At 40.0% G+C, this 71,089-nt stretch overlaps 5 protein-coding genes and 1 long non-coding RNA gene across 12 annotated transcripts in view; 4 read left to right on the top strand and 2 right to left on the bottom strand.

The window, feature by feature from the left end:
* The window catches only part of osbpl3a (oxysterol binding protein-like 3a), a 20,555-nt gene extending 20,522 nt beyond the window's left edge, over positions 1 to 33 (bottom strand). The window contains 1 exon segment of the mRNA XM_048229932.1: positions 1 to 33. This exon segment is cut by the window's left edge and continues 314 nt beyond it. The gene's annotated coding sequence lies outside the window, so the exon portion shown is untranslated.
* A 14,117-nt stretch (positions 34 to 14,150) lies between these two features.
* Positions 14,151 to 24,007, bottom strand: npvf (neuropeptide VF precursor). 3 transcript variants are annotated; one of them, XM_048229720.1, is made up of 4 exons: positions 23,780 to 24,007; positions 15,743 to 15,817; positions 14,629 to 15,026; positions 14,151 to 14,378 (listed from the first exon to the last, which is right to left on the bottom strand). In XM_048229720.1, exons 2-4 carry the CDS (start codon positions 15,800 to 15,802, stop codon positions 14,300 to 14,302), a joined length of 537 nt encoding a protein of 178 aa, XP_048085677.1. In that variant the 5' UTR covers positions 15,803 to 15,817; positions 23,780 to 24,007; the 3' UTR covers positions 14,151 to 14,299. The 3 variants fall into 3 exon arrangements, with proteins under 3 accessions (XP_048085677.1, XP_048085678.1, XP_048085676.1); XM_048229721.1 differs by lacking the exon at positions 23,780 to 24,007 and adding an exon at positions 23,411 to 23,540; XM_048229719.1 differs by lacking the exon at positions 23,780 to 24,007 and having other exon boundaries at positions 15,743 to 15,887.
* Positions 23,244 to 27,475, top strand: LOC125285320. Its single transcript, XR_007192012.1, has 6 exons — positions 23,244 to 23,296; positions 24,511 to 24,604; positions 25,152 to 25,224; positions 25,747 to 25,861; positions 26,758 to 26,846; positions 26,943 to 27,475. It is a non-coding gene; the product is annotated as an uncharacterized LOC125285320 (long non-coding RNA).
* Positions 27,476 to 28,460: 985 nt separating this feature from the next.
* Positions 28,461 to 37,235, top strand: cbx3a (chromobox homolog 3a (HP1 gamma homolog, Drosophila)). Of its 4 annotated transcripts, none has more exons than XM_048230088.1 (6): positions 28,461 to 28,615; positions 32,649 to 32,693; positions 32,951 to 33,090; positions 33,178 to 33,343; positions 36,500 to 36,594; positions 36,916 to 37,235. In XM_048230088.1, the coding sequence occupies exons 2-6, from the start codon at positions 32,661 to 32,663 to the stop codon at positions 37,040 to 37,042; spliced, it is 561 nt and encodes a 186-aa protein (XP_048086045.1). In that variant the 5' UTR covers positions 28,461 to 28,615; positions 32,649 to 32,660; the 3' UTR covers positions 37,043 to 37,235. The 4 variants fall into 4 exon arrangements, with proteins under 4 accessions (XP_048086045.1, XP_048086047.1, XP_048086048.1 ...); XM_048230089.1 differs by having other exon boundaries at positions 28,491 to 28,619; XM_048230090.1 differs by lacking the exon at positions 32,649 to 32,693 and having other exon boundaries at positions 28,472 to 28,615.
* A 2,676-nt stretch (positions 37,236 to 39,911) lies between these two features.
* On the top strand, positions 39,912 to 49,544 carry snx10a (sorting nexin 10a). Of its 2 annotated transcripts, XR_007192031.1 has the most exons (8): positions 39,912 to 40,037; positions 41,008 to 41,050; positions 41,779 to 41,865; positions 42,076 to 42,176; positions 42,392 to 42,490; positions 46,142 to 46,348; positions 46,890 to 47,042; positions 49,309 to 49,544. XR_007192031.1 is itself a non-coding variant. In XM_048229931.1 (7 exons), the coding sequence occupies exons 2-7, from the start codon at positions 41,018 to 41,020 to the stop codon at positions 46,975 to 46,977; spliced, it is 615 nt and encodes a 204-aa protein (XP_048085888.1). In that variant the 5' UTR covers positions 39,912 to 40,037; positions 41,008 to 41,017; the 3' UTR covers positions 46,978 to 47,510. The 2 variants fall into 2 exon arrangements, 1 of the variants encoding a protein (XP_048085888.1); XM_048229931.1 differs by lacking the exon at positions 49,309 to 49,544 and having other exon boundaries at positions 46,890 to 47,510.
* A 451-nt stretch (positions 49,545 to 49,995) lies between these two features.
* Positions 49,996 to 50,571, top strand: LOC125285652 (eukaryotic translation initiation factor 4 gamma-like). Its single transcript, XM_048230189.1, has 2 exons — positions 49,996 to 50,080; positions 50,218 to 50,571. Exons 1-2 carry the CDS (start codon positions 50,036 to 50,038, stop codon positions 50,569 to 50,571), a joined length of 399 nt encoding a protein of 132 aa, XP_048086146.1. The 5' UTR covers positions 49,996 to 50,035.
* The last annotated feature ends 20,518 nt before the right edge of the window (positions 50,572 to 71,089 follow it).

Here is a 71,089-nt window from a genome sequence, read left to right as displayed (position 1 = left end):
TGATTCTGCAGGTTGCTTACGGGGAGGAGCGAGAGAGACGGAACTTGAGGTTATTGGCAGCTTGATCCTCCAATTAGAGTTGGTTAAATATTTACACTACCCAATTACAGCGGAGGATTGAAAAAAACAAAAGAACGTACCACGCCGACGTGTCGCTTTTATGCAATACAGGTAAGAGTAGGTTAAAAAAAAAAAGTAGGCCTAGCTTAGGCTACATCAAGTCAGCTAATTTCCGCAGCACCACAGTTGACGTAGCCTATGTTTACAGAAACGGCATTGAAGCCTGCTACTCTCTGTTGGTGGCCCATCTCTCTAAGTTTATCTTTCCAATGGTAAATAAATAGCTAAATTATTAATAGTAGTCTAGCCTAGGCCCTAGCCTATCTGAATGCAATGTTCAATCATGTTGTCTCGCATAGCCTACTTTAACCCGCCCTCTGTATTTCACTGATTGTTAGACATGTGGGCCTGACTCATACAGGACAAGGGCAGACACGCTACCGGGAGCATAACATTATATGCTACTGGTTCGCTGGTCTGACATTAGGCCTGCCCGCTGAGCCGTAGGCCTACGTTCAGCCCACAAGATTTCCCCTTAGATGGTTAGTGCTAATGCTCATACTTACAGAGGTCAATCAAGTCAAGTCACGTGAACCTGTCGTTTTTGTGTAGGCCTAGGCCTATAGTAGGCCCTAATCTATCCTTTGGCAGCTGAACTGGATGCAATTTGGCCAGTGTCACTTAACTAACGACTGTCAGGCTATAATGTCTATAACTGTTTTTTTTTTTACTTGTCAGCTTGCTTCCTATTAGGCTTTAAATAGCCAAAATTAGTTTTAGAAATGTTCAACATTTCTAGGCTATATCTAAGAAAGGAAATCTACTGTTATTCCAGCACAATAAAAATGAATCTTACATGTAGTCAGTCTACTCTCATATTTTACTTTGGCTGCTTCAAGCAAAGTGGAGCCGAAGAATCCCGAACATGTCGCCATCTGGTGGTGGTAAACTGGACATGCTTCCATATCCTGACTATCCTAACACCAACCAACACCCCACTATCAGTACGATGACACCCACCTTTCCACTCCGAGGTTAGCCACCCCCAGGGTCGGACTGGGAACAAAATTCGGCCCTGCCCCCCCACACACACACACACAAGCCCACCGATACCCAAATCCCCCCCTGATTCCCCCCCATAAATAACAAACACACAGTATCATGCTGTAGCAACACTGAACCCAAACATTTAGATTTGGACCTATAGGTTATTATATAATCAGTATCGTAATTTCTGTCAACTATGACGATCTCCATGCATGTTCAGTAGCCTATATTTTTCATTTAGTAAAGCAGTGACATGTGGTTTAATCAGTGTTGGGCAAGTTACTTCAAAATCGTAATATATTATGTATTACTTATTACTGTCATTTCAAAGTAATTCATTACATTATAATATTACTGTCTCTGAATTGTAAGGCTTTACACTACTATTGTATTACTTTTAAGTTACTTTTACCAAAATATCTGGAAATATGGATTTGGAATTCTAAATGCAGTTTATTATGCTCAATGCAGCTCATTGCACTTCTAATGAAGGGTGATGTGGTACAACATAATGACTGAGCTAGGCTTAAGGCTAACAACAGTAGAATGCAATAGGTGCAGTGATGGCTCATGATGCAATACAAGGAACAATCATAGCCAGAATTTTGTTTAAAGAAGACAAAAGGTCAAAGTCTGGTCAATTGTGATAGAAATGCTGTAACTTTAGGCTTAGGCCTACTCATTAAAATCAACAGAGAGCCCACTACCTGTATATTGTAACCCAAAACTTAAAGACATGTCAAGATAGGCTACACAGTGCAGCTACTGGCCATTTTTGTGCCCTAACTGGTGAAATACAGTATTAACCTAAGTATGTCATTATATGGCCAACTATAAAGATGTAATCTGCCTGTTCCCAGGGATGGGTAGTATTTCTGAAACATGTAATATGTGTTTCAAATGCAAAATAGTAATTTTGTAATTTTAAAAATACTGCAAAATACTATATGTGAAAAACACAAAAAAAGTAGATACTACAGACAGGTGTAATAAATAATTGGTAATTAGGCAACAATGGTTTATGTTTATCGCAATCAGCTAATGTGAGAACAGCTGTGTTCAACAACACTTACAGCTTTTCAGTGACAGCCATTGCTGAAGCATCAGCTCTGGTCTGAAGCACTGGTGTGAAGTGGTACGCAAGTAAAGATGAGCAAGTTCACATAAGGACACTGACAAAGGCAACCATGTCCCATTGTCTCCATGCCAATCTTTAACAGAAAAATGTCAGATATCTCAACCACAATGACATCAATAGATGGTAAGGTGTTGAGTGTACCCAGATAGGTCAGTCACTTAGGCCTACCATATATCGTCACAGGTGACAAGCTAATCATCGCAAAGTGTTGTGCTAATGCTGGGAACAGGCAGGGATGGGCAAAAATACATCAGAATGTATTTCTAAATAAAATACCTAATTTTTAATGTATCAAAATAAACTACAAAATACAGTAGGCCTAACCATATTACGTATGTATCAAAATAAAATACTGTATTTTTGTATTTAGAAAATACTCAAAATACTTTTTTCAAGGAAGTATGGAAGCACTGCAAAAAAAGCTTTTTTTTTTTATCCCAAACATTTAGCCTATTAAAACTATATAGTAAAAAACAATACAATTTGGCCCCTGTAGTATACCATATGCAAGTTCATGTAGCGTGATCAAAATTAAGAATAATTCAAGAATTTACATTTACATTTAGTCATCTAGCTGATGCTTATCCAAATGACTGACAGAGCTTTCAATTAACCACATTATAATCAATAGGCCAAAATCATAATTGTGTATCTGTGCCAAAATTAAGTAATTCAAGTCCAGTGCAGAACTGAATAAGAAAATCATAATGACTATGTATCTTGAAGTTCCAGTATGTGAGAGACTTGGCGTGCCTTAATATCTCCAACCTCAAGTATGCAGCTAAAAAGGAAATATAATTGTTATTTAATTAAACAAGGTGAACTTCTCCCCACTGTGGAATGCAGAAAAGGATGCTACAAGGAAGGGAATTAAACACACTCAACACCTTACCATCTATTGATGTCATTGTGGTTGAGATATCTGACATTTTTCTGTTAAAGATTGGGACATGGTTGCCTTTGTCAGTGTCCTTATGTGAACTTGCACAGGTCAACTTGCTCATCTTTACTTACGTACCACTTCACACCAGTGCTTCAGACTAGGGCTGATGCTTCAGCAATAGCCGTCACTTGAAAAGCTGTAAGTGTTGTTGAACACAGCTGTTCTCACATTAGCTGATTGCGATAAACATAAACCATTGTTGCCTAATTATCCATTATTCATTACACCTGTGTGTAGTATCTACTTTTTTTGTGTTTTTCACATTTAGTATTTTGCAGTATTTTTAAAATACAAAAATACACACCAATAAAGTATTTTGATACAAAATACAGAGCCATTTCCTTCAACCCAATAAAATACAAATGACAAAATACTATTTTGCATTTGAAACACATATTACATGTTTCAGAAATACTACCCATCCCTGGGAACAGGCAGATTACATCTTTATAGTTGGCCATATGATGACATACTTAGGTTAATACTGTATTTCACCAGTTAGGGCACCAAAATGGCCAGTAGCTGCACTGTGTAGCCTTGACATGTCTTTAAGTTTTGGGTTACAATATACAGGTAGTGGGCTCTCTGTTGATTTTAATGAGTAGGCCTAAGCCTAAAGTTACAAATAGGTAGAAATAGGTACATTTCTATTACAATTGACCAGATTTTGACCTTTTGTCTTCTTTAAACAAAATTCTGGCTATGATTGTTCCTTGTATTGCATCATGAGCCATCACTGCACCTATTTTGGTAAAAGTAATACAATAGTAGTGTAGCCTTACAATTCAGAGACAGTAATATTATAATGTAATGAATTACTTTGAAATGACAGTAATAAGTAATACATAATATATTACGATTTTGAAGTAACTTGCTGATTAAACCACATGTCACTGCTTGACTAAATGAAAAATATAGGCTACTGAACATGCATGGAGATCGTCATAGTTGACAGAAATTACGATTTGTGCCAACATGTTGTAGAAACACAACCACAGCCTTTAGGCCTATTTGGTGCAAATCTTCTACATTGGTTATAGTCAGCGATTCACATTAACTGTAGGCTATCACCACAAGTGTATACTAAACGTGTTTGCCCAAGTTTGTGTGCGTCATCACATTTTGCAAAATTAGGCTACCTTAGTTACTAACCTACCAGTTGATACTTTTCGTGCATCGACTTCGCGATTGATTGTGCATCTAATGTAACACTCGGTGGAGAGACTTCCACTTTCCAAGTTCCACTTTCACTGTCGTTGTGAGCTAAAAGGCTACTATATGGGAAATACTTTGAAGTTCCTTTTGAGTCCAAACATGAATAGGTTTTCTTTAACCTGTGCTACACTTTTCCACCAAGTTGTGCGAAAATTGTAGGTACCGAAGTTTTTTTATGTTGACAGACAAACCGCACTACAGTAGCCTACATGGTGCAGTAAATGGAAGCTCTTAAGTAAGCGTGCAACTTACGTCTACAAAAACAATATATTTATGGAATAAAATTAGACACCTCTGATTGCTGTTTGCGGTTAAACTGCGATGATGTGAACACCAATAGCGGAGGGCACTTATATAGCCTAGGCTACCATGCATGGACTCGTAGGCTATATTTCCCCACAAACCAGCGGCTGCTTGGACAAATCCACTTGAGGGGTGGGGCAGGGGGTCCCGATCGTAACACACACTGAACCTGTCATGAAGAGGCCAAAATGATTGACCCCCAATCCAAATGGATGCAACTGCATTTATAGGCTAAGCCTAGGCTACGACGGGCCGCAAATAGGCTAAATAACTTAAAAGCCCAATATAGTTATTCACATGTGGCCCGGCCCACTGGGCATTTGCCCGGTTGTACGGATTACCAGTCCGAGCCTGGCCACCCCTGATAGCAAAATCAGATTGGCAGATTTGAGCCAATGCTTTTCTGTTCATTTAGGGGCCAATAAAGAAAAAAATGGAAGGATCCCAAAAAATGAGGTGGGGGAAGGCCCTGAAACGGACACGCCCACTTGTTAGACCTGAAATTCTGTATCTCGGCTCCTAAAGGTCGCAGAGAGTTGGTTTTTGGCTTAAAAGATGCAGAAATGCCACATTTATATTAGTGTTATGAAGAAACATAGGTCCTAAAACCTTTAAGTTCTGAGATATTCGTGAAATAGCTTTTTTTTTTATCACTGAATCAATTAGCGCCCAAGCCACCTTTTTCTGTAAATCTACTCATGAAAGCACTGGCGCCTTAATTCAGGGGCCTCGACCAATGAGGGGCCTCCTAATTATAATAATGATAATCAATAATAATAAACGGGCAGTGTCAGATTAAACATCATTAGCCTACTCTGGAGCTAGCCTAAATAATTGAGCACATCGTACTGCATCCATGCAGAGGCCCCCTTTGTCTTCTCCAATTCTATAGTGTAACAAAATGTAACAAAACGTAATAAATCCTAATGGGTGTAGAGGAGCTAGAGGAGAGGCTGAAACTGACTGACAAACTTATCATACAAACTCTGGAGATAACGTGGGTAGGATTGAAGCGATAAACGAATGACGTGGATTTCTGTAACTGTCCATGAAAACAGAAAGGCATAGCAGGTAAATATCGTAGCAAATAGCCTGGAAATGAAACGGCTTTAAAAACATGTATTTCACTTGTCTCATTGGAGTGAACGCAGAAGCTGTGGCGCAAATAAATGAATTAGTGATCTGCATCTCCGTTCACCAACATCTAAGTTTGTGCTAACCCATTCGCACATAAAATAGTCTATGTTATGTTTTCTCCATTGTTAACGTGAGATATGTCTCCATGTAGTGTAGTGATAATGCATAAGGTAGCCATGTTCACGTCACATGAGCCAGCTTGTTCCGTAGGCTAAAAGTATGTATGTCCCTCCCAAACTGCGTTAAACTGGTGTGTTAAGTAGACAGAATTTCAAAAAAAAAGCCGGGAACCCCGACCACGACAAACATGCACGTTTGAAAAGCTCTTAAACGTCCACATGTGTACCCATCTTTTAACTTAGCCTACCAGTGTTGTAAAAGTTCAACGCTTGTTTTCGTGCAGTAGGCTAGCCTTTTTGATAAGCGAGGTCATGGGTAGGCGGACGTGATTCGAGGGCTTTCTGTTCCTGTTTATGTGAAGGTTTTACATAGACTGAATAATGATAGGCTACACTGTATGTTATTAACCAAAAGCGCACGCTATGTGTCGGGTCAGATCGCGGGCCGGATATCATTTAATCATAATTAATATTTGTGGTGGGGGAGGGGGGTTAAAAAACATACAGACAGTTTGTTCTTATTCATTTTTAAATATATTAAGGTAATTTAGGGAGTTTGGTGCTACATAACATTGATATAAGATGAGATTCATACCAAAACCTAATATGATTTTCTTCAACCTTTAGGGGCTGATACATGGAATGTGGCCGATGCACCATGCAAAAACTAGCTTTTCTTGAATATCTCAAAAAGTAAAAGTTTTAGGGCGTGTTCATAACACTAACATAAATGTGGTGTTTTTGCATCTTTTAAGCCAAACACCAACTCTCTGTGGCCTTCAGGAGCCGAGATACAGAATTCTGGGTCTAAAAAGTGGGCGTGGCCATTTCAGGGCTTTCGTCCACCTAATTTTTTGGGTTCCTTGCATTTTTTGTTTATTAGGCCATAATTAAACAGAAAAACATTGGCTTAAATGTTAATAATTTTTTGCAGCCATTTGCCCTAAACTGACCAGACTAGACCGCTGGTGGTATGTCATGAAAATTAAGAAAAGTTATTCAAATGATATATGGAGTATAACTGAACAAAATAAAAAAGATTTTAGACCAAATATTGGGCAATTTGTCTGCAACCCGCCAGAGAACCGACGAGCAAAATGCCAGCGGACCGCCAGATCTGCCCCCAGTGGGCCGACAGTGGTCCGCCAGCCCCCGGGACGTAACGAGTCAGCTATCAAGCATGAGCCAGCGCACAACCAGCAATGTATATTATGGGCACAGCAATCAACTGCAAAATAGCAACGACGAAAGCATAATAAAACCAGATGTACCGCAAAGTGGTACAAAATATGGCCACTGCTCAGTTCTGCACATTCTCTCTGCAAAAATAAATAACGCTGGTCAATTTGTCTCCATCTTCTACTCCAGCCTCTTGCAACTTTTCTGTATGTGAATGAGTGTGTGCATAGTGTGTGTTTGTTTTTGTGTCTAAATGTGCTTCTGAGTGTGTTCGCTTGTGAGTGTGTATGTGAGGGTAATGGGGTGTGCGTGCGTGCGTGCGTGTGCCTGCTTGCCTCCATGTGTGTATGCTTTTATGTGTGTGTGTGTGTGAGTGTGTTTAAGTGTGTGCGTGTGTTTATGTGTGTGTGTGTGAGTGTGTTTAAGTGTGTGCGTGCCTGTATGTGTGTGTGCGTGTGCAATGCATGTGTACTGCGTGTGTGCCTGTGTCTTTAAATGTGTGTTTATGTGTGTGTGTGTGTGTGTGTGCATGCGTTTGTGTGTGTGTACATGCGTGTGTGTTTTTGTGTTTGCGACTGTGCATGAGTGTTTGTGAGTGTGTGCATGGCTGTGTGTGTGCGTGTGTGTAGCTGATATGAACTATGAATCATGAACTGAATTCCATGAAACTTGTGCAGTCAGCCAAAAATACCTGCGATTACAATGCATCGTTTTTGCCTTGTGGTGCTACACCGCGAATGAGTGGACATAGGATGTGTTGACATACATACCAAAATAATTTGGTCATCCTAGACCCTACGGTTCTCAAGATATTCACAGAAAACTGTGTCTAGCCTACCCTCCTTTGGGAGACCCGGTGCGGTGGAGGGAGTGGGGGGGGAGGGGTGCACAAATCAAAACAAAAATCAATGTTTCCCTGTCACCCTTGTGGGTCTACATGCCCACCAACTTTCGTGCAGCCCGGTCTTTCCCTGTTCCGGGATTTGTTGACACAAAATTACTGGCAAAAAATCCAGAAGATAATAGGCCGGGAGCTAGGTCCACTCCTCAGGATGTTTTTTGCTACCTTTTTTTCACTATTATTTTCTATTATCTTATACCTTGGGCCATCACAAGTTGATAATGACCACCCCCAACTCGGCCCTGTTTGGTCTCAGGGGCCAAAAAACACCCTTTTTATGAGGGTGGGTGTCTGCATGCTGCCTAAGGACTAGGAGAAGTCTACAGGGCAGCCCTGTGGTCAGACTGCAGCCTAGGCCTCACGAAGCCTCAGGCCAGGGGTCAGACGGCAGCCCAGGCCTCGGGCAGACCTCGGGCCTATGCTGGAGTGGTGGGCAGCCTCGGTGAGAGGCCTGGTGCTTGTGTGAGTGTCTGCCATCTGCCGTAGGCCTCGAAAAAAGCCTCAGTGGTCAAGCCAGGGGTCTAATGGCAGCCCAGGCCTTTCGCAAGGCCTCCGGCCTATACAGGCGTGGTGGGCAGGCTTGGTGAGAAGCTTGGTGTGTGTGTGAGCGTCTGCTGTCTGCCATCTGCCGTAGGCCTCACAAAGCCTCAGGGGTCAATCCAGGGGTCGGGTGGCAGCCTAGGCCTCTCACAAGGCCTCGGGCCTATACTGGAGTGGTGGGCAGCAAAGATTCTAGAGCGCTACGCGCAAGATGGATTACTGGCTGGAAAATACGTTGGATATGTTGAAGTACGTTCTATGACTCTATGGGCGCCATTTTAATAAGCTCAGGTGTCGTCACAGACGCTGGCTACTGTGGGAATCCTATGGCGCTGATCCTAAAATGTTATCAATATTTGTTCTGTAAAGCTGTATGTTGAAATTACGAGAAACCCAATAGACCACACCATGTCTAGACCAGTTAAATATATTGTATAAAGACAATGTCGAATTATTTCCGAGGGTAGGCTAAATTAGGCTAGGGCACTGACATCTGTCCATCATCCACCAAAACTAAGTTCAATAGGCCTATGTTTGGGAAATATAGCGTTACTGTAATTTCGTTACTTTATAACTGTAACGTCCATTCCTGCATTAGGCTCACAATATCTGTCTATAACCTAACTTATTGTCTCCATGATTGCTTATTTAAAATATGAATTAGCCTTGATAGCCTAGGCCACATTATTTCATAGAGATGTGCGTAGGTGCCTAGCCCTACAGCTACAGCACCTCTCCCCTAAGCCTCTCTCCCTCAAACGGGTTCAGCCTGCATCTCCCCTAAGCAAATCAAAACGGTGGCTTGTGCAATAACTGTTCATGCAGACTTCAACTGGCGCGGTAGCCTACACAACTTTGCAAAGTCAACTTGAATGTATCAATTTTGAACAAAGTTAGTATTATAGCCTATTTATCACAACGTTGTCTGTCGCGTTGTCAATCGCAAACGCTCACCATCTTAAAAAGACGCGCATGCAAGTCAACACTGCGCTGAAAGCTGAAGAATCAAATCAAGTCAAATCGCGAACAGCCACGGCTCCGTTTAATTGTCAGGTGTGATGAAATGCGTTCATATTCCATATTCCATTTATAATCGTTGCATGCCTATGGAAAGGTTTTGTGGTAGGATTTTTACAAGACATCGTAAAAAAAACACTGAAAGTTAATATTTACACCACGGGTCTCACATCGCTCTCAAGCTCAGTCGCGTGCTGCCCTCTTTTGAGCTTGTGAGAGGCTGAAGCAGTCATACACATTTGCACAATTGCGCAGATGCACAATTGTGCAGCCTATAATAAAAAGTAAATAATGCTTAATTAAATAAAGGCATGTGCTTACGCAGCCTATAAGTAAATAAAAGACCCCTGCCATAATTTGAGGATTTACAGTAGGCCTAGATGAGTAGGCCTAAATAATAGGACTACAGCTATTTTATAACTCAAGCAAATTGTTTTCAATTAACATATCACTGCACAAATTAAGTTCAACGGTTAGATTTATCTGGACGTGTTTTAAGTTGGCTGCAGCCTGTAAATAGGCTAATGATTTTTGAAAACGAACTTCTGTGGTCATATGCATTTTACAGAGGCAAGCAGGACAATTTGGGAGTTTTTGACTGCATGGAAATGATACAATAGTGTCAAGCACGGTTGTGTTTAGCCTAGGCCTACCATTTGCATTTATTTAAGTTATGAACATCAGACGCTTGAGTGAAATCTCGACCTTATAGTGATTAATAGCCTATCTTATGCGCTGTGTTTAAGCAGGCCGTGAACAAAGGGTTAACTTAAATGGTAAAATGGTGATAATATAACGTTAGCTAAGTTAGTTTGCCTGCTAGCTAGCTTATCAGTAGGCTATACAGTCTCTCAATGGGAATTTATGTGATCTATTTACCAGTGCATATTAAAATGGCGCCCTGTCAGGCTCAGAGCGTACTTCATAACTATGACGTAACTGATCTATCTTGCTCCGCTCTAGAATCTTTGGTGGGCAGGCTCTCGGTGCAGCCTGGTGCGTGTGTGAGAGTCTGCTCTCTGCAGTAGGCCTCGAGAAGCCTCAGAGGACAAGCCAGGGGTCAGACGGCCTATGCTGGAGTGGTGTGACCTGCATTGTGTTGAACCTGCGCCATTCAGCCCTGCACACACCCGGACTCTAACACACGAACAGCAGCACCTCTCAATCACCTAGCATGCAGGCCCTCTCAATAATTGAGAGTGGGTCTGGAAAAGGTTAACTGATTTACAAATTCAACAGGGGCGTAACTAGCAATGAAATTAAACTTAAATTGGTGCATTCAACTCTTACCAAATTGTTTCAGAAGTGTAGCAATCTTGTAAACGAAGGTTTTAAATGCAGTTGTTTACTCAATTCCAAAAAATTAATTTTCTTGTCGGATTAGCGATGGGATTTGCGTGCCCATGTTTTAGGGACATTGGATAGAGCATAACATCACCCACTTTTCATGCAATTCACTTCATATAGTAAAGCAGTACATAAGTGAAGTCTCAACTCTTTTTAAGATATTGTTCATATAAACTAATATGCTTAATGGTAATGCTGGAAAGTTCTGTTTTCTCCAATTTGAGGTACAGTGGAGAACTTTGGTTATACCAGCTGTAATCCTCTAGATAGAAAGGTCATCCATGACTTAAATTGAAGCTTATAAACTTGGGAAGTGTTCATGTACCTTTGGGGCAGTGATATGTATTATAAAATGCTTTAAAATGATCACTTTAGATGACAATTAGTCAGGCGGACAGACATTTTTTTGTCTTTTGGGGTATGTTGAGGGTGATGTTTGACAGCAAAAAGGCAAAAAGCAATCCCCAGAATCATATATATTATATATTATTATTATTTATTATATGACCATGTATGTAGCTGCAGTACCTTAATATTCACAATTACATCATTCCGCCAAAAGCTTTTCACAAAAAGGGTGTTTTTTGGAAATTCATCTGGCGAGAGTCAGGTTACCTGGCTCCCGGTCTATAAAAAACTTTGACTAGAACTATATGACCGCTACGCTATCTATGCTAGAGGTGGTCATAATGACTAGTGCAAGAAAATATAGGAAAGGTTTTCTCTTCTCTTTGATTGATGCAAAAGTCAGCTTTTATTCCAATGTAAAATGGTAGAAAGGTTCACCAAGGTTTAACCTGCCCTCTGCATATTGTCTGGAGTTCTCTCTCCCTGGTTCTGTCTGAGTGAACTACTTCATCCTGTCTGTGTGAACTAAAAGTTACCAACTCAAGTCATTATATGCTAGTCTCAATGCAAATTAATCTCGCTTCTACTGCCAACTGGTCTGGCAACCTTTTGTTTGACTATGTATATGATAATTTAGTTATCCTCACACCTTTGGCTGGGATGGTTTTTAATGGCTTACCCCCTAAACCCATTCTGCAATCGTTGGTGTTTCACACCTCACCTGGCGTCAAACCATCTGGCCTGCCATCAGAACACAAAACTATCTAAACTTGTTGGAGAAATGTTATCACTCATAATTCGGCTGGATTAATTTCTTACACTAGCCTACTGATTAAGCTTGGCTTTATGTGTTCCATTAATTAAAAAATATATAATTGTGCCTCCTGTTTGGTTTATTCAATAATGAATAATGTGTGTGGCTGCTGAACTAAACCTGATGACTAGAAAAGGCTAATGTTAGATTACTTTGGCTAGAGATGTGTCATAACAGACTTTTTCCAAAGTCACAAAAAGTGGCAAACAGATCCTATTAAATACTTTTGAAACAATTTAAATACACATTGCCTACTGCCATTGAGACATTTTTAAAATTAGAAATGCAACATTTGACAGATAAAATGCAATGGGACAAGGTGGCACCCAATCAGGGTTATCACAGCACTGCAGGTTAATGCATGTTATCCTGTCGTTGTCCGTTCACAGTGTTTTTGCATATCTCTGTCCGCGAAATGAGGTGAAGTCAGATTTTGTGACTCACATGTATATTTAGCCTATCTAAAATAATTGATTTCTTATACATTATTATGTTTTGGTAGTGGGCTGGCAGGATGATCAGAACGTCGTTTTTCCTGCCAGTGGGTCAGAATTCTGGTTTTGTGACGTAACTGCTACATCTCTATTCTATTCTAGTATTTAAGCATCAACTAAGACTAAATGTAAATGTAGGCTAAATGTATCCACTTCTCATTGACAGCATCTTATTGCAATATATAGACATTAAATAAAAGGATAGAGCTATTTAAATAATACATTAATCTGAATAACCAAGGAAGTCTATTTATATTGCATCCCTAAATGAGTTCAGTACATTTTCTGTGTGTGTGCGTGTGCGCGCGCGTGCATGCATGCATGTGTGTGTATGTGTTGTAGGCTATATTGATCCAAAGAAAGAATTAAGTTGCTAGTCCAAAATTGAAAGTGGTTGCATGCAGCTTTTCAACTTAAATTAATTGATGTGTATAATGTGACAGATTGATTAGCCTATACCTAAAGCGGTGGTCCTGCCATGGGAATCAAATGCATTGAAACCTCATGAATATTGGTACTATGATGCATTTCATTGGTGAACATTCATTCGTTGCTTCCTTATAAATATTTTCTTGGCCATTTCCTTTGCTGTTTGCCCTCCTAATTTAGCTTAATATGATTTTGCACATATGTTACATGGCACTGATCAAACTGAATTGGCCACTGCAAGTATCTGGAAATGTTTAGATCTAGATGGTCTCGCTTAACACAAGGAGTAACTGCTTAATTATTAGTAATTAGTTAGTCAGTCACAATGTCACCCTGACATCCATGTTTGTATGAAGACCCACCAGGCACTTACAGTAACTCTGCACGGATTAACAATCAAATGACTAGCACTTCTTGATCCTAATTTCAGTGCCACTGAGAGAATGGTTTCAAAGCAGACTTTTATGTTATTATTCAGCCATGTCACTTCCACCAATAATAGTTCATCTTTGAGAGAGAATAAAACCCTATTCATTTGGTTGTATATTAAGACATATATTTGTTTTGACTAATCAGAAAAGTATTCAATGTTTCACAACTTTTGACAAGACGGATAACCTTCAGAATATCAGAAGCGTATACAGTTTTCACAAATAGTAGATAAAACAGTTTTCACAAATTCAAAATATACATGGATCAGTCAATACAACAAATGCATTTTTTAAGATGACCTAAATCCTAAATTCTGCCTAAATTTGGTGTATGGTTGTTATAGGTGCACTGAAAGGGATTATCTTTGTTGTGCTGATGTATGAAGATTCAATAAACTATAATGTTCATGTTGTCCATAAGACTAACATGTTTTAACCTCCTGCATGTCATGTGTTGTCTACATGACTTCACACAGAAAGATTCAAGGTTGATGGGATAAACACAATGTTGTTTATAATTATCTCTATTCTATCCAAAAAAATACATGTATAAAGACTTACATTGAATCATCAAAGCAATGGAAAAACGTTTTTCCTGATAATATTCATAAGAGGCAATGGGCAGGGTTTGTTTCAAGGGAAGATCTCCAAATTGTTGTTTGATTGATGAATTGATGTCAGACAGACCTTCAGTTCCAATGAGCAAAGCCTTTTATTTCAAACTTAGAAATGAATGACAACACATAACCTCACCTATGGCAAGAAAGAGTTTTCTCTAAATGTCCAACTCCGAGACATCCAATGTCTTCCAGATGACAAATAGTTGACCCCTTTCTGTCAAAAATCCATAAATATTCTGTCCCTTTTTTCTGCAGTGTCCTCTGTCCATTCAGAACTGCCATCATCAAATGAAGTCCTGAAAAAAATTAAAATATAACATCACAGTTAGATACAACACACAGCCTACCAAACCACTTATTGAAATTATATGTTGAATATTAAAACGGAGCATTATATCCAGTTCAGCACATGCATTATTTTCTGAAACTCGGTGCAACTCTGCTATTCATTTAGGCTAAACAACATTTCAAACAATTCAAGCAAATTCAATTCAAGCTGATCTATTTCTTAACCTTTCTATTCTTATTTGCCCCTCCTGCTCTTACCGTATTTTGTCCTGGGGTGACTTGGACGCTGGTGCAAGAATGAACAGAGTGCGGATAGGAAGCCATCCAATGGCGTCTAGCACATTTCTTCTTCCGAATCTTTGAGGCAGCGTGGCGGACGGCGGAGTTCCAGAGCGTCTGCACTTGCTGCACACCTCAGACCGGCCGAACCGTTGCGGGAGGTTGAGGGAGGATTTTGGTGATATTTGTGGTTCCTTCGGAAGCAACACTCCAGTCGTTCGTCCAAAGCGTAGCGGCAGATTGGCATGTAAGTGGGATGGTTTCCCTGCAGATGGGTGAAGCTTCAAAACAATCGGTGAGTGCGCACGTGAACGTGTAGGCAGCACTGTGAGTGGGAAATCCTCAATGTTGAGGCTACGGGGCTTTTCATGATAAGGCTACAGACAAAAAAAGAGATCAAATAGAAATTTAAGTCATGATGAAGTTTTATTTTGTTAATCTTAGTTTTGTGTAGGCCTATCCTGCATTTTCTAAAAATGAATTGAACAACAGGCTGTTCACAATGGCTATTTCAAAGTTGGCCCATGGAGCAGTCAGACATTCAGTAGGCCAAGGTTTCAATATTTTTACCTTGTTGATGTCAATCAAGATTTAGACACCTGCTTTATGGCATGTCAGACCCAGCAGTCCAAACAAATCATGCTGAAGCTAATCATGGAAAGAAACAGAGGAGGTCTCCTTGACCACCAAATTAGAGAACAAGTGTCAACAGTCTGAGTTCTTAGATATATAGAATGGATTCCCATTTTAGTTGTTTTATTATTTATATTATTTTAGAATATTTGTTTTTATCATGGTCAATTTGTCTCAATGGCTTTCTTGCTCCAACAACCAAGGTATGGCTGTTCAAAAGTAATTTCCCCTGGCTGAGATATTGCTTTACATGTGTTATCTGGCATGTAGCCAAAACAGTTAGACCTAAATCTTTAAATGTAAAATGTTAAACTTGTCTGAGTGTCTAACAAAGTATAAGAACAATTTAACTCACAAACTTAGCCATAATGGCATGGAAGTTGAATGAATCACACAATAGAGTTTAGAACATGCCAAAACAGCCATGCAACACAACTTCAGTGTGTGTTTTTGTGCTTACCTGTATGTAGTGGCTCTTGTGGCTGATGTGTTGGCTGTATTCACTGGCACTGGTTGGCATTAATGCAGAGGCAGCCTGGAAAGTGAGGGCAAGAGAAGAAAGAACGAAAGAGAAGAGCTGAGACGACTGCATTTTCTCCGTATTAGTCAGGACACACATGCATGTTGCATGCTTTTTATACCCTAGGGTCACGCAGTCACACAAATTGATATATATATATATTTAGTCATACACACACACACACACACACACACACACATGTACGCATGCACACAGGCCACACCTCACTGTCAGCACTCTCATTCAGTTGCCCCCACTTCCACAAAAAGGCATTTTATTTCATTTTTTAAAACATGGACATTTGAATTGTTTTATGTTGATGGATTTTTTTAGCATTTGATTTTTTTTTTTATTCATTCATGCATTTCTCAGACAAATCAGTTTATGGACAGAGTAGCCTCACACTCTGATGTCTTTTTATATTATTTATTCAAGACCAACCAGGTATGTAGTAGAGGCTAAGCGCAAGTAAACACAGTTTATTCACCTCTGAAATTTTAGAAATAAGAGTTTATCCACCTGTCAAAAGAGCTTATTCACCAATTGAAACTTTTAACATTAAACAATCACACTCACATTTACAATATACACTCATCAACACTCAAGGAATCTTTTAATACCATTATATTGTTATAAACATTGGACAACAACCTCCACCATCATCAAACACGTTCTGAATGCCTTTTTAAAAACCCTTATTTTACCACTACAGACCAACATTTCGGCAAACAGGCTGCCCATATTCTGACCTCCTCCTGGCCAGCCCCTCTACTTGGGTGTCCATTCCTCCTCCTCGCTTTTTCACAAAATTCAGTTCACAATGACACATAACCCTTAAAGGTGTAGGTTTTTGAACATTCTAAGTTCCGCAACAATAAAGGGTATAAAATTCTATGTTGAATTCAATGAACCCAGATATTCTTTAGAACATTCATTTCTCAACATTCCCGTCACACCGGTATGACGGTACTCCTTTAAGGGATAAGGGTAGAAAACCATTGATCGGTATGACACTTTACACCTACTCTGACGAGACACAGTTCACTAATTAGATCCTTTTAGATATCATGGTAAGGAAGCATACCAACAATGAGGTCAATAGGGTGCACGGAGATCAAACAGTTCAGGTTACATCTGTCACCACTCTTTTGCTTAATGTTATGAACCTCGTAACCATTATTTCAAAACAAGATATTGCTTTTTATACCTTTATTTTTCAGTTATATGTATACGGTTATAATTAATTTACAAGAAATCACCTTGCTTGAACAGTATTTAGATTAATCACTCGGTCCTGCATTAGTTTATATACTCTTTTGATCCCGTGAGGGAAATTTGGTCTCTGCATTTATCCCAATTAGGACCTGAACATAGAACACTGCCCTCATTATGTGAAAAAGATTTTCATGAGGCATTTGTGGCAAATGACTCTTCATAGAAACACCTCAGTTTTTCCATGAAACACAGGTAGCCTAATTAGCAAGTAGGAATGCTGTTCATTCTATGGGAGAGCTCTGAGACGTCATCATCACTACGGGATAACAGCTTACATGCAAAGTATGAATGAGTGGTCTTGTGTGTTCATTCAAAGACAATTCCAGAAATATGGCTTCAAGGAATTACCCCTGTGGAGATGTCACTAAGGACCCAAATGTATTGACCAGCTCCTGTTAATAGATACTGTATAATTTAGTCTCTCAAGGCTACCAGAAGATATGGGTGATTTATGTTATTGCATTTTCTTTCATTAATTTATCTGGATAACATGCCAATCATTTGTTGTGGTGCCTACAAATAAGCAAAACTAATTTTCAAATACATATAACCACTTTAAACTTTCTCTTTCTATAGCACAACACTGACATAGGAGAATGCTAACCTTCTTTATGGTTTTACTAACACTTTTGCTGTAATTTTTGTATGGGCCATTCTATCAAATTGGAAAAATTTAGCATTGGTGGTTGGTTTAATGTTTCAGAGACTGATCTCCTGGTCTATTCCCCATCAACCAGCATATCGCAGGTTTACTCAATATTATTGACCTTAATAAAAACCTTTGCACAATATCAATGACCTTATTAAAAATCAAGATAGATAGATAGATAGATAGATAGATAGATAGGGATTTATTTATCCAGAAGGAAATCAAGGATCTGATTAATCATTAATTAATCTGATTAATTAATCTGCCAGTAACGTGGGAGTTATCAATGACTAGCTTAGTTTCTCTGAGCATGAGACTTACATTTAGTCATTTCACTCTGAACAAGAATTTCAGATATACACAGGAGAGGTGTTAAATTCCTAGTGCTAATAGGTGGAGGATTTCACACAGTGGCCAACCTACAACCAAGCCTATTATCAAAAACAAAATCTTAAACACATCACCACAAAATAATAGCCTTCAAGAGCATTTCACTGGGGTTATCAAGTAGGCATCTTTCTTCACTTTCATTGAATTAGGCCCATGAAACCTTCCAGCAAATTATTTGGTCATTCAGGCAACATACCCACTACACTAAAAACTTTAACAACTCGGGCGGCAGATTTACGAGACAAATAGAAAGGTTTTTATTTGACTACAGTACCCTCCAGAATTGTTGCCACCTCTGCAGAAGTTGACAAAAAATATATAAAATAATCTTTTGCCGATTTATTGTACAAGTTACAGTCAGGCATCTTCTAAGATGCGAAGAATTTGCAGACTTTTTAAAAAATAAAGTAACTTCTATAAAGGAGTATTGGTAACATAATAAGTTTGGTATACACCCAAAAACAGCCCCCAAAATTAAGATTGGCACTATTACTTAATCTGTCTCATAATGGATAAAAGCAGCTTCTCCAATTAAATTACTAAGACTTTTACCTGGCATGCCCTCTGAATAATCTATTAGCAGTGAGGTCACTTTTGAAGATTTTTGGGGGGACTTGGTGACCCGAAGATGATACCTTTTTCTTTAAAGGTGCCATGTGTAAGAATTAAGGTAAAAATATCCAAAAAATGAGCTACACGCATCATAAGAATGAGCAGAAATAAGGGTGATGATGCCATTAAAAAAATGACAAGGTATAGTGCTGAAGAGATATCAACCTGAATTAGCATGCTAAATTACTAGCCACAGCCCGACAGGTGTCATAATACCAGTTTCGGCCATGGGAGGCGGTATGCGGGCAACATAACAGCCAGCCAAACTGCAATACATGTGTTTCGGTTGTTACTCTAGGGTAGACCAACTCACTTTCTGGAGGTATACTGCCCCCATCTTTTATGGAATGTGGAGTATGAATTGATTTTTTGGCGGACATTACACATGGCACCTTTAACTCTCCAACAGTTGTTATCTTCCTCCACCCTGTGCATGGGGGCAAGATAATGGGTCTTTGTCCAAGCATGTTTGTCACATTTCCAGTTGATTAGAACCTTTGTCTTAAGCCTTTGTCTTGTGTAAATATGGGCATTTTCAACAAAGTAGCTAGTTTTTATAGCCATTCCACAACTTTCTTTTTATTTAAGTAGTGTATTCTCTGGCCTTTCCGGTGTTGAAAAAGGACTCTGGGATTTATTCTCTGTGTCACTTAATTTTATACCTTAGTGAAAAAGAAAGTTATGATACTTCTGAAAGTTCACAGACACTCTGATTAACTTAAAGAAGTTGAAATTAGATACTTATGTTACATTTTAAGATTTTCTAGGGGTGCCAATACTTGTGGGCAACGCCCAATTGTTCAACATATTTATTTCTTTATGAGATTTTCCTTTTTCTCAGAATAAATTTGCTTCCCTTCAAGGTCTCATTTTTTTCATTGTGGGATTACAATAAAAGAGAGAGAAAAAAGTTATAATTTTGCTAAGCTCAGATTGATAGTGCTAAAATCTTACTTGGGGCTTATCAAGCTTATCAAGCTTATTACCAATAGCCTCCCTTAAAGAAGTTACCTTGTTTTTGTCTACAAATTCTTCAACATCTTAGAGAAGATGTCTGACTGTAACTTGTACAATACATCTGCCCAAACGATTATTTTATATACTTATTTTTTAGTAACTTTACTAAAGGTGTCAATCATTCTGAAGGGTACTGTATCTTTCAATTGGAGACTGCTGGATGTTGGAATCCAACTGCAAGTGAATTGTTGTGCCTGGTTTGAGATCAGACATGGTGTTGCATTCTGAGTGTGACTGCATTCCCTACTTTATCGAGCTAACTATTCCTTTCGACGATGCGATGGAGGAGGACTTTGACAGGGAAAAGTTGCAGAACCTGTAACAGAAGCAATTGGTGCTGGCAATCACACACAAGACCAGTGGAGATTGAGGCTTTAGCAAAGTCAGTCACAACTCCTCTCTTGGATTTTGGCTTCCGAAGATGGTCACTGAAAGTTTGAGGCTGCAGAAAAGGCAAGCCTATGGCTGAGGTTCTCACAGACTATGGCTGTGTTACAACCTGAATTGTTGACAATGTGAAGTTTTGTTTCTGTGTTTTCTAGAATGTGGGTTGGTGTCTCTGGTTGTGACACATTTCCTAACCCATCATTTGTGGACGTCTGTGGGTCTGGGACCCACCACTGTTGAGCCACCACTGAAGGTGTTGTGCACCTAATTCAACACAACAACACAGAGGAAGGAAGGTGCTTGAAAACCCCATGAAGGCTGCTCAGTTGATGATGTTATTATTTGCTGTTTTGGTTCATTTGTTGGACATTTACAGGCTACTGGCTTTCAAGCAACAAGCACTTGCTAAAGTTACTTTTTGCTCACAAAGGCTGCTTTATTGGTGATGTTGTTTTTGTTGCCTTGGTTGGCCACTTTGCATTGTTTACTCAACCGGGACCTGAGTACTAATTTTCGCTCCTACATGTAAATGTAGAAATTACAATAAAGAATTGAATCCTTTCTTGAATATGGATCTTGTGTTGGCTACAACATGTGGTGCATTTGTGACTGCTGCCAGCCAGTTGTGCATTGTCGTTTTATCACATCATGCTGGGTAATGCTAAATAAGCTTCGACCAATATGGGAAATCCCTTAGCACAAGGATTGTAAAACCTTTCCTCTTATATAGCCTAGCCCATATCTGAAATTTCAGTTTTGTGGAATGGCAACAGTGACACTTAACATTTCAATAGCCTCTGAATGGGCAATTCACATGAACAAGACCATAAAGACCATGCCCTAATTTAAATGCCAGGCAAAGGGGAGTCAGTTCTCAAGATGTGGCGTGTGAGAGTTTTGAGCTGACCCACCAATGTTTGTGCTTGAGATCTTGCTTAGGCCCCCAGAATAAATAGCACTGTGCAACCTGGTCCATGCAGCTAAATTATTTTTCTATGCAAAGTTGTATTGCACTACAAAAATAGAGTAATCACTACATTAAATTAAGTCAAGTCAAGTCGGCTTTATTGTCAATTTCTTTACATGCACTGGTCATACAAAGAATTGAAATTTCGTTTCTTACTTTCCCATGCAGACAGACATACTTTCCCAGATAGCAATTACTCATTGAATCTATGTTAAATCAACATTATTTTGTCAATGTTAAAATCATTGAGTCAACGTCGCACTTAAACATTGATCCTATAACATTTTGCACCCTCTATTAATATTGAAGCAATGTTGAAATTCCAACTACAGATCAACGGAATTTCAATGGTATTTAAATTAAAATGAATATTGAAACAACGTTGAAATTACAACCAAACTAAAGATCAATGCGATTTCAATGGTATTTCAATTGATATTAAACCTCAGTAAACCACTTTTAATCTGGAAAAATATTGGGAAATTCACATCCTGCTTTATATACAGCCAGGATAAATTTGACTAGGCCTAGTATGGCTGGTTTAGGCTACACAATCGTGCATAAATAACCAGACAACTTATCAGTTTGAAAATCAAGTGCATTTATTAACTCTTCTTCATTTAGAAACTCACGTGTGTTGTGCTTCCCTGCCATCCATTCAGTATAGCATTCATAGACCACCCGTTCGCAGTTAGCCCTCCACCATCCAGTAGCAGAGTGAAGTGGCACCTAACAGAAACAGAAGAAAAACAGATAGACAGTGTTAGATAAATATGTTCAACTGAAGGCTACTTATAATTGAAACTTTAGAATAATCATAGAATATATATTCTATATGTTTGTTGAGTTTGCTGTCAAAATGTCAGGCTGAAGATGGTGTTAGAATAATTCAGTTTCGCAAGCTGGGTGAGCTCATTGAACATGCTTTGTTTGCTAGCAGCACCAGCCATTCGGGCAGCTATGTTCGTCCGAACACTTTTGCTGCCCAATGAACGGTTAATGATAGCAGTCTAGCCAGATATGACTTAAAGTTGACTTATATCAGTATTGCTAAAGTTAGCCTATTAAAAACTCACAAAAATATGATCACCAGGAGTTACATAAATGTTAGCTAAATCTCCACGTAAACCAGCAGCACATCTTCAGCCTATAATTTTGACAGCCTAGAAGCTAACGTTACCAGTAGGCCTAGCACTACTTCATATTTTATTATCATGAGTATAATAAACTGTAACTTACTGACAACAAAGGTAGGACCTAATTATAAATCAGACTGCCGAGTAACGTTAACCTAACATTATGATGAACTGCCATAACGTAAGTTAGCCTAAACATTAATTTGACAACAGCAAGTAAATTTAGCTAGCCTAGCATTTGAATCAGTTTGTAAATCTGACAGTAATGATGTACATAGACTGTAAACATGACCGAATTTAATGTAGTACACTTTTACAATAAAACATTATCGTTTGATAAATAAATGCTTGCTTACCATTAAGGAGGAGTGAACTTGACAGAGAGCTGAACACCCCGTTGGTCTGACTGAACTGTTGCTGAAAATGAACTGGACAGTTCAAACGTCGTCAGCGCCGGTCAACTATAAATCCACTACTTTTCAATCACCACGTTAAGATTTCCCAGTCAACCACAAATCCATGACTTTTCAATATCTTTTAGTGAACTATGTATCAATGCTCTATCGATTATGGCAACATAAACTATAAACCAATGTTGTTTCCATATCTCTCTTATCGATATTCATGCACTGTCGGGTTTTTGTCAGGATTGTAATGCTGATTCAATGTCTATTTACCATTGAGATTTCAATCTCAACCAAAATGATGATTTGGATGGAAAATCAACATCATATCAATGTCACCTTGCTATCTGGGTTAAATACAGACATAGACAATAAAAAATAAAAAATATATACAGAACAGTAAAATTGACAGTGTTATTAAGTGTTAATTTTTCAGAGACATATTTTTCAGTGTTCATTAGTGTTAATTAGTGTAACTTCGGGAGTTGTTTGAACAAACATGTACACCCACGGTGTAATTAAAACTCACAACCTAGTGTTTTAAGTGGGTGTGAATGTACGAACTCTGGGGTGGAGTCATTTACACTTCCGGTCCTTCAGTTCAGATTTTTGAAAAGAAGATGGACGCCATTGAAGTACATCGTGGGATAGTAAAAGGTAAATTCATTTGTTCCCTATACTTCTGTAAGCTAGCATGAAACTACGACAAATACACAATTAAGTAATGTCACATCACAGGTATATGTTTTCATACCAACGTGTTTTACCTACTATGAAATATTGGTGACGTTAGCTTGGTCGCTAGCTAGTAGCAAGGTCGCTAGCACTAGCTAGCTCAGAAAATTATTGGTAAAACATCCAGCAAGCTAACATAACTTCGGTGGGTTATAACCTTATCAAATTGAAATGGTTAAGTTTATGTTAATTTGTAATACTTAAACTGTAAACTGACATTAATATAATATTGCAGTCGACAACGTCTTAAAGTCCTTTCTGAAATTCGAAAAGGCGGTTGGAATTTGAATACCCACTGAGGGAATAGCTCTAACATGCTAACGTAGCCTAGCTGATTAACATTAGTTACAGCCAGAACTCCATTGTTCATAGCGATCTAACGTTAGTGTGCTGCCAAATGCTCACCTGGCACAAATGGATCTGTTGACTGACTAATTATAACAGTCTGTCGACTCATTGACGTTTGGTTGAACTGAACACTATTGCTTGGTTATAAAAAAAAATGCTGCTAGCTAACATTAGCTGAGACCACGAGGGCATTCGTTTAACTGTTAGGCATTTGTAGCAAACAGAGGTGTAAGGTAACCGTTAGCCTGGTTGGTTTGGTGCAGTCTCCATTCTCTGTATGGCACTGGTATTAGTTTCTGTTAGTCTGTTGGCTTTATTTGGGTTAGATCAATTTCTTTGTTTCCTAACTTATAAAGGGTGCAGGTAAGCCAAAGAGTATAGAAGTTAGCTAGCTGATACTAATTTTAGATATTTGTAGAAATTGTGATTCAATAGCTTGCAAGCACGTGCATAAGGATATTCAGTCCATCAGGCATAACGTTACAGCTGAGCAGACTAAGAAATGTTTATTCTCTGAAATTATGAGCAGTTTTTTTATGGATATGGTAAAATGTAGACGAGTTTACTGCCTAATGAAATTATTTAAGTTATTACCAGTCATGTTGCTTAAAAAGTAGGGATTATATGAACATATTTTAAGACAAAACACTTGCGGTTGAAACATTTGGTAACCTGTGGTAAATGTCAGAATAAAGTTTAGAAGTCCTTTGCTGGTTAGTTGATATACTGCTGATAGTCAAATCATTGTTGTTCTTGTATTGATGTAATCATTTTCTTTGTTTTAACAGGGTCAGCAAAATGCTCATCAGTGTCCAGTACCATGGAGAAAAAAGTACCTCAAACTGCAGCCTGTTTTTTCCTTTCAAAGTTTAATTCGAGAAGGTGAGGTTTTATGTGGTTTAGGCAAAGTCCCTCCACAAGTCAGCCATATTGCAACGCTTTTTTTTTTCTTTCTTTTTTCTAGCTTGTTTAGACTATGAATCAGCCTGACCTTAGGCATGTTTCTTAATGATTTCACACACACACTTTGTATCCTGGCTGGAGTTAATGCAGATCCTTATGATCCTTTTTAAGAAATACATTTGAAATCAATCAAAGTTTAAAATCCCTGTGCACAGCCCTTTTGCAGGTGCTGATGGTGTGCAGTATAACTATTAAAAAAAGTCAAAAACTAGTATAAATCGCATTAACTGGAGGGTATATTTTGTTGACTTTATTTGGCATGAAGGCTTTAGGTTCACTTTCAAACCTGATGAAGAAAATTGTGAAATGTGTTGTTCACGCCAAATAAAGTGGGTATGGTTGAAAAAAAAAAAAAAAAGATTTTGTCACCCTTTAGTTGAATTAAGTGAAATGAAATCGGAGACCGAATTTCTTAAAGCAGCCCTTTAAGATTCCAATTTTTTTTTTTTCTTGTTCTTCAAACAAGGCACATCAATCCACTGGTGCAAAAGAAGAGAACACCTCTGCCATAGGAGATTCAGCAGAAAAAGGCCAAACAGGTGAGCATTTAAAATTAAAATATCACTAGGAGAAATCCTTGTCTGTCTCGTCTCCAAAATGCAGAAGCCTGGCTTTGTGTTCCGGTAGTGTCAAATCAGTGGGCACATTCAATCTTGCAGCTCTGCACAGATCTGGCTGAACGTAAAGTATGTTTATTAGATTCAGTCAGATCTGCTTGCAGATCCAGTGCTGCAAGATCAAAATCCCACTGATTTCATGCTACTAGAACACGAAGCCAAGCAATTTGCTTCCTTCAGATACAGGTCTTGTTATAATCTCTTTGTACACTTTCCAAGTTTACAATACTTCTGTTTGTCTGTAGAGACCCTCATCACACAACCACAGAAGTGTAATTATATTTTGAGCACTATCAGTGGTATTAAATAGCATTTGTTTTTTGACGTTCTAGCTGCCCCCTTAGCTTTCTTGTTTGTACTCTGGATTTACACTTTTTAGAGGGTGCATGTAAGTTTTCTCTTTACAAGTGAATCACTGTTATTGTTTCTTTTTTTTACGCATAGATGGTCCAGGAGGTTCTGGAGAAGAGTTAAATGGGAGAGGAAATAATGGAGGAGTATAGTAGAGCACCTTGACACACTGTACAAGAAGGCATCTTCTGAATATCCTGGTCCATGGGTATGTTTTGTTTTGAATAAATTAATCTAATTGTATACAACAGTTAGGTCCAGTCAAACTATTAACTCTTTTCTGACTGAACGAGAGGGATTCCATGGGTGGGGTTATCTCAGGACATCCCTACTCAGACTTTTCAGTGGTAGTGCCATTTTTACATTGATCCAATGTTATCGTTCCATTCATTCAAAGTGAGAGAACATTGTAACATAACATCACAATTGACTGTGTGAGTGAGAAAAATAGAGTGCATGTAATAGGGTGAATAATGTAATGTGAAATAAAATGAAAAATCATTATTGTGCACATATAGCCTCACACAACATGCCTGCAGAGTGACAAGAAAACCCTAAATTAATGTATTTTAATCCAGGTATTAGGTAGTAGAATTGCTGTGTAAAAACAATATTGAACTGGTGATTGTGGGGTTGATAAATGCTATAAGGTAGAACCTTAGCTGTAGGGATATCTATTACCAACTACACAGTGGCTCCATTTTCAAAAAACTCCTGAAGACCCAGCTCTTTAGAGAACATCTCCTCTCATAGCACTACTTACAACAAGTCTTGCTGATCCTAGTACTTACCACCTGTCTTGAACGGACACTCAACTGTTTAAAAACAGCACTCACTGATGCACTTATTCTTACTGTACTCTACTGTTTTTAAATTGTCCTAAAATTGTTGAGAGAATTGCTTTAAAACTTAAACTGCTACCATGTTAGTCGCTTTGGTTAAAAATGTGTTAGCCTAATGTAATGTAATATTACTTAAGCATATTTTAGTGGCAAGAAGCGTTAAGTCTATATTTTATCCATAATCCATGTTTAATCACTCTTCCATTTTATAGCTTGTAATGTTGTCTGAATATATCTAATATAATTTTCCTATTGTTTTTAGGATACCAGTACGAAGTCAAGGAAAAAGATATGCACTCGGCATTGTGACTGTTTCCTAATCTCAGGGATCCTTACTCCACCAATGGCTATGTAAGATTTTACTCATTTCCATTTAAGGTTATATATAATAATAATGTTCAACTATTGATCTGGATAATCATAGTTCTTGCCCACATTATTTTGCAGGAACACTTCTACGATGCTGGAAGAGGGACGGGCTATCTGGCATGGCGCCTAAAGCAACGAGTGTCGCAGCGTTTGGTCAAGAACAGCTCGGGAGCCTTGGAATACATGAACACCATGAGCTTTTTAAGGAGGTAGACTTTCTAATGAGGAGACACAGCACTCAAAAAATCCTCCATAGAAATGCATGGGGTTAGTTTGTAACGTATGGTGTTGTCTACATATATCACACCCCCCTCCGTGGCAAAACGTGGACATGTAAATACATTGAGCCAATCATGTGGTGTGTTGTGAAGACATTGATTGTGCCAATCATGTGTTGTGATCTTGCCGCTGGAGCAAGATTGGTGTTGTGAAGCCTGCCGAAAGTGCCCAAAATGCGTTGCAATATGGCTGCTGAGTGGAGGGACTTGCCTAAAAGGACTTTGGGTATACCCACATGTAACATCACTTCATGGTGAATTATCTGTCTTGCTTATGGAAAATTGGCCCATTATTGCACATCTCTAGTAATAGGTTTGAAGCAAAACACAAGTTTGTGAAATTGTAAAAAAAAAAACTTGATTTATATTGTTTTATTTCTTGTTTATGAAATGTTTACTCAGTGTTGCATTTTCATGCATATGTGGTTATGGGTTGTGAGGAACATTGTTTTATTGTTAAAGTCAATGATTTGTATGAGTATAAGGCCTTTGCTCAACAAAATGCTTATGGACCAAACTTTGACATATATATTGTACCTCTGCACATTGATTTGAGCCATATCATGGCAAATGTTAATAAAAAAAGAAAAGTAATTAATTTGCTGTGGTTTGTTTAATATGTTTATTTTGATAAATATATGGCTCTAGAAACTAATTAATTACTCCAATAGAGTTAATTATGAATCACTGATGGAGTTAATGATACACTCCAATAGAGTTAATTTTAACTCTGATAGAGTTAATTATGAAACACTAGGCTAGTGTTAATATGGCAACACTATGGCAAGTGTTATTTTAACACTGATGAGTGAGGATTATATAAACTCTGGAATAGTGTTAAAATTAACACCCATAGAGTAAAATTAACACTGGCCGATTTACTGTATACAGACATTAAAGTGCGAGACTGAAATATAGAACATATATAAAAAAAATAGAGGTAGTTGTGTTGTATATTTACATAGTCCTAGCGTAACCTTCTGACAGAGTAGTAGTAGCAGCAGCAGAGTGATAAATAAAATTGATAACATTTACATGAAGTTTAAACTTGTGATTGTGTGTACTGTATATTTACATTGATATGCAGTCATTTCAAGTATATCAGGCTTGATATAAACATTATATCATATAGTTGGCCTAATGTTCAGTAAACCTGTACACTGAATAGGTTCGAGTGAGAAACTATATTTAACTATGGCAAGATAAGAAGGTTATTTGGTACAGGCAGAGCCCGTCTACGGATTAGACATTCTCTGGTACAGGATTGTTGTCTTCCCCTGGTGCGGGACGTCGTCTTTATTGTGTGTGACGACTGCACGCACGTACGTCGTTGCAATTGTGGGCGTGAGACGTAGAAATTGTACGTAGTGTGCTCACAGCAGTTGTGTGTGTTCTTCCCCTGTGTTAACGCTGTGCATTGAAGAAGTCGGAGGCATCGATATCTGGAAAACCCGCCACATAACACAAAAGAAAGTAGGTATGTTTATAAATGTTACTTATTAAGTACATAGGCACATGTGCGTCAAAACCAAACAGTTCCGATGGTCGTTTAGCCTACTTAGCTACTTGCGCGAACGAATTGTAGCCTGATTTACCCTTGCACAGCACAATTCCCTTTTTTCGCGCGCAGGAGCTAGATTAGCGAGCTAGCGAACTATTGCAGCATGGTATTCACGACGAGGCTTGGTAGTGAAAGCACGCCGTAGGTGTTTGATTACAATGGGGTTTTAATAGGTCATATGCATTCTTTTTATTTAGCAGTAATATTATTTCATGAAAGTATGCCTCAATTCTCAGGACCGCTGTTAAAAGTGAAATTGCGTGTGTGCTCTGCCTAATGTTAACAAAGCATGCAGATAACCATGTTAAATATAGTTAACATTATCATGGCAACTGGATATCGTGAAGAGACTGGCAAATTTGCAACGCATAGTGACGTAATGCACATTAGTGGTTAATATATAGTAGTGCAATGATTTCAATTAATATTAAACGTTACTACCGTCACTTGGTATTATTCGTGTAACGTTAACTGGGCCGTCTACACGTACTTGGGACTCGCATGCTAACTTGCTCGATTCTGCAGTTGCCTTGAGTAGAAAAGAGGCAGCTTGATGCTAAGAACAGCACTTAGCTTGCTAAGGATAAGTTAGCATAATGGACGTTTAACCAAAGCGTTTAAACCCCCGCAGCCAGTATTATTGGAAGTCCATCAATCGTCGGTGCCCTTACAGTTATACTTACACTACAACTTAGGTACTTATTTGAAAATTGGGCTAGTTGGTCGCAGTTGATGTTGCAAAATAACGTAAGAAAAAAGCGTTTCAGATTTGGTACGCTTGACCCCTGACCTCATCTTGGCATAGGAAATAATTATTTCAACGGATGGAGATCATGGGCTTTTTTCCGGACACTTTAGTACGCAGCATATTATGGAATCAGACATGTTATACGTTATCTTGTTGTAGCACTGAGTAAGTTGCAAGAAGGCTAGATAAAGAGATGCAGTCTTGCTAACCACTAACCAGCTAACATTGATGCTTCCAAATCAGAGATTCTAAGAACATCGCGTTCTAGTTGTGCTGCATACTAGGAAATGTAGGCAGCCGCTTGTAATCACGACATGGTCTACGCTACACAGAGACCGCCTCGAAGATTGGTTTGGCCTCGTGTTTTCTTTTTGTCCACTTTCTGCGGTCAGCATCAACAGCTCAATCCTTAGTGGACTATGTATGAACTACACGGAGTGCCTCAGTCTGCTCATTCAAAGCAATCCAGCTAGGTTTAATAAATATAAGATAACGTTCAGTTTCCGGTTAAAACAAGTGTTCAAATGAACAGTCTTAGCACCTACATGGCCTTTAAAAATAATTGTTGCTCTATTTTTGGGGCCAAAACAATGCCACTTTGGATTTACAACAACTTTGATATATTTGTTTTTCCGCACACACTTGACATTCAGGTTTATTTGTGTGGTTGAAACACTAGCGGCAGAAAGTTTACTTCTCCCTCTAGCTTGAAGCATACCATATATGTAGCATACAGTTAGATATGGTTCAGTGCATCACCCTTTACAGACATTCTATTATCAGATTCACCTATTCACTCTTTTGAAGTGTTTTTTTTTTTTTTACTGGGTGACTACTGTGGATGGATATGTAGATTGTGAGGTTTTCGCCTCACAAGTAAACGTTAAGCCCATATCTTAAAATTGTATAAACAGGTTGCATGCATTTATAAGTAAATTAAGCAAGCACAGCAGGAATCTTTGCCTTTGGTCTGCATAGTAAAGGAAATGATATGATATGGTGCGAGTTCTGTGCTAGTTCAGAAAACCACACAACTTAACTATTTGCATAAATCATAGCAATAATCTTTTAACTGGAGTACATCTACTTCCTATGGGAGAAGAGTCATAGTGTGCCTCAATATTTTAAGATGACTTAAACTTCTATGGCCTGGCCTAAATAGCATGCAATTATCTGACTCAGCCATCTGAATAGGTCAAGTATCACTTAAATAGTCTTCTCATTTGGTAATGAGAGAAACCTGTTCATGCTTCATTGATGGTTGGCCCCTTTGCCCAAAATGCTTAGTGAAGACCTGTGACACATTGTAGATGGAAAGACAGCGGTAGGCCTATATGACAACCTGGAAAGAGCAAATATTCCTCTTGCAGTGGTATGCGTAAGTTTAGGACCCCCCCCCCCATGCTTAAGTTGACTAAACTTGGAGGAATAACATGGATATTGATCTCAGTGCCTTAATTAAAAACATGAGGGAAAAATCCAACCTTTAAGGACAATACATGTCTTTGTGAATGAATAATGTATCATAAATAAATGTTCTTCCTTAAAATACAGGGGGCATAAGTATAGAAACCCCATGTTAAATTCCCATAGAGGCAGGCAGATTTTTATTTTTTAAAGGCCAGTTATTTCATGGATCCAGGATACTATGCATCCTAATAAATTTCCCTTGGTATTTCGAACTATATAGCCCCACATCACATACCCTTCACCATACCTAGAGATTGGCATGGTTTTATTTCAGTTAGCCTAATAGCTGGTTTGATTTGCATTGAGATGCTTTTACGGAAAGTACCCCATGCCAATACTTATGCCCCCTGTATTTTAAGGAACAACACTTATTTATTTACGACACATTATCATCATTCAACAAAGAATTTCTCCATACCACTGTATGTGAGCACACCATACTGTGGACCCTCATCAGCGCCAGGGTTGGGACTAAAAATCAATACAGTGATATGCTCACAATATGTTGTCATGACTCCCAAATATCTATACATTTATTCTCCTGACAATTCTGATTTTCCACAGAATCACTATCTCGTGTCTGGTGTTGACATTTGTCAACTTCAGTAAGTTAAAGATGCCACAACCAGTGTCTCAATACATAATTCCTGTCTAAGTACATTATTGCTTCTCCTTTGGGGTATTCTTTCTTCAGTTGCAGATGTTGTGATGTATGGTGAAATGGTTATCTTGAAATGTATTGAGTATAGCAAAAAGTGCTGTTTTGTGATCTAATAATAATTATCTGATTCCCATCCCTAATGACCACCTTACACCAAACAACTTTGGCAAGATTTGGGAAAGATTCTTGAAAGTGTAGTCTTTTTTACTCAAGACTCCAATCTTTCAAGAGTCTTTCCCAAATCTTGTTAAAGTTGTTTGGTGTAAGTAGGCCATAATCTGCATGAGGCAGTTTCCCACCAGTCTTGAAAGTGTGTGATTTGAGAAATATAAATACACCCCCACCCCCAACATCAACACATTCAAGGCATCTGCTGTGGGGGGAAAAAAATCACTTACAAAGCATGATTATTGCAGTACTTGAACTGGTCACATTATAAACATAATTATTCATGTTTTTCTTTCACCTTTTTCATTTACATTATTAGTACTTAGATTATTATTACAAATTGAAATGAAACAAAAATAAAATAACAACACAGAAAAACCTGTGAGCGAAACTTTTATTATATAGAATGTATAAACTATACAGGCTTATCTGTCTGTACCTTTGAAGGCCTTTCAAAGGTTTTGATAATACAGATATGGCTTATTGAAAGTACTTGAATGTATATATTGTGTGAGAAAAGGCACGAGGCCACATATTCTACAGTCACTGCAACACAGCCCACTTGAGATGTTGAGAATTGTTTGAAAATTCTAGCCTTTGTCTTATTTATTGTTGTCTTGGAGCCTCAGTGGCTCTTGTTATTAAAATTCTCATTTGTGTAATACTTAGTCACCTGCACTTAGGCCACTCCTGGAAAGTCTTTGAATTTGATGTTTTTTTAATTTGTGAAGTGTGAGGACCTTTTCCTTATATAGTTCAGGCTTGTTTGCAGAGGAGGCCAGCTGGACATGAATTCTGAAAGTCTTGCCCTCAGTAGCCATCATATAGTGTGTGTGTGTGTGTGATTGTGTGTTAATATGCATATCTACCTTTACACATCTTTGTTTACCTCATACAGCCACTGAAGCTGATGGACGTCCGTCCGAAACGTTCTCAAGAAACTGTGTGTACTGCATTAGAACTTCACCTCCTATATATACACACACACATTCATGGGATGCTAAAATTCCCCCACCTAGTCTGATGCTCAGTGTCTTCATTCAGAAAAGTTTTCACGGTTGACCTTGCAATGCTGCAGTCCTTAATGTCAAAATGGTGTGCAGTAATTTCCTGCTGTCTACGCCAGCCTCTAAGAAGGCACAGAAATGCTTGCAGGTCAATCTGTTGTCACCATATTGAATCTGTCCTGCTGTTCTCTAGGGGGCCATGGGTAAGAAGCAGATGGGCAAGTCCAAAAAGGAGGTGTCTGAACCCGAGGAATATGTGGTGGAGAAGGTCATGGATCAGCGTGTGGTCAATGGAAAAGTGGAGTACTTCCTCAAATGGAAAGGGTTCTCAGAGTGAGTGAGCGTTATAGTAATGAACATGCCTGTTTTGTTGGGCACCGCACCTCTGGACGGGTAATTTTGTAACGTGATGCGTTGCAGTGCTGACAACACCTGGGAGCCGGAGGAGAACCTGGACTGTCCCGAGCTGATCGCAGCCTTCCACACAGCCCAGAAGGGAGTGGTGGAGAAGCCCGACTCAAACAAGAGGAAGCCCTCCACAGACGAGCCAGAAACAGAAGAGAGCAAGGCCAAGAAGAAGAAAGAGGTAGCTTATCACTGCATGAACCTGCAAAGAACTGGTACATATGAGATTGGCCGAGACTGAAAACATAGGCGATGCCCCTTTGTGGATGGTTGACTTCACAAGTTGCTTGTAGATTTTCAAGATGCGTCACACATGCTCAAGCCACACTGGTGAGGGGAAACTAGTCATGAATGATTGTGAGGAATCTTTATCCCGAAGTACCATATTTATGTAGAACACAAAGAATAGTAGAACATCTCTGCAAATACCCTTGTGGTTGAAGGTATGGTGCATGTATGGCAAACCACTGCGGGCTTTGGTGAAAATGAGTACAAAAGGCATATTGAATATGAAATGTACAAAATATGCAGCCTTGTTAATTATTGTTTACATCCACTATCTATTTGAATATCAAAGTGCAAAGAACTTTTGCATCTATGTTTGTATTCAGAATATCTATCTATCTATCTATCTATCTATCTGAATACAAACATAAATGCAAAAGTTCTTTGCACTGTGATATTCAAATAGATATATATTTTATTTAAAAAAAAAAAAAAAAAAAAAAGTTGTTTGGACCATTTTGGATCTGCCACATATAGGGCTGCAGCTATCGATTCTTTTTGTAATCGATTAATCTAGCACTTTATCGATCGATTAATCAGGTTTTTTTTTTTTTTTTTTTTTTTTTTTAAACAACCAAGACAAATAATGCATAACGAAAATGACATGGCTTTAAAATGATCAAGCAATTGGCACAGAGGTATTTAGGCCTATTCTAACTCCAACATTTGGCTCCAAAACTAAGCCCATTTATTGCAATTTACCCATTTAGTGTTTATAAGTGCCAGTGCCAACAATTAAATAATGTTCAAAATGCTGTCTGTAAAATTGCAGCCTCTTGTGCATGACTTAGCTGTCCATACTATGTTGTGAAGTGCTGGGAGGGAGAAGAGGGAAAGCAATTTAATGTATTAATATGCACAAGTTCCATGATGTAATCTAGACCTGACATTAAAGGAAATATCTGTTTTATGTAGATTTCTACACCTGCAGCATTTACCATTAGGCTACTAAAAATAATTTCTGGGGTGAGCCTATTTGCTATGGTAACCTAGCAACCTGTCTGTGTGTGTGTGCACGCGTGAGGGAAGATGAGGGTGCATACGGTATAAGAAGGGGTTCTTTTTTAGGCTTACTGTCTTGCAATTGAATGTGAATAAGTTTACTACTTAAAAACATCAAAGCTAAGCATTATATCACGACATCGCTACAAATACATTATGTTATTAAAGTCGAGCCAACATCAATGTAGGCTATAGGCTACGTAGATAGATGATGGATAGCCTACTTTATTGACGCTTGGTGAAACAGCATGGAGTGGATGTTTTCGGTTCAGATGCTTGTTCTTTTACTTTTTGAGTATGTAATGATCCCAAAACTTTACTTAAAAACTTTAGACATGTTCTGCCATTTATAGACATCTTGACTCTGGCATCGCGCCAGCTAAATTTCGAATGTATCACGATTCACGCGGTAGTGGTGTGCTTCCTGAACAACGGTCAATGTGGAACAATCAGATCCCTGCGCGTATAGTGCGCGTCATAGTAATTTAACGAGGCTTCGAGGCAGGGTTTTTGCCTCGAGTAATTTTTGTAATCGAGTTATTCGAGTAATTCGATTAATCGTTTCAGCCCTAGCCACATACAATTTGTTCATCTCAAAATGGTCTGCTGAGTAAGATGACCTCATTCGTTTAAATGAAGCCAGTATTAGTTATTCATTATGTCCACATGGTGGCATCAGTGTGTTGAGTAGAGTGAGGTTTTCCCCTTCAGCCAGCTGGACAAGGTTTTTAACTAATCCTTATAGACCCTTTCAACAATAAAAGCAAAAACAATGCTTGAACGTTCTATTTGGGCCCCAATCTACTTCCTCTGCATGATGACATATGGAATGTTAAAAAGGAAGTCTTGTGGGGCCAACTATGATGCTGATAATGGAACTGTCTTGAAAGGGTCTATACCAGAGAGATATTTCACAAAACCTAGATATGGGATTAAGCTGGGATTTTTGGTTTTCCTGGCCTGGCCCTGACCAGGTTAACATCCTGTAGTTACAATACAATACAGTATTAATTATCTTGTCTTATTGGTTCAGCCAGCTGTCATTCAAATCAGACCTCCTTTTTTTTTAATCAGCTTTATTCCATTAGTATACTTTTTGATAAATGTGTTTGCTTGCAAAACACCACAGATTGTCTGCAGTATGTCATAGGGTTATTTTAATTGTGATCGCCTTAAAATTATAATAATATATGTTGATATATACTTGCTTCTATATATAGTTTGCTTCTTTTGTTGATGGGCATTTGACGAATAGCCTGCTGTAGTAGTTGATTGGAAATGGATGTCAATTTTTCAGATGTTTTCAACAAATTTGGTTATATCTTTACTATGTGTATCTTTACATTGGCATCTGGCAAGCGCTTTCCTTAATGATGATGCGTGCCTAGACAAGGAAGTATTCACACGTGGGTGCATACAAATATTTGCATTCAGTTTATCCACCACGCCTACTCTCGCAGTTTAACAGAAATGGCCATTTCTCCATTTAAAAAAAAAAACTCCACTTTTATTGTTGGTCTATCCACAATATTTTCCAGCCAACAATGGGTGTCGCCATGACACTTCAGTATTCAGAAATACGTGTTTTATATTTTCGGTCAAAGCTGCAGTTGTAATGATTTTAATGTGGTAGACAGCGCTTGATGTGTCTTAAACTGTTTAGAAGCAAACTTTTATATTTTTCTGCTGGTCCTATATTATATAGAACATCCATATTGAGTGCCGAATTGTCAACATTTCGAAAGAAATATAAGGTAAAGCATATTTTAGTTAGTCTACTGAGACTGCAGTAACTTATAATGTAAACAGAATGGCTGGAAGACGAAAACGGGATGACTTTCCAGTGTAAGGAATAAGGTGGATATCAAAAGCGGATCATTTGTGTAAATGATGCTATTTTTTGTGCGTCTTGTTAATTCCTAACGTGATTTTTACAAATAACCAAACAAAGGATATTTAATAGATGTGAGTACTGCTCTGTGGTTGTGTTACACTGTGAATGCACCATAAAAGCCCTTACTGATGGAAATGTTTGTTTGTGCGAGCGTAGAGTGAAAAACCACGGGGGTTTGCCCGGAACCTTGAGCCCGAGAGGATCATCGGTGCAACAGACAGCAGCGGGGAGCTTATGTTCCTGATGAAATGGTGAGGAATGATTTCACTTGCATTGATGCCCTATTTCAGGGGTTTTCAACCAGTGGTCCCCGGTCCACTTGTGGTCCGTGAGGACATTGCTGGTGGTCCCTAACCATGGACTCGGTAATGTAGTTGCAATGTGGGAATCAGTATTTTTTATTCAGTGCGGGTCCTGGGGGGGTTGCTGGGGTTGCGTACTGTAATTGGTCAGAATGGTGGTCTCTGGTTCACAATCAGTTGAAAACCCCTGCCCTATATAAATGCCTTCTGTCTGTTCTGTGTGGAACCGCCTATCTTTACTGACCCCTGTTTTTGTTTGTGTGTGTGTAGGAAAGATTCTGATGAAGCAGATCTGGTACCGGCACGAGAGGCAAACACACGTTGCCCTCAGGTTGTCATCTCATTTTATGAGGAGCGCCTCACCTGGCACTCCTGCCCTGAAGATGAGCAGCAGTGATGCGCACGCGCGCCACACACACGCACGCACGCAGACACACACACACACACACACACACACACCAACTCTACTTTTATTTTCTTGTTTTAGTTTTTGCATACTTGAAGCTATGGTAACTTCTGTGTTTGCTGTATAATGTCTTTGTAAATATTTGTTTTTCAAAACAACGCAATAAAGGTTTATATTACTCGTATTTCAAGTCCTTTTCTTTTCCCCCAAGCATGCACGAGCACACCTCACCTCACCTACTCTCAGGCCTCTTTAGAGTTCGTAAAGGGAGGGAAATGTTTTTAAATTTGACAAATTGGATCATATCTACCTTGAGGGCAATGAGTATTTGTGGAACATTTACACACTGCTAATGAGACTATAAGTAGCCAAAGAAAAGCAAAAAGATCACTGTTGGGAACGTTGAAGCCTGTGGGGTACATGTAGTACTGTAGTTGCCATAGCCACTCATCGAATTGATCAAGGCTGTATATAAATGTAGAGGGGAAGAAAACAATTTCTATGCTGGGTTCAGATGGAACTAGGAGCACAATTACACTTGCAGTTATAGTCATGGTCACGCTCAGGGTTCCCACGGGCCACGGAATTTCTGGAAGATCATGGAATTTCAGAAAATATATTCCAGTAATGGAAAGTCATGGAATTGTATAATTGTATGGGGAAAGGCATGGAATATCAGGGCATTTTGTTGTAGCAGGTTAACATTTGCTTGTCAAAATACAGGAATACGAATATTTCCACTGAGAGTGTATATCTGGTTATTAGCTTTACTGATGGCTTGAGTAGCCCAGCTTTGTTTTATTTAATGCCCATTTATTCATCTCCCACTTTAAAAAAAGTAAAAGCTTCTTGAAAGCTACACGGCTGCTCTGAAATCATTGGTCAGTATATTGTACTATTCATTATATAATAAGTCATGGAAATTCAGGGTTTTTTTTTTTTTTGAAGTCATGGAATTTGACATTTGAGTGGGAACCTGCCCCTCTGTAATTGAGTTATCAGAAATTGGAACCGAGTCCAATTGTTTGAAACCTACAGAGAATGTATTTATTAACAAATCAACAAATACCCTATCAGGCTTTAGTTAACCTGGGACCTTGTCCCATCGTGGAACAATTGGTCTCGTGATGTGGATTAGAATTTGTACTTTGGTTGCTGATATTAAGAGGTGGTGTTGACTAATCGCAATCTAATATTACTGTGGCCTGGTACGTTTATCACTCTTAAGCCTTTTTGGGGACATACAAGATTTGGCCAGGATTGCTGTCCAGAGCAGCTGTGTTTTAGCTAAGTCCTTTTTTAGGCAAGTCTCCCCACTTGGGGGCCATCGTGCAAAGGCACTTTTGGCAGTTATCGTACAACTATTTTCTTATTGAAGTGAATGGGGAGGCATTCAGGAAGGGGCTGGATATGTGTAGAATCTTCTGCCATATTGGGGTTATAAACTAACCCCATTCATTTCTATGGAGGATTCTTTGAGTGCTATGTCTATTAGAACGTCTCTGGTTGTAGTATCTGACAGTTGTGTAGCCTACTAGACTAATGGTATTGAGCAGAAGTAGGCTATTTGTCGGCCTACTGCTGTTGATCAGAACTATTCTAATACTGCATATTGATGACAGCATCAAAACATATCTGTATTTGAGCTATAGCCAAGTAGTAGGCTACATTTTAGACATGTTTCCTGTATGGTACAGTGCATGAAGGCAACTCTAGTTCTGGTCCAAAATGTCAGTCTGAGTACAAAATGTATTTTCATTGGTAAGAGGGACTTCCATAGTATCCAGAAAGCAAGTCTTTAACTTTGTGTTTTCATGTCACTAATCTCTTTGCATTCATGTGAAGAAAATTTTTAGGATGTGTCTAATTTGGTTAGTCATAGGTATATGCAGTGAAGACACAAGCAGCTTTCTGTTAGGAGGGTCATTCAAGGAAGAATGTTGCTTAATGATCAGCACATGTGCCCATTATTTACATGGTCCAGCACAGACTGGATTTAGACATCCAGGCACCACTGAAAAGGCCACTGACTGTCAGTGGATCTGCTGAGAACACAGCCATTATACAAAAACAATTATTTTCCTTCAGACTGAATATTTCCGTGAATCGCTGCACTAAATCAAGGTTTTTTTTTTTAAATAAATAAATGAAGATATTCTTTGTAAGGTTTGAATACCAATTATTGTCAAAACATGTGAAAGTGTTGATGAGTTGTTCACAGAGAGACATTATTTAAGTCATGGTAGCCTGTCAGCCAGTCAACAGCAAATGATCAAGCAAAGAAAAGAGGGGTCAATAGGTTAACTTAGGATCCATGACCGAAGAGCTGTTATGTAACACAGGATCTGGGTCATTGCTGTAATGCTGCCATTTGACTTTAATTTTACTTTTTTACGTGGTTGATTTTTAAATACCCATCTTAACTGAATTCATGAATGGGATGGCATATGAAATATTCCTTTTATATACGATGGAGGAATAAAACACTTAGGCCTACATATTGAGTATTTTCTTAATAGATAAAGAAGAAATCAGTTGCAATAACACCTGGCTGATTTAGTCATAGGCAAATGCTGTGCTTACAGGCCTACAAAGCAGACAGGTGTTCAAAACCTCTGGGTCAGGTAGCCTTCTGTTGTGTGAGAGTGCTAAGGAGATGCATAGGCCTCCAGCAGCCACTCACAACTAACTCATCGGTTTGCAGCTAGCCTGTCCAGTTAAAAAAAGCCTTGGCTTGATAGGCTAAGGATGAAACAATCAAGGTGAAATCCATTCAGGCAATTCTCTGCAAGCTGGTCATTGGCTGTTTTAATCATTTCTGATTGGTTGATAATATGCTAACGACCAGTGAAACTGCTAGTAGTTTGAGAAGTTGGCAGAGCAATATCTCCAAGCCTCTTGTGGGCTGACCTGGTCTGTTCTCAGTGTGTTAGGCCCTTCTGGGGTGAAGTGCTCGCGGCTGGACCATTGAGCATAGAAAATTAAGGTAAGGGAATGCGATAGTTTTGTTTTTGCCATATTGACTGTTTTTTTTACTTAAACACAACATCTTTTCTCAGAACTTTGCACCGATTGGTCCCCTGTATGTTCTAGTTTTATTTGCGGAATCTTGCGTTAGAAATACAATTGTGATCCAATAATACTCCATCTCGGTTTCTCGAATTAAGTTGTAAATTAATAGCCTACTCGTCATCCACACAGAAAGGAGTTACGACTAGTTCGCTTAAAAAGAAACTTCGCGATGCAAGTAGCCTATACAAAGGTATGCTTTCTAAAGACATGCTTCATCCTTGATTTAAGCCAAGCCTAAATGGACTAATGTATTTTGAATTATTTCATAGATTATCGTAGGCCTACATAATTTCTGTGTTATTTAAAATTAGTTTTCAAACAGGAGTCGTGCAAGTTAAACCCCACGTGTTTTGGATAATCGTGCCGATGTGTGGTGTCGATGTTTGTTTATCCAAACATGTTATGACTGAGCAAGTGCATTTCACCTGAATGAATAAAGTGTAAATAACTTGCACCACAACATAGACAGCCCTCCAGCGTCAACTAGCAGATGGTGGATTAAGTGCATTATGCAATCGTATTGAGTGTGGTCCTATGTTTTTACAAAAGATTCATTAAGAAAATGTCATGTGATCAATCTAATCTGAATATGGCACATTTCTTGCTAGAAAGAACCTCATCTTTTCAGTCTTGAAAGCCCTTAATGTCTGGAGCACATACAGAATATAGGCCTTTTTTGTTTTTGATATCTATTTCACCTGTTGACTAGTTTACACATTGGGTTACTTTTTGCTAGGCTATCTATATTTAGTGTGGAGGTTGGAATTTTTATTCAAGAATATAGGCCTATGATTTGATCTGTCCACCCATGTGAACCTGTGCCATTCACCGCTGCCACTAGTTTCTTGTCATGTATGTGTCATCTCACCTTGTTTTCTACCCAGTGAGTCGGTGATGGATGGCCTGATGATTGACAGCCCGCAAAAGGTTGGCATCTGTTTTCTCCTTCAATTAGACAAGTTCCCAAAGTGGCGGTCGGGATCCCCATTAGACTTTTAGAAATAGCATATTTTAGCCATAATTGTAACCATAATTGTAACAAGATAAAAGGTAGTTACATGTCATATAAAAGCCTTTCATTTTCTTTGCCCCTTCTAACCCCTGATGTGATACATTTGTTTACAAGTAAACAAATGTATTGAATAAATTATATTATGGTTGCTAAATTCTAAATAATATTATGGTTGTAAGGCTGTTATGGTCTTTTGTGGTATTATTTTTTGTGTTTCGATAGGCCTGTCAGTGCGTGTGCACTTGCACGTAACGTTTGTACACTTCTACCACCTCCAGGGATAGTGGTGGTCACAAGTCACTGGCACCGTTATTTTGGGGGTCGCTGGCTGAATAGTTTGTGAACCCCTGAATTAGACGACAAAGGCTACATATCCATAGAATGTGCAGGTCCAGGGGACTTTGCTTTAGTCCAAACCCATACATCATATTGTTTCTACATTGTAATTTGGTGGTGGGTGGGTGCGTGCGTATACTGTAGGCATACATTTCTCGACTCATGGTGTCATACAGTATATCTCAATAGGTGTATGTAGTGACACTAAATGCATGCCAAGGGGGATGAATTCTGCTTGTTGGAGAAAGAGCTGGGAGACCTTTTTAAAGTGACTTACCCCTGTTGTACATTTTGGCTGTCGTTCCAGGAATTCATCTGTGTGTGCGTTCGAGATCCACGCTGTCACAAAGAAAACTTCTGGCACACACACATAGACTATGAGATCTGCCTATATGTAAGTGCAACCATTGATCATGGGAGGGTTTTGGGGTGTTGAAATACATGCAGGTGTACTATCCACGTGTATGAACAATTGTTCTTTAATGCAAGCTTCCTAGAGATGCATTTTAGTAAGTTTTTGCTACCAGTATCGGGTGACGGAACTAAATGTGGCGGTAGGAATGGGTAGTGGTTCAAGAAGACCTTTTTTGTGTGTTCTGTCCAGACAAACAGCATGTGCTTCAGGAAGAAAACCTCTTGTGTTCGGCGCCGCTACAGTGAGTTTGTATGGCTGCGTCAGAGGCTACAGGACAACGAATTTCTCATGTGAGGCTCCGCTACCTCCTTAGTGCTCCTTGGCTACAGGGGCTGATTTTACAACAAGGGCTGTTTTTTGCCGAATGTTCAGGGTTGATTTTTGAAACGCATATTTATCACTGATGTGAGAAACCTGTGGTTGGATTCTCATATCTGACCAACAGTCATTGTCACTTTTGTACCTGTCAAGATGCATGATATCCCCTTTGTGTGTGTTTACTTAGAGACCTTCCAAAACTTCCTCCTTGGAATCCATTCTTCAGTTTGGGCAACAGTTGCCACGTGGCTGATCGGATGAAGGGACTCCAGAAGTTCTTAGAGGAGTGAGTTCTGCTCATATTTCTTCATCTACCTACCAGCTCTTCTGATGCCCCCTGTTTCCATGTTACATTTGTGGTTTCGCTCTGCTGGATGTGGGTGCTCTGCCCCCCAGTGGCTGACTGGTGATATTACTGGGAAATTGCCCTATTGAAAGATTACTGGCAAAAAATATCAATTTTTTCATAGTATTGTGATTGACACATTACAGTATGTGGTTCCCATTGAAGCTTTAAACAGACCTCAACTAAGCTCCGCTAAGCCCAGAGAGAACTGTTTTAGTTTGCTTTCTTGTTTCTTACGCGTGTTGAATTTGAGTTGGTATTGATGCAGATCAGTGGTTGGATTCTTTTACACCCACTTCCACTCCTCCACTAATTGGGTTGAGCTGGAACTATTATTTAGTGGACAGGACAGAATGGGACTCCTCTTGTTCCACGCATGATTAGTCTTTGAAATCAAAGCCTTTTGAGTAGTTCATTCTAGTGTGTTCATCTAGTCAAGTGTGCACCTGATGATTTGAGGCAGGTATGCCAGTAGAGGTGGTTGCAAGACGGAGAACCTCTGGGATTGTGGGTGGTATTAGGGGAGCTCCCTTGCTTGCCAATTTCTTAGTGGTAAAATGAGACCACGATCAAAAGACAAGCAGGGGAGCTATGCCAAATATTTGCAAACAGAGGATCTGATCGTGCATTACTGCAGGGTTGTCTTGAGTGGTTGCGCAATATCCAAAGCACAAATGTAATGACCGATGGAGGACCGACCGACTACAAGCACAAACGCCCAAATCGCTTTTGTGTCTACATATGAACACACATCCAACTCATTGAAAAATACTGTTCAATGTCATTGCCATGTTTTAAAGGGACACCAGGCAAGCCTGATGCTTTTTCTCTACGAAACTCCCCCTCGCTCGGTCTGAAGCTCTTTTCCTTTTCTTTGCATCTTCAGTCAAGGGTTTTCGCTGCTTCTTCGCCGGCTCTGCCATTATACACACGTTTGCAACAATCGCTAGCGTTTCGTTAGCCTGCCTCTGTGCTGTGGATGCAGGATGTAAACTGATCCTGCTTCGGTCGGCGGGTACGATACACTGAACATGCAAGCGGGATATTCTTCCTACAGGCAGTAGGGGCGGGCGAGAGTCTTCATTTGCCCTGTAATGAGTCATTTAACCAAATAATAGGGATCTTTTTTTCTTGCCCTTTTCAAAATGTTTCCCACAAATGATACTAAGCTTTGGATCCAATGCCTGTAAGACATTCTCCATAATTCAAAAGACTAGTGAAAAGGAAAAATGATATACATTTCAGAATTTTCATCGAAATGCAAATCAAGTTGAATTACACATGAAACATTGGTCAGAGGGCTAAGTACTTTCTTAGCTAGGGAAAGTAGTTTCTACAACTAACTGTTTAGCTACTTAGGGGTGAAGTAAGCAGTGTAGGCTCTACTGTCCACTGCTGGTCTGGACAGACAAAAGCTAACAATATTATTTTCCATTATTCAGTAATGACTTGACCAAAACAAAATTCAAGTGAATATACAAATTTTAATAAAGGTGTTCCATTCCAATGTTCACCTGATTCAATTGGATCTGTGTTTCATATGAATTGTTTAATACTGGGACATATGAAATGTATCATTATTAAATGTAAATATAGAGCAGCACTTACCTTATGTAACTTACCTTGCAGTAACAATGAATGTCAACATTCTCCTCACTGATAATGGGATTTGGACTTGGAGACTGTATTTTGCCAGTGTTCCGTTTTCTTTCATTTTGGACACCTTATACATTGAGTGACAGAACACCCTGATTCGTCATACTATATTTACATATTTGGTATTGTTGGATTCAGTACAACCCCACCTTTCCCATAAGCCATCATATGTGTTGCTATGATAATCCCTGGTAAAGCAGCTACAAAGTAAATGAAAACATTCTGCATAGATATTCATTTTTTGCATGTCTGCTTATTTTAGGTGTATGTTTACATGTCTCTTCATTCCATACATCAAGATATTCACATCCAGTCTTTTCTAGTAGGTAAAGCAACTTCCTGACTATAAACATGCTAAGTTTCAAAGCTCTCAGAGCTTGTGTGATGGATCTGCACTAATTTATATGCCTTAACTCCAATACGGACAGGCTCTATTTTAGTCCTTTTTTGGTTTTGGGGTGTATAACAATATCTGTTAATTTAACAATCTTAGCAGTGAAATATTTTTAGCCAAGAATCCATTTCATGTATGGGAGACCTTAGAGATAAGGAAAAACATTGTTGCGTTTAGTTCTACCTCCGGTAAGGGTATCTCAAAAATGTGGGGCCATTGTCACTAGCCTAATATACCGACTTACAAAGATGAGTAAGACGAAAACGTTGCCTGGTGTCCCTTTAAGCAGCGACCCAACCATTGTTCATGCTTTTCAAGGTTCCCCTGCGATTCTTTCTTTCAAAATCCCAGACAGTAATTTTAAGTGCTTTAATTATGTAGTATCCAATTCCATGCTTACTGAGAAATCGTTTAGACATCCAAGCACACACAGGACGTTCAAAGTAAAAGGCAGAATTACCTGCTTAACCTCTTTTATTTATTGACGTGGCCTTGTGAGTTTTCTAAGAAGGCTGTGAACAGGATTATGATTTCCCCAACCCAGGTACTCAATGTATTCAAAGTACATGGCAATGCTGACAAACCTGGCTAAGTTAACTCTTAAGCCCTCTGTCTGACTTCATTCACCTCTTACTCTAAGAGTTAAATTGCCCAATTATCCAATCCCAAGGTCTGCTGAAGTTCCACTTGAATGGAAATGATCTGGAACTTAATGTTGAAAGCCGCTGTTATGTAATGTTTTTTTTTTTTTTTTTTTTGGATTCTGAACAATGAAGCACATTAGACCTTTACTCGCTGAAGCACCGTTTATCAATATTGCCAACTGTGCATGTCTGGTCATGTCCATTCTTGTCAAGTTGTTATATAAGCATAAAGATGTGACTTCTCATTGACTTAGTTGATTGCTAGCACGTCCAAGTATACAAGGAATTTGGTATCTGCATTTATCCCATCCGTGAATTAGTGAGCACACAGTGAACAGCCTTGCTACAGCTCGGGGAGCAGTAGAGCCCACATTTTTTCCTTCTGGGTAGGGGATCGAACCAGCAACCCCCGGTTACAAGTCCGAACCCCTAACCAGTAGGCCACGGCTGCACATTAAAAAAATGGGAAACGGAACAATAGCAAAAAATACATCAACTTAGGGAGTTTTTTGTGTGCTATAGTATTAGGCTATTTAGGCCTTAACTGCAGTATTGTACACCCAAGTATGGTGACCGCTGTTGGACAGTGGCTTTCTCTAAATGGTCTTTGTGCCGTCACCCGTTGAAGCCTATCCAGCATGTGAGGCTTGTATGAGCAAGTGGATCAAGATTAACTTTTACATTTTTTACATTTATTCACACTTTTATCCAAAGCGACGTACAGCAAGAGAATAACATTCAAGCTACGATTAGAGATCTGATTTATAATCTGTTGCTCAGTGTGAGTGGGGAAAGTGTCCAAACCGCACTCTGAAAACACTGCTCAAAAAAGCTTTTGCCTGTGTATCGTAACCCTTAGTAGAATTCTGAAACCGTTTCAACTTGTGTGTCCTACAGTGTACTACAGACTCCCTTTTTCCTGTCCGAAAGCCGACTGCACCTGTTTCTGCAGTCGCATCTAAACATCATGAAGATTGATGCATGTGCCCAAGGACTCACGCGCTACACTGTAGAACAAGCAATCCAGGGCTGTACATGTAATTTGTCAAGATTCCCCTTTGATGATGAAGAAAGCAAAATTGGCTGTGACTCCGACTGTGAAAGGTAATGTAATGTAATGTTATGTAACGAGATGTAATGTGTGTATCCGTTGAAGTCTTAAGGCCTATTCACACCAAAGATTTGCGATAAGATGAGCTGCAACATTCTATAAACCAGCAACTTGCTGCAACATTCTAAAACTTTGCCACTGTGACTAGACATGGTGAATTTCCGCATAGCAGTGACATTTTGCGATAGCTTGCAACAATGTGCAACATCTAATGGCCACCTTACACCAAACAACTTTGACAATATTTGGAGAAGATTCTTGAAAGATTGTAGTCTTTACTAATGGCCCACATTCAAGGTTTACTCAAAAGACTCCAAATCGTGTCAAAGTTGTTTGGTGTAAGGAGCCCATAATTCACACCGCTGCAACTCCTTTCTGCAATGGTTTTGTCTTGTTGTGAATCTTTGGTCTTATACTACAGCCATAGTTTGCACAAGTAACTTTCAGTGTTGTAGTGATTGATTGATTGGCCTGTTGATTGCATTGCATTCATGCATTGCGTTCATGTAAACAGTCCATGTTGTGATTGCGCAGCAACTCCTCCTCCGGTTTGGGTCACAGTATGGAGCCAACGATGTCTCTGAGCGAAGGCACGTCTGCCAGTGATTACCATGAGGTCTAGCTGGTGGCCAACCCAGAGGAGCTCTTCAGCTGGCTGCAAGCATGACGTGGACCAGAGTGCCCATGGTGAGCTTATGTTCTTGTGTGAACTGTCGTACGGTTAGACAAGTTCACAGCACATGGTCCTGGTTGCTTGCATACCCTCACTTTTCCTTAATTCTTAATCCTTAGAATTATTTGCTGCTTGTATGTGAAGGTGGCTAGTAAGGTCTCAACAGCAATGTCCTAGTTTATTTTGCATGTATGGTCATGGTAAGAACGTTCATGTGTCCCTTTCTGGTTTTTTTTTTTTTTTTTTTTTTTTTTTTTTTTTTTTTTTTTAAAGAGATTCTTAATGTCTGAAGACCCAGTAGAGGGCACTTGAAGCTCCTGCTCTTTTTACTATTTTGCTATCAAAGGATTGTTAAAGGAATCTGTCTTAATGTGTTTATTAATGAATGTTTTAACTGGTGAATATGCAGGAGCTTCTGAAGATGACTGGGAAAATACATTTTATTTTTATTAATTTAATTTTTGAAAAATATTTTGTCACAAATTATAAATATATAATAAATAATACATATATATAATAAATATATAATTATAAAAATAAAGTAAATAAAAAAATACTTCAAATGTTTTTGTCTCTTTTATGGTTATGGGATATGGCAGACACTTTTGTCCAAAGCGACATACAAATGCAAGACAATATAATACTTAAATTTAACAAGGAACAATTTCAAATTTTGGTCAGACTACATTAAGGAAAATGGCAATAATAAACCAACTTTTATGGTGCAGGAATGCAGTTAATGCAGTTATTTCACCCCTGATTAGGGTGAGGGGCCATGGAGGTCCAGCCTTTAAGTCTTTGTCAAATGTGTAAATATGGGGCAATAAAGCTCTACATAGAATTCTATGTAGTCAATTTGAATACTGAAATAAGCCTTAAGGCAGAGCAGTTAGTAATGAAGGATCTTTGTTGAAGGACTAGGACCGCTAGGCCAGAGAGGAAGTACACCTACGGAGATCTCCATTGTGTTAGTCAGAGGATTGAGGGAGTGAAGGAGACACCGAGGTCTATTAGCTCTGGCAAAACTTAACATGTTGCCACAGGCATGTTGATGTGGGTGCAGTCGATCGGTTACTTGTGTCCATTCATCAGTGTCTAGTATTGGCTGATACACACCATTAGCGTGGTGAGCAATACCACACATTCCATGAGTCCAGTCTTTTCCAGAGGACTCAAATGTTCATATGTCAGCTAGAGTATGATGAATAACATTAGTGGCTGTGTGTGGGTCAAAACCTCTCCAAAATTCCCATTTAAAAACTTTTAGGTTTTTGTTGGGTTGCTTCATTCCATTCACTTCTAATGGCATTTATAATTGGCATAATTAATGTAATGTCATTTTAAAAAATATTTCATGACCCATAGTTATGACTGTGGATAACATATTTCAGCCTAGGCCTATTAAGATAAAATATGATTGTGAGGTGTAACTACAACATGTCACCACAGGGTGGAGTCAATGACACTGTATTTAGGTGAGCATCACCTGAGCTTATGATTTCTGGACATTAAATGTCCAGGACTTCAGGATGCTGATACTACGGGGCCTTTTAAATATCCTCAGGGTTGGATTAGGGGACAGAGGAAGAAAAGTTGGACGTGTAGCCTAAGGCAGGGTGCATGAACAGAGGTCAGCAAGATGATTATTTGCTCTATTAATAATTTGTATGTCTTTATGTAGGCAATATGACTTATGACCATATTGAAAACAGATTGATGTAATTGTAAGTCTGCTTAGAATCAAACATTTTAATATGTGGATGGCTCAGTGAACCATGGTCTTGGCTATGGAAGTAGCCTAAGCCTAATTTTACGTTTTTTTATTTTTTACGTAGCATAACCCACACCGCTCATAAAACGTTTGATTGGGTATAAAGCCAGGCATTTCTTCAATATAATTTATTCTAAGGACAAATTCATGTAGCCTAACTAAGTCCAAAGTGTTTGTAGACAGTTATCTGAAAGGTAGGGTAACGTAGGTTATATAGTCTAATGAATTATTCTAAGGAATCAACTAGAAATTATTGTTAGCTATACTGTAATCCATGACAAAACAATTGAAATGTCGGACTACGGACAGAATAGAAAAACCTAACAAACCAGTCAGATTTGTTTACACCTGTATATTATCTATCTATCTCTATCTATCGATCTATCTATCGATCTATCTAGCTCTCTATCTCTGAAGAGAAATAGCCTATTGATCATGTAAGTAAAACTAGATACTTGAAAGCAGTCTGCACTGACAGGGAAGCTCAGAATATTGCGTTATGTTCTCAGGATTTCTAGAAATGGATGGACCTCAGCATCTGACAGCAGGCTTAAGTACGGCCATGGTATGTGAGCTGCGGTGGTTTCTTGCCGATCTAGCTGAGGAGAAAAGAGAAAGAGCGCGCCCTAAGGATAACTGTGGAGAGGCTTTACCAGGACCTCCTGGAGCTGGAGCGCGCCGAGGAGTGGCAACGAGAGAGCGAGAGGTTGGATGCGGCCGGGGGGGGCTGCTGGGCCCGACGTGCAGGAGAAAAATCGTGACGTCCTTTCACGCATGTAATCTGAGCTGGATAGAAAGACAGAGAAAGAAACTGTATGCTCTAGAGAGAGAGCACCAGAGGGGGTGTTTCTCCTGGGGCTGAAGGAGCAGGAGGATTCTAATAAAATGATGGCCATGGAGACAGAGTGCATGTTGTCAGAATCTGAGAGGTAGGCTAGATGGACCAGCGAGAGAGAGACCTACACCTTATCAGTGGCTCTGACTGCTGTGGCCAGCAAGCAAAAGTTGCTATGGGAGCTGAAGAGCCAGGCAGAAAAATGGATGGTGGGAAATGTCCCTTTTACCTTGACATTTCACATAGTAGTTGATCCTAAATATATAGCTTTATCCTAGACCGCACAGAGGAAAACTGAGACAATGCTCTGCTTGTTTTCCTCAGGTGTCAGGTGGGTCTTCTCAAGACAGCGGCACTGAGTGAACTCCCATTGTTTTCAAAACATGGATGATTAGGGATGAATGGAGGAAACTTCAGGACAACAGGTCCTCAATGATGGCCTCCAGGTACCTGAACACACAGCTGACATGGAAAAGCTGTAATTTAACAATGACTGTTTTAAAACATTAGGTCAAGTATTACAATAGCCTAAAATATGATCATTATTAACCAAAAATATGTTTTTGTTTTGTTTTGTTCTCAGAGCTTCATCAGCCGAAAGGACCTTGAACACATCATTGCTAAAAACCAGATGCTCAAGGGAAAGATCGATTTGAAATTTGAGAAGAAGATGCAGCAGCACATGGCTGAGGTCCTTAAAAAACAGCAGAAGATTAGGGCTGCTGAGCTCAAAAAGAAGAGGAAGTTGGAGGAAAAGACCAGGAAAGAACTGGAGAAAGTACACAAGGCCGAGCTGAAGGAAAAGCAAAAAAAGGAAGCTAAGGAGAAAAATGAGGCCAAAAAACTTGAGAAGAAAAGAGCAAAAGAGGAGAGGGCCAGGACCAGCCAGCCCAGATTCTGTTGCTGGAGATCGTCCACAGCAGAGGAAGATGCCTAACTCAAGGCAGGCAGTTTAGGGGCAGCTGTGGCCTACTGGTTAGGGTTTTGGGCTTGGAACTGAAGGGTTGCCGGTTCGATCCCCGACCAGTAGAAAAAGTGTGGGAAGGGGAAGGGGAATGGGTTGAGCACTGCTCACATCCGCGGCTGAAGTGTACTTGAACAAGGCACCTAACCCCTCACTGCTCCCCGAGTGGCAAGCACCCTGCCCTGCTCCGAGTTAGTGTGTGCATCACCTCACTCTGTGTTCACTCTGTGCTCTGTCTGCCTCACTTATCAATAATATTGATAATAAATCATAATATATTATTCTTCCACTCAATCTATGCTGAGCTATTTCCATTCTTTGAGCAAGAAATTAAAAGAAAGATGATCAGTATCTTGCTATCATGACTTGATTCACTTCCATAAGAATCCATATACCATGATGTTGTAGTGGAGGTTTTAGGTTAGTGGGTGGAAATCCAGAAGTCCATGAGGGGGGTGAAACTGCTCTATTTCTGATCTGATCAGTGATATTTGACAATGTACCATTTTTAATTACTACTATTAAATGTATTCTTTAAAGTTGAGCTGGCTGTTGAGCACAAGAAATTGAATTGCTGATAAATCCTCTTTATGAGTACATGACAACAAACTTGAACTTAACATACCCACACAAAACGATAGCCATTGATGGGAGCACCAATCAATACCTGCAGATACAACTACTACTCTGCTTTCTGTGGTCATTCCTCTTTGTTGCAGTGACCATTTATGATCCATTCCGCAACATAACCAGACAAAGCGTAAGCCATTGAGCGCACCACCAAATACCACTCCAGAAACACAGCAGTAATTAGCCTGGCATCTGTGGCCTACTGGTTAGGGAATCGGACCTGTGACCAAAGGGTGTCCAGTTCGATCCCTGACTGGTAAGAAAAATGTGGGTGTGGGGAGTGATTGAACAGTCCTCTCCCACATCCACATCCACGGATGAGGTGCCCTTGAGCAAGGCATCTAACCTCCAGCTGCTCCCCGGGCGCCGGATTAAGGGCTGCCCACTGCTCCGGGTGTGTATGTGCTCCTAGTATGCGTGTGCTCCTAGTGAGCTCACTACTCTGAGTGTGTATGGATGTGTGTACACTACCCCCCAGATGGGTAAAATGCAGAGAACATTAGGACTTTAGGAGAACTCCTACAGGACTATACAGTATAACTTAACTTAACCTGACTGCTTCTCAGGTGTTAAGTTATACTGTTATAACCTGCTAACAGGTTTGTCTGGGTTCTCCCAGGCTACAGTGACAAGATTTCACATTTTCATTCCTCTTCACTGATGCTGTGGCTGTTTATGATACAATCATCAACACTGGCTGCATTATATTACATTACATGAATTACATATGATTTTATATCAGGACAAGTTCAGGGCTAGAAAAAAGTCATACCTACTCATAAACTTGCACTTTTATGAAGTTAGTTCCCCATTTAGCATAACTAGCATATCCTGGTTTAAAGAATGGTTTGAACTATGTTGATGGACAGTTGCAAGGGGCAGTACCTTTGCCCCCATTGAGTGTGGCTTCAGTACAATCAGAGGACCTATCCACAGCATTTGAGAGCAGAGTAAATTTTTTCGGCCATTTTTTCACGATTTTGAAGCATAAATGAATATAATATAAAATATAATATATTTTGCAATGTTTGTATTTATTCATATTTAACTGGATGGTTAATGAGACCTTTTACTGTGGTCTGACTGACTCCAGGGCCGGTCCTACACTATTCTGGGCCGAGGAGCAACATCACACACCAGGCCCCCCTCATCATCCTAGCGTTTTCTGCCTCCTTTTTTTGTATTTTCTATCCTCCGTTTATGTTCTTTTCTTTTCTGGCTACCAGATTTGTTTGCAGACATGTTTCCCACTAGTAGCCTAATAAGAACAGAATCTCTTGATCTCACGTCTTGACTCTTTCCGATGGGCTAATGTGGGCCTTGTACTTCCTACAGGGGAGGGGGGACTTTTGATACATTTTTTAAAATAAATCGTTATCAGCCAATAGGGAAACTACCAGAAGCAACATATAGGGCTTCTTTGTGCTGCTAAGTAAGACACAATTAGCAATGCATGCACTAAAATGCAGAATAAGCACAGAAAGGTTTTTTTTTTCTTTCTGGTCCACCCTTCACCAGGCCTGGTGCGGATGCTGACGTTGCTACCCCTCCAGATCCAGCCCTGCAGAACACATATTTATTTTTGGTTTACAGGGAAGGCTACAGGTAGGTTTAAGCAGTATGCAAGCAGATACCAACCTTGATGTCAGTTAGACACAAAAAGTAGATTTTGATTTGATATTTCTTCTATCTATTACTTCTGCCCTTCTTTCTTTTGCCCGTCTTTCATTACAATTGATATTGTCCTGATCAATCTGTTTCATGTAATATTTTGGGAGGGACATTCAATGTTGCCTGATGTGCGTGTGTGCAGGGGCATGACTCAAGATCCTGGGCTCCTGCATATAGGCAGTCCTGATGGGCCCCCATGTTCCTCAACCCAGGTGAAATAAAATATATTCCAGACTTTTCAAGGGCCCTCTCTCCCCTTTGGCCCCTATAATCAGTAGTGGTTTTACCCCCAGTTTGACGCCCCTATGTGTGTGTGTGTAACATAGGCTGGCTAGTGTGGCCTGGAGTGGAAATGGATTCTTGGATGACCAGAAGGCTAAGGAGTGAGCGCTGCCCCATGCACCATCATGCCAGTGAACATGAAGCACGGCAGCAGGTAAAATGGGGATGCATCTGGTAAGGCTCTCTGTGGAAGCATTTTTGTGGTGTATACGATAGTGTAAAAAGTTACGTTAAGTTTGCAGTGTCATTATGATAACTCACGATGATTCCACCCCCACCCCTGTGTTACTGGGGCCATGTATAATAATACATTTCTTTAAATTCCTTCACATGCTGTATCTGACCTTTCCTTGAAGGTGATAATTATACCCCTCTCTCTCTCTCGGTTCTAAATGATATGCATGGGGAGGGGCTGGCTGTGCGAGGGTGAGCCATAATCAATGAGTGGTCTTAAGTTTATCTGATTTTTAACACGTTGGAGAGGGGGAGGTCGATGGGGGTTGTGCCCGTGTCAAGTTGACCTTTTCAGCCCAGGCGTGGTGCATGGTCCCCTGGGCTCCCAGGGCTTCGCCAGCCCCTGCTGACTGGCACCAGTCTGTTCCCCTCCAACACAAAGTCGGCACAGATGTCTATATCTCGATGTCGCCGTGGTGACAGCTGGCGGTCGCTGTATTTGTAAACTGTCCTTCGCTGGTGACACTTTGCCAATGAGCGACATGGCTAATTTATGCAACACGTTGGGCTGGGCAAGAGGAGAGAGCAACTAATTGAGTCATTATCCACTAGTGCCTGCACACACACACACACATGCACACACAGGCATTATCTGCTAATACAGGCCAGCCGTACACACAAATTGGCTTATTTAGTAAAGCTGTCCCCTGGTGATACCACTCGCCTGCTCCTCATTTCATCCCTCTTCGAGCTGCTTTCTCTCTATCGGCTCATTAATGCATCTCTGTGTGTTTGGGTGCTCGTGTGAACACAGGGGAGAGAGAAAGAGTGCATCCATGTTTTCTACACAGGACTGAATCTGGCTGAATGTCTCAAATGAAAGCTAATCTTTTGACTGGACGTCTCTCCTTCTCTCTGAGCAAAATTTCCCCGAGAATGGTGTTCAAATAATTGGAGAATACAGATGCTCTAAAAAATGTATGATGACCCAACAAGATGAAAATGTAATATTGTTGAAAATTTCACAAAAAATAACACAAAATGACATAAGTTACATGGAAGTAGCAGTGGTGTAAATGTGTGTAGATTGATGACAATAATCATTCATGATGAGGAATTATTTAGTTTGAATTACTTCAGTACTAAGTGGGATGCAATTTTATAATGTGTGCCAATGAGCTTTATGGGCTTCCAGGACTGAACTGCAGCAAATAAGCCAGAGATCATCATCAGTGTCAGCTGGAGACCACAGTGCAATAGTGGAGATGTACTGTATGGAGATGAACAGGAAAAAATGAATCCTGCTTTGCTTAACCAAAGTCCTTTTAGGCAAGTCCCTCCATTCGGCGGCCATATTGCAACACTTTTTGGACACTTATCGGACATCTTTTTTGGGCAGAACTGCGCGTGTGCAAGGCTTCACGAATCACGACACACCAACTTCGCTCCAGGTGCGAGATCACAACACACGATTGGTACGATGTATTCACAACATGATTGGCACGATGTATTCACATGTCAACGTTGTTGTGTAGACGACTGCCATGTTTGCATTGCGAACTAACCCCATCCATTTCTATGGGAAATTCTTTGAGTGCTGTGTCTCCTCATTAGAAAGTCTCTGGCTTAACTAGTTTGGAAACTGTATCCGAACCTCTTGCCTTTGGTCTCTTATGATGGTCATTGTAGGCTGATGACCAAATTAAAGTCTGCTTTATTGTCAATTTCTTCACATGTCAAGACATACAAAGAGATCGAAATTACGTTTCCCACTATCCCACGGTGGAGACAAGACATATTTTACCAATTAAGTCCACAGACAAACATAACATTCAAGTAAACAATATAAAAAGTAAATAAGAAGGCACATACTATGAAGAAATAAGAGCAGCAAAATTTGGGTTGAAATTGTGCAATTGTGCATACAGTAGACAGTCAATATAATAGTGCAAAAGTCAGGCCAATAAATGGCTGAGGTAGTTCTGTTTGACCTAAGTATGCAAGTTGCATAGTGGTGCAAGTTATGTAAGAGCAGCAGAAGTGTGTTCAGAAGTGTTTTCAGGACAACAGAACAACAACAACAAGTTACAAAGTGTGCAAGTGTACAAGTGGAGTAGTGCAAGTGGAGTAGTGCAAGGCAGCCATTGTGGGTCCAAAGTCCAGGATGTTATGTTGCTGAGGGTGGAGGGGGGAGAGGGGGGAGAGAGTTCAGCATCTAACAGCCTGGTGTATGAAGCTGTTGGTGAGTCTGGTGAGTCTGGTGGTGCGGGAGCGCAGGCTTCTGTACCTCTTTCCAGAGGGCAGTAGATCCAACAAATTGTGAGTGGGGTGACTTGCATCACTCACAATTGTGGTAGTAGTAGAAGTAGTACCAAATGTAGTAGCTCTAAGGAGTGAACCAGACACTACTTAACACATACACTGTGATTCTAGGTTGAAACCCACAGGATGATATTTTTTCAATAATTTGAAATCAATAGGCTGAATCAGCAAATGAAGGGAACTTGTCATCAATTTCAGGGTGGTTTTCAATTCAGAATTCACACATCAAAGCTGTCAGTGCATAATATCTCAGCAATTTCAAAGCACCTCAATCATCAGTCACATCACCTGTCTCCCACGATGAACAATTTTTTTTTTTACTTTGTCCAAACAGTGATGCATAAGAGTAAGCAGTGTATAAATGTTTATATTGTAGTACTTTTCAAGCACAAGTGTATTTTTCAGACATCAATTTAAACTTGCCCATGTGACCCAAGTTAACTCTTGTAATGCACAGCAGTTAGTGCAATTCTCAAAACAATTAGTGCAAACTGCAAAACCTAGTGGATGACCTGCAAAAGCACGTCACTTGCTCAAAATGGATAGTCCATTCCTCAAAAGCAGGTATTCATGTCAATGAAACTGTCAGTGTCATCAAAATGAGAAGTCTTGACACCATCGTTTATGAACAAGATAGTCAAATGGCTTTGTCATGTTTTCATTATGACAGTTCTCTCAGTGTTTTCCAATGCAAAAAAAGGTCAGAACTCGGTGACACTACCTGAACATGCTCAAGACAGCACTATACAGTACTTGTACAGCCATTTGAAAACTACAGTAAAGTTACACATTGCTGTAGTTAGGTGAGTAAGTGAGTACAAGACACTGAACACGTACATTTTTACTGTATGCTCTTTGCAATTCTACAGCATTGTGACAGAATTTGATAACTAGTTCAACAATTTTGTATGTAATGACTCAAGCAATGAAATGAAGACTATTAGTTTTATTGGGAACGACTATTCAGCATTCATAAGTATAGTTCATTTTGACTGACATGACATAAGCAAATGATAATGTTAAAAAACAGCAGAGAATTGTATGAAATCAACTGATACATTACATTCAGAGGTGGAAAGTAACGAAATACATTTACTCACGTTACTGTATTGAGTAGTTTTTCTGTGTATTTTGTATTTTTTAAGTAGTTTATAAAATTGGTATTTTAAATTTTACTTGATTACATTTTGAGTGAAGTATTGTACTTCCTCGCTACATCAAAAAATCCCATCCGTTACTTGAGTAAAAAAAAAAAAGTTAAGACTAACGAAAACAGAAAGGAGAGAAAAAAAATCACGCCCTAAACCACTAGCCTAGTGACAATGATCAGCATGTTGCCTACAACAGAACATGAATCAAGCTGGCGCCATGCAGTCTTTCTGAAAGTGATGGAGATGGAGCTGGATCACGAGATGCCTCAGATTACATGTGTAGCCTAACCTATGAAAGTGTACAGTATTTTCCGCTATTTCAATGGGTTGTCTCAGTTCGTTTTAGCACTAATGATTGGCGGAGATAGCCTATTCAAGCAAACACCATGGGATTTCGTGTTTTTGACGTTTGTGCTCACCTTTCTTTGGAAAAGAAGTTTATTAGTTGTTTCCCCTTATTTTGATGTCTATTTTTCCTGTTTCGGCCTTTGTTTTTGGTAACCTGACTTGGCTTTCTTGGAGAAAGACATTGCACCAGCAGCACAACAATTAGAGGTCCACTACTAGCGATGCTCAACTAAATAAACAAAAGATAGACTATTGTGCAGGCGGACTAAAGTCAAAGTCAAAGTCAAAGTCAGCTTTATTGTCAATTTCTTCACATGTTCCAGACATACAAAGAGATCGAAATTACGTTTCTCACTATCCCACGGTGAAGACAAGACATATTTGACCAATTTTAAGTCCACAGACAAACATAACATTCAAGTAAACAAAAAAGTAAGTAAATAAGTAAATAAGAGGGCACATATAATAATAATAAAAAAATAAGAGCAGCAAAATTTTGTTGACATTGTGCATAGACAGTCAATAAAATACTAGTGCAAATACTGTAAAATACTATAAAATACTGTTTGACCTAAGTAATAAAGAAAGTGGCATAGTGGTGCAAGTTATGTAAGAGCAGCAGAAGTGTTGTGTTTTCAGGACAACAACACCAAGTTGTAAAGTGTACAAGTGTGCAAGTGTTCAAGTGTGCAGGTGGAGTAGTGCAGGCGCCATTGTGGGTCCAATGTCCAGGATGTTATGTAGCTGAGGGTGGAGGGGGAGGAGGGGGAGAGTTCAGCATCCTTACAGCTTGGTGTATGAAGCTGTTAGTGAGTCTGGTAGTGCGGAGAGCGCAGGCTTCTGTACCTCTTCCCAGAGGGCAGTAGATCAAACAGATTGTGAGCGGGGTGACTTGCATCACTCACAATTTTGGTCGCCTTTATGGGTGAGGTGGGTGGTGTAAATGTCCTTCAGTGAGGGGGAGTGAAGCACCAATGATCCTTCCAGCTGTGTTCACTATGCGCGCCTGCAGGGCTTTCCTGTTGTATTCAGTGCAGCTTCCACCCCACACAGCGACACAGCTGGAGAGGATGCTCTCAATGGTGCCTCGGTAGAATGTGGTCATGATGGCTGGTGGAGCACTTGCTCAGCCTGAGTTTTCGCGAGGAAGTACAGGCGGCGCTGAGCTCTCTTCGCCAGTGATGCAGTGTTGGTGGTCCAGGAGAGGTCTTCACCGATGTGCACCCCCAGGAATTTGGTGCTGCTCGCTTCTCTCAACCACAGCACCGCCGATGGTCAGTGGCAGGTGTTGGGTGTGACCTCTCCGAAGTCAACAACAATCTCTTTGGTCTTGCTGACGCTCAGCAGGAGGTTGTTGTCCCTGCACCACGTGGTCAGATGGTCGACCTCCAACCTGTATTGAGTCTCGTCGCCCTTGGTGATGAGACCCACCAGAGTTGTGTCGCCAGCAAATTTCACTATGTGATTGTTGCTGTAGGTTGCAGTGCAGTCATCATCGTCAGCAGGGTGAAGAGCAGCGGACTGAGCAGCCTTGGGGGCCCCTGTGCTCAGTGTGATGCTGCTTGAGGTATTGTTGCCAACACGTACTACTTGGGGCCTCTGACAGAGGAAGTCCAGTAGCCAGTTGCAGAGGTAGGTACTGAGTCCTAGTTTGTCAAGTTTGCAGATGAGTTGTTGTGGTATTATGGTGTTGAATGCAGAACTGAAGTCTATAAACAGCAATCTCACATATGAGTCTCTTTTTCCAGGTGGGTGAGGGCTGGGTGGAGGCAGAGCAGATTGCATCCTCTGTAGACCGCTTGGCTCGGTATGCAAACTGGAAGGGGTCCAGGGTGGGGGAGAATGGCTTTGATATGTGACATGACAAGCCGCTCAAAGCACTTCATGATGATGGGTGTCAGTGCCACAGGGCGTAGTCATTGAAGCAGGATGGAGCAGTTTTCTTCGCACAGGTATGATGGTGGCAGCTTTGAAACATGATGGGACGATGGCTTGCTTCAGGGAAGTGTTAAAGATGTCTGTGAAGACATCCTTAAGCTCCCCTGGGCGCAGTCCTTCAGCGCATCAACCTGGGATGTTGTCTGGACCTGTTGCCTTACGGTGTTGATAGCAGCAAGTGTCCTCTTCACGCTGTCGGCAGAGAGGCACAGGGCTGCTCATGTAGGGGGATGGGTCTTCTGTGGGCAGGTGCTGTTTTGTGCTTCAAAGGGAAAAAAAGAAGCGGTTCAGGTTGTTGAGCAGAGGGATGTTGCTCTCACAGCTCTGTGGCGCCTTGCTTGTAGTCCGTGAGGGCCTGAATGCCCTGCCATAGGCTTTGTGAGTTCCTGCTGTCTTTGAAGTGGGTGGTTATCTTGTGAGTGTATTTCTTTTTTTGCTTCCTTGATGCCACGGGACAGGTTGGCTCTCGCTGTTTTCATGCCAGCTTCATCCCCAGCTCTGTAGGCTTTGTCTCTGGCCCTCAGCAGCCTGAGGACATCCCCCGTCAGCCATGGCTTCCAGTTAGCCCGAAAGTGATGATGTCTTTTGTGTGGGTCACATCATCGATGCACTTGGTGATGTAAGAGGTTACAGTGTCTGTATACTCCTCTATGTCTGTCCGGTTGTTGTAAGTGGCTGCCTGCTTGAACATTTCCCAGTCTGTTGTGTCAAAGCAGTCTTGAAGAGCATCGGAGGCTCCCTCAGGCCACACTTTTACCTGCTTACCCGGTTTGTTCGCTTTTACCCTTTGTCTGTATGCGGGCATTAGCATAACAGTGATATGGTCTGAAAGTCCAATGTGGGGGGGGGTGCTTTGTATGCTTTTGTGTGTAGTGTAGACCAGGTCCAGGATGTTATCTCCTCTTGTTGGAAAAATCAACATGCTGGTGTAGCTTTGGAAGTACAGATTTTAGATCAGCATGGTTAAAATCTCCAGTGAAGATGGTGAAACCGTCTGGGTGTGCCGGCCTGTTGTTCACTGACAGCCTGGTACAGTTCACTAAGAGCCGCGTTCTTATCGCTGTTGTTGTTGGTAGGCGGTAAACCATTTAGCTCTTTTAGCAAGGGAGAGTGTGAGTGACCTTAGACAGTTTTCACTATGTTTTGTATACAAAATCCAGGCAGTCCTGTCATTTTACATTTAATTTGGAAGTTAAAATATTCAGGTAAAAAAATATATGGTGGAAATAAGTATTGAACACTTAATTTTTTTTTCAGTAATTAGCTTGAACTTCCTAGGGTTAGGTTAGTGAGTCTATTCAACTTTTTCACCACACATTATATTAACACACATAAAAAAAATCCAAACATAACAGTTATGTGTAATAAAGTGGAATGACACAGGAAAAAAGTATTGAACGCGCCTACTGAGATTTCTTCAATACTTTGTGGAAAAACTTTTGTTTGTAATGACAGCTTCAAGACATTTCCTGTATGACAAAACTTATTAGTCGCAGTATCAGGTGTGATTTTGGCCCATTGTTCTAAACAGATTCCAGGGGTCCCTCTTGTGAATCCTGATCTTTAGTTACTTCCAGAACTGTTTAATTTAATTTAATTGAATTGGCTGCCTTCAAGTCTTTCTGGAGCTTTCTCCAGAGTGGTCCTTGGCCCTTGAATTGACTATCCTTCTGACTTCCTGGTCAGAAATATTATGAGGAGATCCTGTGCATGGTCGGTTGATGATGCAGTGATGTTCCTTCCACTTGCAGATAATGGCTCCCATGCTGCTTACTGGAAGATTCTGAAGTTTTGAAATGCATCTGTAACCAGTTTCATTGATATGTTTTGCAACAATAAGGTTGCAAAGGTCTTGGGAGAGCTTTTTGCTTTATCCATCATGAAATGTTTCTTGTGTGACACCTTGGTAATGAAAACCTTTTATAGCCTATCAATATGTAGGCTACTAACCAAGCTTATATTAATTTGCACAGATAGAAAGAATAACTACTCTCTAACTACTTACAGATTCCAGCTCGCTCCTTCCCTTTCCTTGCCTTAGTGCTTTTTTTCTTATATAGCGTGTTCAATACTTTTTCCCTGTGTTATTCCACTTCATTACACATGACTCTACTTATGGAGTTGTTTGGATTTTTATGTGTGGATTACCTGAGTTATTACTAATGCCTGGTGAAAATGTTGTGCCCCCGTTTTCCACTTTTCAAGGGCCCTCTCTCCATTGGGGCCCTATACTTTCACGCCCCTTTAATGTGCTGAACCTTCTGCTCGTTCCAAATCTAAAACTGTCTGCAACTCAACATTGGCCTGCCTGCCTCAGCTGCCTGTGAGGGGCATTTCAGTTGTGCTGGATTACTGTTCACTGCAAAGCGATCAAGGATGAGTGCAACTAACTTTGAAAATCAACTACTGCTCAAACTTAAAGGAGAACTCTTTCACATTTTTTCACATAGATCTCCATTTCTCAACGCCACTGAGTACTGTCGGTATGAAAAAAAAAATGAAACAATCGGTTTTACCTATAGCTCGAAGTTGCTGCAGCTACAGCGCTACACACTGGGAGCATGAACATTGCTGTCTTAGCTGCTGGCTGCAGCAATTCCAGCTAGGACCAAAGTCCTTTTAGGCAAGTCCCTCCACTCGGCAGGCCATATTGCAACGCTTTTGGGCACTTATCGCGGCATCTATTTCAGCAGAAATGCGCGTGCGTGGGCTTCCGACACCAATCTTGCCCAGCGGCAAGATCACAACAGATGATTGGCACGATGTCTTCACAGCACACCACATGATTGGCTCAATGTATTTTACAACACACCACATGATTGGCTCAATGTATTCACATGTCAACGCTTTTGCCGTGGAAGGGTTGTGATATGTGTAGACAACTGCCATATTGGCCGTTACAAAACTAACCCCATGCATTACTATGGGGATTTTTTTGAGTGCTGAGTCTCCTCATTAGAAAGTCTGGTTTCTGTAACCCCCCCCCAAAAAAAAGGAACTAAGTAACTTTTACTTAAAGTACATTTTAAATGAACTACTTTTTACTTTTACTTTAGTACTGTTTCAGATCAGTATTTTAACTTGTACTTGAGTAATATTTAATCAAAGTATTGGTACTTTTACTTGAGTACAATATTTTCATACTTTTTCCACCTCTGATTACATTACATTACATTTAGCAGACACTTCTTGACCAAAGTGACTTACATATGTCAACTATATTACAAGGGATCACATTGTCCCCGGAACAACTTGGGGTTAAGTGCCTTGCTCAAGGGCACAACGGTGGAAGCCGGGAATTGAACCGACAACTTTCAGGCTACTGCACTGCACGCTAGCCCAGCTCCTTAACCACTACACTACCACCGCCCCGGTACATGTCCAAAAGTATTTGCAATTTGTTCAGAGGAAGGAGAAATTGCTACTATGATGTGCACAAATGACTAAATGTTGTGGAGGTTGAACTAATAGTTATGAGAATTTTAATTCTGATCTGAAAAAAGCACCAAAGCGACTGAGAAAAACTGTAAAGTAATTGATGACCCATTAATTAATGGTACCATCCACATTATGGCTACCAGACACTGATTGCCATGTATTTATGGCAGGATATGATATCTGCCATTTCAAAAAATATTTTGCTCTTCAGGTGCTCTGTAGGCTAGGTTCCTGCACATTCAATGATTATGACAGCTCAAGAAAAAACATAAATATTCATCCATTCATTCATTAATAACATTCAATAGCTGCTTACATGCTTGTCTTTAAATGACATCTAACTCATCTCTCATAGATAGATAGATAGATAGATAGATAGATCGAGATACTTTATTTATCCAGAAGGAAATTAAGGTGTCCAACCATCATACACAGACATATGACTTCCACGTCCAACCATCATACACAGACATGACTTCCACACACACACACACATACATACAACAACAAAAATACAAAGGATGTCCCTCATCCACCCTGCCAAGTTGGTCCTGGCCCTTGTCTGGGGTAAGTAAGTCAGAGTCTCTTGGCCCTTGTCATCCATTCAGTTGGCAGAATCTTATCTCCTTTGGCATTTTTCTCAGACAGAGGATGGGGGCGTACTTCAGAGATTGTTTATGACTGGGTGTAAATCACAGAAAATGCCTTTGAATATATCAGAATGTAATTCCTCAATATTATTGTTTTGTTTTTTTTATCATTAATCATCACACATGCTTTTGATATCCAGTTAACCTTCATATTCTCACACTTGAATTGTCCACATTCTTAGGCCAAACCTTTTCCAATCTCTCTCTCTCTCTCTCTCTCCCTCCCTTCTCTCCATGCCAGTGTAATACTTGGAGAAATCTAGATACTGATAGTACTAACGTGATAATCATGTCTCTTATTAGTACTGATGTGATGTTTGTGGCTGAAGGGATTAGTCAATATGTTTTCTCATTTCTCTGTATTGATTAGTCAGTCAGAACCCTTGGAGCTGTTCTGCAATGCCATACAGAATCAATTTAATCTGTCTACAAACGTTTAAGTGAAATGAATGATTTCCTGTATCAATACCTCTAATAAGAAGATAAGAAGATGCAACCTTAATAAGAAGATACAATCCTGAGTCCAAAGACTTTAAGGATGTTCTGTGGATGTGCATTTAACTTGGCCATCTTCTCTACAGTGCCATGTGTGTGCTCACTTCAAGTGTGTGTGTGTGTGTGTGTGTGTGTTGTGTGTGTGTAGGTGTGTGTGTGTGTGTGTGTGTGTGTGTGTGTCGCGTCGCGCGTGTTTGTGTGTTCTGCTGTTTTAAACTAGACAGAACTTTATCGCCACATGGCCATCAAATCATAAACCATCACAGCAGTCTAGTGACATGTACACACCTACACTGTGCTAGATATTCTGTGAGAACTGTACCTGTGACCGTGTGCGTGTGCGTGTGTGTGTGCGTGTGCGTGTGTGTGTGTGTGTGTGTGTGTGTGTGTACACTGTGCTAGATATTCTGTGAGAACTGTACCTGCTCCTGTGACTGTGTGGGTTATGCGTGTGTGATAGGTGTGTGTGTGTGTGTGTGTTATGTATACACTGTGCTAGATATTCTGTGAAACTGTACCTGCTCCTGTGACTGTGACTGTGTGTGTGTCGATGTGTGTGTCGCGTGTATTAGTGTGTGTGTGTGTGTGTGTGTGTGTGTGTGTGTGTGTGTGTGTGTGTGTTTTGTGTGTTTGTTTGTGTGCCTGTTTGTAGCGTGTTTGTGTGTTCTGCTGTTTTAAAACTAGACAGAACTTTGCTCGCCATTAGCCATCAAATCATAAACCATCACAGCAGTCTAGTGACATGTACACACCTACACTGTGCTAGATATTCTGTGAGAACTGTACCTGTGACCGTGTGCGTGTGCGTGTGTCGTGTGCGTGTGCGTGTGTGTGTGTGTGTGTGTGTGTGTGTGTGTGTGTGTACACTGTGCTAGATATTCTGTGAGAACTGTACCTGCTCCTGTGACTGTGTGCGTGTGCGTGTGTGTGTGTGTGTGTGTGTGTGTGTGTGTGTATACACTGTGCTAGATATTCTGTGAGAACTGTACCTGCTCCTGTGACTGTGTGCGTGTGCGTGTGTGTGTGTGTGTGTGTGTGTGTGTGTGTGTGTGTGTGTGTGTGTGTGTGTGTGTGTGTGTGTGTGTGTGTGTGTGTGTGTGTGTGTGTTTGTGCGCGCGTGTTTGTGTGTTCTGCAGTTTTAAACTAGACAGAACTTTATCGCCACATGGCCATCAAATCATAAACCATCACAGCAGTCTCAAAGTCAAAAGTCAAGTCAAAGTCAAAGTCCAGCTTTATTGTCCAATTTCTTCACATGTTCCAGACATACAAAGAGATGAAATTCGTTTCTCACTATCCCACCGGTGAGAAGACAAGACATATTTTACCAATTTAGGTCCACAGACAAACATAACATTCAAGTAAACAAAAGTAAGAGTAAATAAGTAAAATAAGGGGCACATATAATAATGAAAAAAATAAGAGAACAGCAAAATAATGGTTGAAGCCTGTGCATGACAGTCAATAAAATACTAGTGCAAATTCAGGTAATAAAAGGGCTTAGGTAGTTCTGTTTGACCTAAAGTAAGAAGAAAGAGATGGCATAGTGGTGCAAGTTATGTATGAGAGCAGCAGAAGTGTTGTGTTTCAGGACAACAACACCAGTTGTAAAGATGTACTGGGGTGCAAGTGTGCAAGTGTGCAAGTGGATGGAGTGCAGGCGGCCATTTTAGGTCCAATGTCCAAGGATGTTATGTAGCTGAGGGGTGGAGGGGAGGGAAGTCTAAGAGTCTAGTGACATGTACACACCTACACTGTGCTAGATATTCTGTGAGAACTGTACCTGCTCCTGTGACTGTGTGCATTTGCGTGTGCGTGTGTGTGTGTGTGTGTGTGTGTGTGTGTGTGTGTGTGTGTGTGTGTGTGCTAGATGATAGCGTGTGAAACTGTACCTGCTCCTGTGACGTGTGTGTGTGTGTGTGTGTGTGTGTGTGTGTGTGTGTGTGTGTGTGCGTGTGTGTGTGTGTGTGTGTGTGTGTGTGTGTGTGTGTGTGTATACACTGTGCTAGATATTCTGTAAGAACTGGACCTGCTCCTTAGTGTGTTAAAGGGCCACCATTTGAGGTCATGACCATTACGCCCTTTGTCTCAATGAGGCAAGATCAATATGCAGCTTCCTGCTGCCGCTAGGATCAATAGGTTAGCCTAATCATGCTTTAAAGGTGGCAACTCAAGTTTACATTGAACAACCTAAAAATGTTGCATCAGCACTCGCCAGAAGTCTTCTGTCAACTTTTGTGTAGAGAAATAAGAGAAATTGGTAACAGTTGGTAATGTCATAGCAGATGCCACGTCCTGTCACTAGTCATGATCACAATTGATATCCAATGACATGCCAGTATGATATTACTAATACTGCCATGACAGCTCAAACAATTTCGGTTGCCATAGCAGCATGCTTTTAATCTGTCATTATCAAACATCTTGCTGCAATCATTAATGGTCATCATACATGCTGACATAAGTATAGTGTATACTATATAGTATATATATAGTATATAGTATAGTATATAGTATATACACTGGACAATTGTCATTCCGGTTGGACATATGTCATTGGACAGAGTCTTATGGGGGCTCTGAAAAAATCAGTATCTTTTGGGTCATTATCACAATATTTACATTATTATTGAGTTGTCATGGATGTTATTCTGGTGTGTGCTGTAATGCAAACGGAAGCTTCAGTGTGATAAAGTGACAAGCAAAAGAGCAGGTAACAATTCCCACATGGGAAGAAAATTGCTCCTTAGCCCATTTAAAGAAACATAATGGAGCAATAGGATAAAGTCTAAAAGTTATTTAGGGAAATTGGTTACTACTGTGTAATACCAGTGAATACCATGCCTTTGAAAGATCTAGAGATTTTAATTGTTCCTTTAATACAATGCTCAGAATTCAACAACAATCTAGAGGATCCTTGGGGCAGGTTGGGATTAGTGTGTTTGGTTTGTGTTACCGAATAAAAGTCAAAGTACACACACACACACACACACACACACACACACACACACACAGAGAGACGTTCCTAAACCCATGTTTGATCAGTAAAGCTAACAGTCTAGTGCGCAACTAATCCCACTGAGCAGCTGTTTAAGACAGGACATGAGCTGTGGAATCCTAGATGAGGAGAATTGACCCAGAGCTTACACATAGACACACACTCATAAACATGCACGCTCACGCACACTCTCTCACACATGCACACACACATAAACAGACACACACATTTCCCAGCAAACGAGAAAACGTATAACAATAAACAGATGAAAATATTATAATTTGTCATGAAACCTAGAAAACATGCATATGTTTCCTGTGTGTATGTGAGTATTTATCAAAGCATGTGGTATCCAGGCACATGTCTTTCCATGTCTTTCCGTACATTTATTTGGTTTATATTTTGTTTATATTTTGTTGTGGAGATGCGCTGTCTAGGTTTCAGCAATTAAAATCATGCATGTTAAAATATTAATTTATGTAATGCAAAAATTGTCAAATTTTTGTGTCATACCAGAGAAATGCTATGAGACCGTAAATAACTGTCTCACATTAACCATGTTTTGTGATTACTGAGGCACTGAGGTCATTGCAGTTCAGTTGTGCTGTCATGTGAAGGGTTCTGACAAGCCAGACAGAAATGCATTGCTGAGTGTAGGATTCCTCTTGGAGATGAAAGACTATGATTTCCTCATTAAATCGGCCCAATTTAATTGAATCCTATTTTATTCTTTCTCCCATGGGAACAGCAACGCAAGCTGCCACCGCGGTATCGACCGCTGCTCGTCTAACAGGCCCGCTTGTCTCTGGGAATATTGCGTGCAGCGGCGTTAACTTCTCATCAGGATTATTGGCTGGCAGGAAATTTAACATTCACATGAGGGTGCGGAGGCTCCTGGAGCCAAATGCCAGTCTATAGATCACGTCATCAGCGCACCGACACGCAGGTGACACGTCGCACGGGGAGAGAGGACTGATCTCTGGCAGCGCTTCTTACAGATGGCCCTGTCACGGTCAAGTCCCCACAGACTGGCCGAGCTCCTGCTGCACATATTGTAATGAACTCTGGGACGGACATGCTAGTTACAGGTGTGTGTGTGTGTGTGTGTGTGTGTGCGTGTGTGTGTGTGTGCGTGTGTGTAGCGGCGATGTGTGCATTTCCGATGTGTAACGTCTTGTAGCGTGTGTATAATGTGTGTGTGTGTGTGTGTGTGTGTGTGTGTGTGTGTGTGTGTGTGTGTGTGTGTGTGTGTGTGTGTGTGTGTTCCGTGTGTGTGTGTGTGTGTGTGTGTGTGTGTGTGTGTGCGCGCCTATGGGCCGGGGGTTCATGGGCACACTTCAGCAGAAACAGAACTGCACAGAAATGGGCAGGGCCAGAGGTGGCAGAGAGAGTGAGAGGGATACAAGATGATGGGGACAAGAGAATGAGTTAAGTACAGACAGGTGCCATAAGTGTGCGTGTGTGTGGTGTGTGTGTGTGTGTGTGTGTGTGTGTGTGTGTGTGTGTGTGTGTGTGTGTGTGTGTGTGTGTGTGTGTGTGTGTGCGTGTGTATGGTACGCACATATGTGTATGCTTGGACGCGTAAAAGTATCTGCTATTTTCACAGGTAGGCTTCCAGAGAAGATCTTCATTGTGACAGCCTTGAGTGGCTCCATGACAAATTGCTTTTAATCCTCACTGATTGTGTTTTCAGCGGTTGTCTGTCAGAGCACTTACCCCTAGTGTCCACACAACAAAGACACTAAAGACACTGGTTAAAATCTCCTTCCTCTCAGATGCCAAGGTGTGTTACTCCAGGGGGTGACCTACGGTTTGGGGGAATGATCTCTCTTTTCCTTTGTTGCTCACCATTTCAACTCGTAATTATAAAGGTGTGGGTTTTTAAACATTCTAACATAAGATTCCGTTCTGCAACAATTCAAGGTTCTAAAATTCTATGTTGGATAACCCAGATATTCTTTAGAATGTTCATTTTCCAACATTCCTGTCACACCGATGTGACATTACACCTTTAAGGGTTAATTATTGGGACTTTTATGAGTATGCAAAAATGCAAAAGTATGCTGAAGTGCAGCATTTGTTTACTAGCCTCCATGCAATCTGTCTCTTTAACAGCATGTCAGACTAACAACACAAATACGCTGAGTCTCACAATAAGTCAGTCATCCTATGGTTTCACAATCTTATTAAGTTGAACAAAGACTTGAATTCATATTGGTATTAAACTTTAGACGAGTTTCTGTGTGCCTAGCTGTTATGATGTTTGCATCTTACAATGTTTTTGTGTTTTGTATTTTTTATATGTACTGTACCAGATGTTTCTGTAAGTCACATATTACCAATGTATGATACATGTGTAAACACACAAAGACTGCCCGGCCATGTATCATTGCATCTCTCTCTCTTTCTCTCTCTCTGTCTCTTTTCTCTGTGTGTGTGTGTGTGTGTGTGTAGGTGTAGGGCTAGACCTATGGATTGTTTTGCAGTGTTTCTTAGTGCTGTTTCTATTGATGCAGTCACTGAATTCCTGGAAATAGTCAAACCATGAATATACCCTCATGGTTGTGTCCATACCAGCCCTTTGTCAGTCAGTGCAACCACATGTACATCACCAGACCTGTCAAGAAGACATTCAGGACTATAAATGATTTTGTCTTGGTAATATGGCAACCCAATCTATCCGTCTTTGCCTACCGTGTCAGAGCTTAAAGCAGCAAAAACTGTAACTTTATATTTCAGTATATTTTTATGTAATTTGTTTTACCAGCTTGATCTGGAGTTTATAGCATTATTACATAGTATTATAGCTAAATATATATTTACAGACATTTGTCACATCATCACCCGTTACAAGCATAACACAGGCCACTATGGGTACTTTATTGGGGAACCCCCTGACTTCATTACCCTTTGTTCGCATAGATTTTTTTAAATTATTATTTTTTTTTACTTTCTTAAACTATGTCCCTTGCCTCATTTGCAGAAATGTACCATTCTATGTTTTTTATTCACAACCTTCAAAGGTTTTGTATAGGTTTAGGAATAGGTTTTGTATATGTACTTTGCTTTATTTCACATCAAAAAAGAGCTCAGTTGTGAGGCTTAAAAGTGCATAATCAAGGCACATCAACAAGCCATGCATTGAATACAAGCCATACAGTATCTAATAACAACAATATTAAGGACTACTGAAAACAATATTGAGGATTTGTATAGCAGCACTTATAAAACCCTGAAATGGTTGTGTAAATAAAAGTATGAAGGAGAATATCACCATAAAAGCACATATGAATAGCATCAAACTCCAGGTTCAGATGGAAGTCTAATGATTTCAGTGACCCAGCAGTAACATAAAGTGTTACAAAAATTAGCCATGTTGGCAGTTACTGTTCCATGTTGAATAATCAATTATTTCTGAAATCAGCAAGGGAGTATATGTCAAATATGTGGTTTAGTATATGTGGGTAAGTTAACCCGGAGTAAGTGGTAAACTTCCTAATAAAGGAGTGCTATGGTTTCACTCACCTCACCAAGAAAACCAAAAGGCTATAATTTTAGAAGTTTTACCATGAGTTCATCACTACCCCCCAAGACACTGTCCATGTTGTCACTGTTTGAAGTATTGTTTTTATAACAAATGCTTGTAACATTGACATCACTGATGTCTGGTTAATCTTATGCAAAAAACAGAGACTGCGAAAAAGACAGTAATGTGGAGATGCAGTGAAGAAGAACTGATAACTCCTGTCCTGAGTTGTGGAAATATTGAGTGCAATTCAATTTGTTCAATTAAAACATTTGGTCCTCCTGAAAAAATGCACAAAGTAAGTGAAAACAAACACAAACACTATATTATACAATATGTAGTATTTTTTTTGGTATCAGTAGCCTTCAAGTGAAAAAAACCCCCATCAAACTTTACAGTACATTGTTGTGTAACACTCTTAGTCAGAGTCCGCTAATTGTTCCTCATGGCTCTCTTGCTGCATGTTTCGTCTGTGCAAAAAAAAAAGATCAAGCGACAGACTCTTAATGCACAACTTCAGTGCTAGTCCTCTTACCCAACAATATAAACCATGTCATCTTTCTCTTTTTGTGCAGACTGGGTTGTGACAGACAGTATGTGTCTGAAGATCTGACTGAGAGACACGGGACATGTTTGGCAGGGATCATACATCAAGGCAACAGGAGGAATAAGTGAAGTGAACAGGCCTTAGGACTAATTTCCAGAAAGGAGAGGTGGGCATATTACACACTGTTGCACATTAATAGAGATAATGAATCCTATGATGGAAATGTATCAATTTATCTTCCATTTGAAACAATTCACTGCAATTCATACAGTTTCAGCTTCTAAAGAACCTGTGTTCACAATTTAAGTTAATACTTACCCA

The sequence above is a fragment of the Alosa alosa genome, chromosome 20 (assembly GCF_017589495.1).
Source record: "Alosa alosa isolate M-15738 ecotype Scorff River chromosome 20, AALO_Geno_1.1, whole genome shotgun sequence".
NCBI lineage: Eukaryota > Metazoa > Chordata > Actinopteri > Clupeiformes > Clupeidae > Alosa > Alosa alosa.
The sequence above is the reverse complement of the archived record's forward strand: the minus strand, read 5'-3'. Positions and strand labels throughout refer to the sequence as shown.

What these genes read in the sequence shown, in the direction of transcription:
- npvf (XM_048229719.1), bottom strand. Translation starts at nt 15,874, where the DNA reads ATGCAGTCGTCTCAGCTCTTCTCTTTCGTTCTTTCTTCTCTTGCCCTC. An exon ending in ACAAGAGCCACTACATACAG is followed by an intron (nt 15,027 to 15,742) that starts GTAAGCACAAAA and finishes TTTTGTCTGTAG; the next exon opens with CCTTATCATGAAAAGCCCCG. An exon ending in TCACCCCAGGACAAAATACG is followed by an intron (nt 14,379 to 14,628) that starts GTAAGAGCAGGA and finishes AATTTTTTTCAG; the next exon opens with GACTTCATTTGATGATGGCA.
- cbx3a (XM_048230088.1), top strand. Translation starts at nt 32,661, where the DNA reads ATGGACGTCCGTCCGAAACGTTCTCAAGAAACT. An exon ending in CGAAACGTTCTCAAGAAACT is followed by an intron (nt 32,694 to 32,950) that starts GTGTGTACTGCA and finishes GCTGTTCTCTAG; the next exon opens with GGGGCCATGGGTAAGAAGCA. An exon ending in AAATGGAAAGGGTTCTCAGA is followed by an intron (nt 33,091 to 33,177) that starts GTGAGTGAGCGT and finishes GATGCGTTGCAG; the next exon opens with TGCTGACAACACCTGGGAGC.
- snx10a (XM_048229931.1), top strand. Translation starts at nt 41,018, where the DNA reads ATGGATGGCCTGATGATTGACAGCCCGCAAAAG. An exon ending in TGATTGACAGCCCGCAAAAG is followed by an intron (nt 41,051 to 41,778) that starts GTTGGCATCTGT and finishes CTGTCGTTCCAG; the next exon opens with GAATTCATCTGTGTGTGCGT. An exon ending in CAGGACAACGAATTTCTCAT is followed by an intron (nt 42,177 to 42,391) that starts GTGAGGCTCCGC and finishes GTGTTTACTTAG; the next exon opens with AGACCTTCCAAAACTTCCTC.
- LOC125285652 (XM_048230189.1), top strand. Translation starts at nt 50,036, where the DNA reads ATGGAGGAAACTTCAGGACAACAGGTCCTCAATGATGGCCTCCAG. An exon ending in TCCTCAATGATGGCCTCCAG is followed by an intron (nt 50,081 to 50,217) that starts GTACCTGAACAC and finishes TTTTGTTCTCAG; the next exon opens with AGCTTCATCAGCCGAAAGGA.